This window comes from Hypanus sabinus, chromosome 14 (assembly GCF_030144855.1).
Source record: "Hypanus sabinus isolate sHypSab1 chromosome 14, sHypSab1.hap1, whole genome shotgun sequence".
Classification (NCBI taxonomy): domain Eukaryota; kingdom Metazoa; phylum Chordata; class Chondrichthyes; order Myliobatiformes; family Dasyatidae; genus Hypanus; species Hypanus sabinus.
The window spans coordinates 87,967,164-88,039,252 of record NC_082719.1 but is presented as its reverse complement, the minus strand read 5'-3'; positions in this window follow the sequence as shown (position 1 = coordinate 88,039,252).

The following is a 72,089-nucleotide window of genomic DNA, read 5'->3' as shown; positions in this document are numbered from 1 at the left end:
CTAGGAGACCGTTTCGCTGAACACCTAAGCTCTGTCCGCCAGAGAAAGCAGGATCTCCCAGTGGCCACACATTTTAATACCATGTCCCATTCCCATTCTGATATGTCTATCCATGGCCTCCTCTACTGTCAAGATGAAGCCACACCCAGGTTGGAGGAACAACACCTTATATACGTGCTGGGTAGCCTCCAACCTGATGGCATGAACATTGATCTCTCTAACTTCTATTAATGCCCTTCCTCCCCTTCTTACCCCATCCCTGATATATTCAGTTGTTTGTTTTTTTTTCCTCTCTCTCTGCCCATCACTCTGCCTATTCTCCATCTCCCTCTGGTGCTCCCCCCCTCCTTTCTTTCTCCCGAGGCCTCCCATCCCATGATCCTTTCCCTTCTCCAGCTCGGTATCACTTTTGCCAATCACCTTTCCAGCTCTTAGCTTCATCCCACCCCCTCCGATCTTCTCCTATCATTTTGCATTTCCCCCTCCCCTCCTACTTTCAAATGTCTTACTATCTTTCCTTTCAGTTAGTCCTGACGAAGGGTCTCGGCCTGAAATGTCGACAGTGCTTCTCCCTATAGATGCTGCCTGGCCTGCTGTGTTCCACCAGCATTTTGTGTGTATTGTTGTTTGAATTTCCAGCATCTGCATTGATTTCCTTGTCTTTATGTTTCTGGTAATTGAGATTGTCAGGATGGGTAATGAATTTGACTAATCAAAAGGTTTGAACCAGCATTATTAACCAACAGCCAGGAGACATTGAATTGACAGTCCAGTAAGTCTTAGGTAGTGGGAAGGGGATCAGAGTGGGCCAGAATAGAGGCCCAGGTAAACAACTTAAATTATTTTCTCGAAATACAAATGATGACTCCTCCTGTCCACATAATAAACATACATTTTAAAGAACTGCTCAGCTATTTGGTCAGTATAAGTGATTTGGATATCCATGTTGTATTTTGAAGTAGAAAGCAAATTTTCACATCTAAAGAGTCCAGCCATGAAATAGGCCACATACAAAGGGTTAAAATATCTTCTTGTGCTATCTTGCTGGTGAAGTAACCTCTGAGATTAAATGTAAACAGTTGTAACTAGCTTTCCTCTGAACTTCAGCTGGCAAAATCTTCTTATATTCATCTGTGAATTGCTTTTGAAATCCTTTGGGGAAAATAAATAAACTAAAATGCCACTAAAACTTAATGAAGATACAGTTGGTCTGAGAAAGAATATGTTATTTTTTTTTTAAGCAAACAATCTTTTTGAGCTGTCATTGTGAGTAAAATGGATTTTAGTTGCTGTGATCACACTTCCTTTCCTCCCCTTCTCTCTCACTCTCATTCTACTTATATCACAGAATCATCCTTGTGAACCTCCTCTGGACACTCTCCAATGCCAGCACATCTTTTCTTAGATACAAGGCCCAAAACTGTTCACAATATTCCAAATGGTCTGACCATTGCTTTATAAAGCCTCAGTATTACAGCCTTGTTTTTATATTCTAGTCCTGTTGAAATGTTATGCACATTTCATTTGCCTTCCTCACCAACTCAACCTGCAAGTTAAGGTAAGAGGGAGATAGATTAAAGTGGATCTGATAGGTATTCTTTTTTACACAAAGCATAGATTGTATCAGGATGAGCTGCCAGGGAACATGGTAGAGGAAGGAACAGTAGCAAAAATAATTTTATGAAGCATTTGAACAGGTTCTTGAATGATAGTGGAGAGAAGCATGTAGAATTAATACAGGAAAGTGAGAATAGTATAGATTGGTATGCCATTCTACCTGGCCTAAAACTACTCACAATACTCCAAGAGTGCCTTATAAAGCCTCAGTATCACATCCTTGCTCTTATATTCTAGTCCTCTCAAAACAAATTTTAATATTGCATTTGTCTTCTGTAGCACCGGCTCAACCTACAAGTTAACATTCAGAGAATCTTTCATAAGATCTCAGAAGTCCATTTGCACCTCTGATTTTTGAATTTCCTCATTTAGAAAATAGTCTACACCTTTATTCCTTCTACTAATGTGCATGAGCATACACTTCACTACATTGTATTCAATCTGCCACTTATTTTCCTATTCTCTCAATCTGTTCAAGAGCTTCTGCAGACTCCCTGCTTCCTCAGCACAACCTGCCCCTCATCTTATCTTGGTATCATCTGCAAATGTGGCCACAAAGCCATCAATTCCTTCATCCAAATTGTTGACACGCAGTATAACGTGAAATGAAACAGTTCCAATACCAGCCTCTGTGGAACACCACTGGTCACCAGCAGTAACCCAAAATAGGCCCCCTTTATTCCAACTTTTTGCCTCCTGCCAATCAGCAAATTTTCTATACAGGCTGGTATCTTTCCTGTAAACCATGGTTTCTTCTCTTTTTAAGCTGCCTCATGTGTGGCACCTTGTCAAAGTCCTTCTGAAATTCCAAGGAAACAACATCCACTGACTTTCCTTTGTCTATCCTGCCTGTTATTTCCTCAAAGAATTCCAAGAAAGATTTGGCAGGCAAGATTTACTCTTAATGAAATCATGCTAAAGTTGGCCTACTTTATCATATGCTTCCAGGTATCCCAAAACCACATACTTAATAATGAACTCCAGTATCTTCCCAGCCACTGAGGTCAGGCTAACTGGCCAATAATTTCCTTTCCTCTGCCTCCTTCCCTTCTTAAGGGTGGAGTAATTTTCCAGTCTTCTAAAACAATTCCAGAATCTAGTGATAATTGAAAATACAGCTAGTGTCTTCTGCAGTGAAGGCTGATGCAAAAAAACTTAGTAAATATCCAAAATTAACTCATGACTCCCTGTTACTCTTGATATATCTGAAAAGAAAACCTTTGGCTTACTCTTTGATATTTTTGGCATCATATTTCAATTTTTCATTTTTTCTCTCCTTATGTTTTTTAGTTGCCTTCTCTTGATTGTTTAAAGCTTCCCCATCCTCTAATTTCCCACTATTTTTTGTTACTATATTATATGCCTTCTCTTTTGCTTTTATGCTATCATTGACTTCCCTTGTCAGCCATGGTTCCCTCATCCTCCCTTTATCTTTGGGATATACATTATCTCTCCTGTGCCTTCCAAGTTTCCTCCAGTAACATCAGGTGTTGCTGTTCTGCCATCATCCCTGCTAGTGTCTGCTTCCAATCCATTTTGGCCAGCTCCTCACTCGTGACTCTTTCATTTCCTTTACTCCACTATAATAATAATGTATCTCACTTTATCTTTTCCCTCTCAAACTGCACAGAGAATTCTATAACATTACGATCACTGCCTCCTGAGGGTTCTTTTACCTTAAGCTCCCTAATCAAATCTGGTTCATTACACAAAACCCAGTCCAGAATTGCCTTTCCCCCAGTGGGCTCAGCAACAAACTGCTCTGAAAAGGTACCTTGCAGACATTATACATATTCCCTCTCCTGGTATCCAGCACCAACCTGATCTCCCAATCTACCTGCTTATTGACTATTAAAACAATGCTCTTATTACATTCCTTTACTATATACAAGAATTTTACCTGAGTTGGAGAGCATACCTTATGAGAATAGATTGAGTGAACAGCCTTTTCTCCTTGGAGTGACTGAGAATGACAGGTGACTTGATAAAGGTGTATAAGATGATGAGAGGCATTAATCATGTGGATAGTCAGAGGCCTTTTCCCAGGGCTGAAACTGCTAACACAAAGGAACATATTTCTAAGGTACTTGGAAGTAGGTACAAGGGGGATGTTGTAGGTAAGTTTTTCACCCAGAGGGTAGTTGGTGCATGGAAAGCACTGCCAGTGAAGATGGTAGAGGCGATTACAATAGGTAATTTTAAGTGGCTTTTAGTTAGGTACATGGAGCTTAGAAAAATAGAGGGCTATGCAGTAGGGAAATTCTAGGCAGCTCCTAGAGTAGGTTACATGGTTGGCACAACATCGTGGACCAAAGGGCCTGTAATATGCTGTAGATCAGTGGTTCCCAACCTTTTCTATGCCCCACACTCCTAGGAAATGTTTGATTAATGTTTGTACCCCCTACTAAAGTAATATCACATTTGAAGATGAAGAAGTCTAATTTCTAATTTTTGAACCATATACAATACTGCGGGTGAACAAATTGAACTTAAAAAAACAAGCTTTTAACTCAGTGCATCAAATGCAAATATAAATTGAGCAATTAGATTCTAATTTATTCAGAAAAAATTGTAAACAGTAAAATCAATCCCAATTGTGAACGTAAAATTCAATGACTTCTTTTCTCCTGCTTCTCATTCATGATTTTGTCAAAACGTGGAACTTCCTTGTTTACTGCAATCCGCAGGTCTGCCTGTGGATTCAGGTGATTCTTAGATTTTGTCTTGATTGACAAAAGAGAACTGAATCCAGATTCATACAAGTATATTGTTGCAAATGGAATGAGGACATGGAGTGCTTTTCCATCAAGACTTGGGAACATATCCAGTGCTGCACACCAAAACTCCTCCAAAGTCTTGCTTTCAAATTGCATTTAAAAAGCTCGATTTGTTCTCAAATCAGTAAGATCTTCCTTCAGCTCTTCATCATCTGACATTTTCTCCAAATTGTGGGAATATGGATTCATGATCCATTCTTCTGAAATCTTCAGATGTCCAGCAGCAAAATATCCATCAAACAATTCTGACAGCCTTTCCAAATGAGTCACAATTTCTTCATGCACAGTAGGAGTTATGGATCCAACATCATCAACCGTCTCTTCTAGTGAAGGAAAATTTGAGAGACTGCCCCTTTCCATCCTTCGATGCAAAGATGTAACTTTTCTTTGAAGGCATTCATCTTTTCACAATCCTTCAATATGTTTATCCCTTTTCCTTGAAGAGAAACACTCATGTCATTCATACAAGTGAAAATGTCAGCTAAGTAAGCCAGCATTTGGACGAATTCCTGTAATTCCATTGCCCCAACTAGATCACATTCATGTTCCTCCAGAAAAACTTTGATTTCTTCCCGCAGTTCAAAGAAGCAGGTTAAAGGTTGTCTGCATGACAACCGTCTTCTGCGTGGAAAAGCAAAACTGAATGCTCACTTCCCAGATCCTCACAAAGTGATTTGAAGATACGATGGTTCAAAGCACGCCCGCTGATCTAGTTGATGATCTTCACACAAGTATCAAGGACTTTCTTCAAATTTGGAGGCAATATTTTTGATTCCAAAGCATGCTAATGAAGAAAACAATGAGTAACTTGCAAGTCTGGAATCTCCTTTTTCATCAATGCAGAAAAGCCAGATTTATTTTGAAGCATTGCAGGTGCCCCATGAGTGCACACAGAACCAATGACTTTGATATCTAAATCATGTTTGACAAAGAAGTCTTTCACCAGCTGCATCACATCCTTTGCAGTTGTGTTTGTTTTCAGATCTTTACAAAACAGGAAATCTTCCTTCACAGCACGATCATTGACATACCTCACTAATATGATGAGTTGACTACAACTGGAGACATCAGTTGACTCATCCAACTGAATAGAGATTTTAAGAGGACTAGCTGTGACATCTGAGATGATTTGGTCCAAAATATCTTCACTCAAATCATTGATTTGGTTGTGAATGACATTATTTGATAGGGGCACCTGTTCAAATTTTTTTCTTGCTTCTTTGTCCAGGATAATTGTTGCCATTTCCAGTGCACATGGCTTGATGAGATCTTCCACAATTGTATGGGGCTTCTTGGATTTGGCCACTTTATATGCCACTTGGTATGAAGCAAGAAGTAGTGGTTTTTCAACAGAAATTAAACCTAATTTTGGAAGAGTTCCGTGTGAATCAAAACAAGCTCTTTTGATTTTCAATGACCCAACATCATGTCCTTCAACATCAGCTCCGCCATGCTTGTTCTTGAAGAAGCTTGGATGGCTTCAGATTTGAGTTACAACGCTACAAAGAAAACACTGGGGTTTTTGCAAGCCATCATTTTGTGTTGTGCAAGTGAAACCAAAGCACACATAAGTCATCATTCTATTTCCTTCTTTTTGACATGATGAAGGGTTAATGAAGGGTTAAGGGTAAAGAGAAAAATATGAATTAATATGAGAAAACTATCTGACTAAGTCAGGGATGACCGCTTTATTCAACCAGACATGCCTATAGCAAAGTATCACGAGAAATACGCTTTTGAATAGTATATTATGACAACATTTGCAGTTACACCTAGATAAATCAACAGGTGGAAGTGCTACAGAGACACAATGTGATTTAGTAGGCTTCGCTCTACTGAATTTACACACCTATTTCCGATGATTACCAGAGATATGAACTCACATCACACGATTCAAAGTCCTCGGTATTAACCATGATACCTCCTCAACTAACGCAATTCAAAATTATCAATGATTCAAGAAAAAAACCTTTTAAGAGAAAAAAAAACCTTTGAAATTCAAAAACTTCTTTAATACACTGAGACAAATACGAATGAATGACTTCAGCTGCTTTTTATCAAAATGCGGCTTTTTAAAATTTTATAATTGAATAACTTTCCTTCTGCGGGTTTGGTTTTAACACGGTCGTTACTCAATGTTTGATTTGGGATGTATAAAGATTTTGGCATTATGTGATGATTCTTAACTCTGAGATGTTACCTTCTAGCTAACATTGATGAGACTCCTCAACTCTGAGGTGTAACTCCCAGTTAACACTGATGAGAATCCTCAATGCTGACTCGGGCAGTGGGAGACTGGAGTGAGTTTATGTCTCGCTTGACTCGGGCAGCGGGAGACTGGAGTGTGCTTGGGACAAACGGTACTACCACTTCTCAAGGCACACTGGCAGCTGGCCGAGTGATGACTCGTGACTCATCACTCAAGGACACAAGCCACTCTTTGTCGCAACCCCTGAAATCCCATCTCGCACCCCCTGGGGGTGTCTGTATATAACTCCCATCACTCTTGCAGTTTTCTTAACTCTATCCACAAGAATTCTACAGTTTCTGTACCTATTTCACTGTTTTTAATAACAGAACCTTCCCACCTTCTTTGCCTACCTGCCTGTTCTTTTGATACAATGTGCATCCATTGGATGTTAAGCTACTAATTATAATCTGCTTTCAGTCATGTCTCAGTGATACTGCAAGGATATTGGTCCCCCTAGGGTTCTGTTGTAATTCATACAGTTTGTACAGCTCTTTTTTCCCCAATAATCCAGAAAGCTGAAACCCTGCCCCACACCAATTCCTCAGCCAATCATTCATGTGTATCTTCATTCTGTTCCTGTCCTGACCAGCAAGTGGTACTGGGAGTAATCCAGAGATTACTACTTGGAGGTCCCGATCTTTAGCCTGTTCCTTAACTGTCTATACACACTGCACGGGACCTCTTCCCACTTTCTATGTTCTTGCTGCTAACCCTTCCTCTGAATCATCTGCAGCTGCTCTGAGACATCCTAGACCCTAGCACCTGGGAGACCACACACCATCCTGGCTTTTCTTTCACGGCCACAAGTAACTGCAGTACGTCTCCAGCCTGCTATCACTACCACTCTGCCCGATTTAACCCTTCCCCCCTCAGAGCTGCCCACAGTGCCACTAGCCTGGCTGTTGCTGCTGTGTCATGCTAGGCCATCCATCCCAACAGTGGTGAATTCACCATCAAGTCAACTCTGCAGATACAGATAAGTGCAATAAGTTTTTAAAGTACTCTATATATCTTCTCTTTATGTTTAAATATATTATTAAAATTATTAAACTTTTCTCTCTGATAAATTCAGCTTGGGCAATAAGTTACAAGAGAATAAAGAACATTTTTTATGCAATATAAATCTGTTAAGCAGACAAATGTTTTCATCCATTGTTGTCCAACATCTATAAAATTCAGCTGTTAATATTTCATAAATTTGATGGTTTATAACTTAGGTCACATGGTTATCTTTGAGAACAAGATGTAACAATCCATGGCTTCATTTCTACTGCAATCTAATAAAAGTACAGTGAGTTAAAGGATAGGAAATCTTGATATTAGTATGCAAAATCATGAAACAATTGATGAGAAGTGTTTCCATTGTTCAAAGGATTATGAACTATGTGACAGATTTAAGATGATTGGCAGAAGCTGAAGATTTTTTTCTATAGTATAGCTTCTGGGGCGTTCATTAAAGAGATGTGGAATCAGATTTAATATCTTCAAAATGGAATTAATCATTCCTTGAAATAGAAGAAAATGCAAACTGTGGGGAATCAGCTGGAATCACTGGTGTAAAACAAGTGCTAATATTTGCTTATGGATTGTTGAGTGAACATCAACATTACATCACTTATTCTTTCTCAAGTATGATGATTGCATCCAGTTCATGGGTGCAGCTATGATGGACTGGATTTTGCAGGCTAATACTAGCTGTTCTGAACAGAAATACTGATGTTTTGCCTTCTGATGAACAATGAATCCAAAAGTGCCGGGAAAGCTGAATTTTTCAGCGTCTGGACATAAGACTTACTGAGGTTCCTTAGCATTATACTGGAGAACTATCTCTTAGATACTGCATCAGGTTAGACCATGCACAGGATGTCACACCCCACTAATTCATAATAGGTAATGAACTTTTGTATAAAACAACAAATGAGAAAGCAAGTAACTTCTCTTAAAATTATTTGACTTGAATGCTTTAATTTGTTTAATATTTAAATATCAGACTTTAAATATTAAAATTCTTTACAAGCTTCCAGAACTGAAAAGCAGGGGACAAGAGTACACTGGTGTATGATTGGCTCTGGAGCAATTTTGGAGTAGTGTAGTCTTTCTCTCTCTCAGTCATTCTCTGGCAAAGTATTTGGATGGGTTGCTACATCCAGACACAGATGTATGGGCCTGAGGAGTATCACTATGATCATTATGCGTGAGAGTGACCCTGGTGTGCAAACATGATCTAATGTACATTATTACCCAAAGGTGCACTGGACTTTATGTTCCACTCAGATTGCTTTCATATCTTCAAATGATTTTGGTGGTAGATTGCTCAGAGTTCAGAAGAACATGCAAAATAAAATGTATTTTCTCTGAAAAAAATCGTCATATCCCTCCTCGCTGGGAACCTTTCCAAACACTCTTCAGATGCCATAATTGTACATGTCTCAACCACCTTTTCAAGGATTTTGCACCACATGGCCAGCCCTTCAATGCACAATATTTAGTCCTCCAATCTCCTTTAAATTTCACTTCTCTCATTTGTACTGAGAAATTTCTCTCCTCTCTGAATTACACTGGGAAAATGATTCTAACTATCCTGTCATGTCCTATCAGGAAAATTTTCAGTTGTGTTTTGAGTTCAGTCGCTTCATTAGGGTCTTGGCCCAAAATGTTGACTGTCCATTTCCCTCTATAGCTGCTGCAAGACCTGCTGAGTTTCTCCAACTCTTTTATGTATTGATCCAGGTTTCCATCATTTGCCAGCTTCTGCGTCTCTGGAATATATAGGATCCAATTGAGATAACAAATTGGATAATAAATTGGCTTGGAAGTGGGAGACAACAAGAGATAATGGAGGGTTGCTTTTCAGATTGAAGACCTATAAGCTGTAGTGTGCTGCAGGAACTGATGCTTGCAGGCTCCTATATTGTTCATCATACATATTAATAATTTGGAAGCGAATCAAGGGTGCTGTGGAGAGCATTTAGTCCATAATGACAGACGAGAAAGCTCATTAACTCAGCAACCGTTTTATTGTGATAAACACAAAACAGACTGGGCACCCTGGAGAGTGAACCCAACCAGTCTCATACAGATGGGAAAGGTGACTGTCACACACCCAGGTTACAGCTAGGGTGACCCACAAACTCACAAGTGAATAACTGCATAACTCATGCTGAAATATAACAATAAATGATCTTGAACTTCCCACCATAATCCCTGTGGTGAACTACATATACCTGTCTTGACACCCCCCCCCCGCCCCCCCCAAGCTGACTGCTCCTGTGGCTCCTCCCACTGACCGTGGCTCCTCCCACTGACTGTGGCTCCACCCACGGACCCCGGTATAAAGGCAATTGGAGACTGAGCCATGGCCTCCATGGTCTCCAGGATGCAGTGTGGTGGACAATTGCTGCTTGTTCTTTCTTCCAGCCAATAAAAGCCTATATCTCGCCTCACGTCTCCGAGAGTTATTGATGGTGCATCAATTTTATTGGCTGGAAATTTTAAATCATGGAAGGTATTTTACATCCGGAAAAATTAGACTTGGACCCCCAAGCCGCAGAAGCAGCTCTTGCCTTTGAACTCTGGCTTGCATGCTTCCAATCATACTTGGAAGCGATTCCAGTGACTGAGCCTGCCACAATGTACAAAATACTACTATCCAGAGTAAGTCCGAAAGTATTCTCCTGTAACCCCCTGGGTCGCCTCAGGCTCGCTCAGCTCATTCTCGTCTAGGGGGAGCAGCCTTCGGCCCCGCCAAACTAGGTAATCAGCTGGTGTGGATGCTGTGTGATGTCCCCGCCTCGCCCAAAAACAGACAGTACACCATATGCGATTAAATGAGTACAATTTATAAAGGTTACTATAACTAAGTGATTAATAACGATACAGTATATATGAAGAGAAAATTAAAGAAAAGGTGCCAAACTTATCAAAGTCCAAACCACTTCGTGCACAGCCGTTGGAGCTCAATTTCTGAAGTCTTCTGGCCACCATTCGATCCCCTCCGAACTCCTCGACTCGCAGCTCAGGACCCTCCGAACTCCTCGGACTCTCCAAACAGCTCACGACCCTCCGAGTGGTCAACCAAGCACATCTAGCTTCATTCCCCCCCCTCCTCGGAGAATCTCCCAGCCTCGGACCCCCTCTTTGGGGTCCGATCCTCGCCCAGCTTAGAGCATTGCGTCCTTTCTCTCGACCCCCTCGTGCCGATCTGCCCAAAAGCCCGTCAACAAAAGCTTACAGACTCAGAAGAAAGAACATTAATCCCCATTTGGTTTACAAAGGAATACCATTCTCGTTATCAGTAAATTAGCATTCCTGCTAGTTAACAAAAAGAAGAAACCCTCTTTACACTCTCCCTCCACCAAATAAAAGTCATGTCCTCATGACTACTAAATAACTCGCCACCTTTCCTGCCAACACACCATAACCCAAGCACAAACAGTGACATCTCCTCCCCACACAGTAACCCTCACGCCCTGTTTTTCAGGCGCTACTTAGGCCAACTATCTGGGAGTTCCCTAACCCTTCTGAGACCTCCGTACCCCCTCACCTAAACCCTTCAGGCTCGGACACAACTGGGGATACCTTAGGCCCACTACCAACTCCTCTCTCAACCTCTCACTCATGCCCCACACTGCACACAGCTAACCCTCCCCGCTACACCTGACTCAATGGGAGAAGGGCCAAAGGTTTCTTCCTCAATCGACGGAAAGTCAGCAAAAGGCAGCATGTACCACACATCCAGCACATCATCCATCGAATCTGTATTCTTCCTCATTCCTGTGATCGGTAGCTGCTGTTTGATCTTCTCCAAACGGAAACACGTGGCCTGCACTGCTCCCGCAGTCTCTTCAGCCTCCTGTTCAGTATTCACTGCACTTCTCTCCAGCTTTTTCTTCCTCATGACTTCTTCCAGATCAACTTTCAGGTTTTGCACTTCATTTGATGGTCATCTTCAGGTTCCCTTCAAGCTTCTGCTTCTCTCTTCTGAGATTCATCTGTAATTTCTTCACCTCCGCAAACTCCCCTCTCCGGGTTCTCAGTTTGCTATTACCCTCAGTCAGACAACTTTCTTCATTCTCTCCAACTTGTAAGTCTTCCGAATGGTTCCAGATCACTTTCTCCAGTCTCTCCGTCTTCATTTCAAACTTGATTCCGTAGAGACAGTCTCTCACGAGCTGCGACCTTCGCCAGCCCTGGCACGTGTCCCGAAAACACTTTAACTCGGTAGTTCTCAGCTGCTCCTGCAACGACCTCACTTCATATTCTCCTGAGGCAAATCCAAATACCAATAGATCATCCACATACACCAAAACTCCAAACGCCTCCACATCCCCTATGGTCTTCCACCTGCCCCGCAGGAAGGTTGCAAGGGCTCCAGATATGCCCTGTGGCATCTTTTCGGACCCGAAGACTCCTAGGGAATATATAACGGCCGTCTTCTCCTTGTTGGCCCCACTCATCGGGATCTGGCAACATCCACTCCTCAGATCCAGCACCTTAAACCACTTCACACCACTCAGACAGGCCATCGCCTCTCTGGCCCTCAGGGCCATATTCTGGTCACTGACAGTGCGCCTCTTCAACGCAATATAATCCATACACACGCTGCCTACATCTTCCACGGCTGTAGGGGCCAGTCGCCGCAACCTCTCTCTCTCTGAGGTGTCTTCAGCAGTCAACTCCCCTCCCTTGTGGTATTTCGCAGCGTCCACGAAGAGGGTCTCACCATCAGATACTTCCCCCAGGCCGTACCACCACTGGCTCTTGTTTGAATTCATTATCAGCCCAATGCTGCTACACACGTCCGCACAAGCAGCTCGAAACCCTGGGTGCATCGACAATGCCTCCAAACAGCACTCACCCGCCTCCTCCGGGCAGGCTCCCAAGCGCACCAGCAGGGTATTGGTTCTCTCTAGAACAGAAACGCTGCCCGTCTCAACAGGGTCCGGACACATCAGCATTAACGATTCCTGAACCTCAGTCTCCTCCACATTTGCCTCCAAGAACTCCATTTTCACTGACCAACAACCGTTGTCTGGATAATCACCGGCACTGGTACCCCGAATCTCCAGTGTCCTCAATGTTGTCAAGGGTAAATGCTTCCAATAACAGTTATGAAACAAACTGTACAGCAACTTCACCGGCGCCCCGGTGCCGAGGATGGCTTTAACTTGACTTCCATCCATCCGTAAAAACACCTGTGCGCATGGCCCCTCTAAGCCTTCAGGAATAGGGTCTGCTCCTTTCGGGAGTTCCTTGGTACATTGCTGGGAACGTGCTCCCCCAGAGACCCCAAGCCGTTCCCCCACTGGGCCTCCTCTAAGTTTCCCGACACCTCTCGAATCAACGGAACAACTGATCCCCTTGACAGATCCCCTTGGCACCACAAGCAATTTATCTGCCCCCCTAGGCAAAAAGGAATACCCTAAAAACTTTCCACCAATCTCCTGCCACGGATATGATAAGCCCCCCAGCTGCGGCATTTGACTTCCAGTCGAACCACACGCATTTTCCCACACTTTCCCAGAACTGGTAATTGCGCCTGACAGTTCTAACAAAGTCACCAGCCCGCCTACTCAAACTTTCAACCCTGTCGCTTTTCCTCAGCCAAGCACTGCCACTCACCCAACAACTGAGGGGTCCGCTCCGCCCACGCCTCCGCCCCTTTAGGGCTGGACATTATTCCAATAATTGGGCGGAGCTCACCACTGCTGAAACATCCCAACCTGTCACTCCTCAATCTCCAAACAGTACGGACAACCCATGGTCCCACCACCATTTCGTCAGCCAACAGCAACCACCCCACCCAACACACACGCAGTGATAACCAGCAATCGCACACCCACAAAGGCACACCAGCTCTTCGCCGCAGACACAATTTAAAGAGGGTGATCACACAGCTTCCACAGAAATCAACCCCGGACGAGCACCCCACAATGTAACCCCCTGGGTCACCTCAGGTTCGCTCAGCTCATTCTCGTCTAGGGGGAGCAGCCTTCGGCCCCGCCAAACTGGGTAATCAGCTGGTGTGGATGCTGTGTGATGTCCCCGCCTCGCCCAAAAACAGACAGTACACCATATGCGATTAAATGAGTACAATTTATAAAGGTTACTATAACTAAGTGATTAATAACGATACAGTATATATGAAGAGAAAATTAAAGAAAAGGCGCCAAACTTATCAAAGTCCAAATCACTTCGTGCACAGCCGTTGGAGCTCAATTTCTGAAGTCTTCTGGCCACCATTCGATCCCCTCCGAACTCCTCGGACTCTCCAAACAGCTCAGGACCCTCCGAGTGGTCAACCAAGCACATCTAGCTTCATTCCCCACCCCCTCCTCGGAGAATCTCCCGGCCTCGGACCCCCCTTTGGGGTCCGATCCTCGCCCAGCTTAGAGCATTGCGTCCTCTCTCTCGACCCCCTCTTGCCGATCTGCCCAAAAGCCCGTCAACAAAAGCTTACAGACTCAGAAGAAAGAACATTAATCCCCATTTGGTTTACAAAGGAATACCATTCTCGTTATCAGTAAATTAGCATTCCTGCTAGTTAACAAAAAGAAGAAACCCTCTTTACACTCCCTTATCAGGGACCTGCCGACCTACCAAGGGGCACTGGACGCCCTTGAAAGACAGTACCTGCGGCCAGTGAACACCGTCTACGCAAGACATCACTTAGCGACGCAGCGGCAGCGAACCGACGAGTTGAGCGGGCAGTTTCTCCGAGCCCTACAGACACCCGTGCGAGCTTGCGACTGCAGGGGACTGATGGCGGAACAACATGCGGAGCTGCTAGTACGAGACGCCTTTGTTACGGGGATCAGGTCAGTGTACGTGCGCCAGCGGCTGCTGGAAAATGTCGATCTTACCTTACGCTCGGCAATCGAGATGGCCGACACGCTGGAGGCTGCTCTGTACAACGCTGATGCTGTCCAGCCGCGCGATCCCTGCCGGTTCTGTGGACACTGCAGACCCCGCCACTGCCGCCCGCCAGCGAATTCACCACCGGCGCTGCCAGTCGCGAGTCCACAAACTCCCCGAAACCGACCACAACTGTTGCCCGTCGCAAGTCCGCGCAGTGCTACATCTGCGGACTTGAAAAGCACCCACAAAAACGCTGCCTGGCCCGAGAAGCGACCTGCTCCAGCTGCGGGAAGAAAGGCCATTTTGCCAAGGTCTGTAAGTCAGAACCACGAGCGGGGTTGGGCAGCGCTGCGTGTGAGGCATGGGGGCCACCATCTTGCCTGCCCGCCTCGTGCGAGGCATGGGGTCCACCATTTTGCCTACCCACCTCGTGCAAGGCATGGGAGCTGCCATCTTTGTCGGTGCCACCTCGGCCCGTCCCCGACCCACCCGTGCTTACCGGGCACCAAGACGGCGGTTCAACTCTGGCCTCCGTAATCCGCGACCAAAGCGCCCCACACCAGCTTGCAAGGTCAATGATGGACATCCTGGTGGAGGGGCACAGGACTAGCTGCCTGTTTGACACGGGCAGCACTGAGAGTTTTATTGATCCGGACACAGTGCAATGCTGCGGACTCGTGACACGGCCGGTAAGCCAGAGGGTCACCATGGCTTCTGGATCGCATTCCGCAGACATCCGGGCGGGTTCTGTAGCAACATTGGTGGTGCAGGACACAGAATATCGGGACTTTGCGCTACTGGTCATGCCTCAACTGTGCGCACCTGTGCTATTGGGGCTGGACTTCCAGAGCCACCTCAAAAGTGTGACTATGGCATATGATAGTCCCCTTCCACCACTCACTGTCAGGAATCCTCAGTTTTGTGGGACTTCGCCATATACCCCGCTACTGACCACACACACACACACACACACACACCGACCCACACATCCCACCCAGCTCCATGCCGACAGCTGCGCTGCTGACATCACTTGCAGCCTCTCCACCCTCAAGATCCCTTCCCCACTGCTGTTCGCCAACCTGACCCCTGACTGTAAACCTGTGGCAACTAAAAGCAGGAGGTACAGTGCGGGGGACATGGCCTTCATTCAGTCAGAGGTGCAGCGGCTGCTCAGGGAGGGGATCATTGAGCCAAGCACAAGTTCTTGGAGGGCCCAGGTGGTTGTTGTTCGGACCGGGCAGAAAAATAGGATGATCGTGGACTATAGCCAGACCATCAATAGGTTCTCACAGCTTGACGAGTACCCCCTACCCCGTATCGCAGATATGGTCAACCAGTTAGCTCAGTACAAGGTGTACTCGACAATAGATATGAAATCCGCTTATCACCAGCTCCCCATCCGCCCGGAGGACCGCCCCTACACCGCCTTCGAGGCGGGCGGCAGGCTCTATCACTTCCTGCACGTCTCCTTCAGTGTCACAAATGGTGTCTGTCTTCCAGAGGGAAATGGACCGGATGGTGGACCAGTGCCAACTGAAGGCCACATTTCCCTATCTGAATAATATCACCACCTGTGGTCACGACTGGCCGGATCACAACGCCAACCTCCAACGATTTTTCCAAGTGGCCAAAGCTCTGAATCTTACTTATAACAGGGACAAGTGTGTGTTCGGAACCACCCGACTCGCTATCCTTGGGTATGTCATGGAGAACGGGGTCATTGGCCCTGATCCCGACCGTATGCACCCCTTGTTAGAACTCCCTCTTCCCACCACCCTCAGAGCCCTCAGACGGTGCCTGGGCTTCTTTTCCTATTACGCCCAATGGGTTCCCCATTACGCAGACAAGGCCTGCCCCCTGGTCAAGTCCACCACATTTTCCCTCTCTGCCAAGGCCCGCGTGGCCTTCAGCCACATTAAAGGGGACATTGCCAAAGCAATGATGCATGTGGTGGACGAGACCATTCCCTTCCAAGTAGAGAGTGACGCCTCTGAGTTCACGCTTGCTGCTACCCTCAATCAGGCAGGCAGGCCAGTAGCATTCTTTTCTCATACCCTTCAAGGCCCTGAAATTCGGCACTCCGAGGTGGAGAAAGAAGCCCAGGCCATAGTGGAAGCTATTAGGCACTGGAGGCACTATCTTGCCGGCAAAAGGTTCACCTTGGTGACCGACCAGCGCTCAGTTGTGTTCATGTTCAGCAACCAACAGCGGGGCAAAATCAAAAATGATAAAATTTTGCGGTGGAGAATAAAACTCTCCACCTACAACTATGATATCCTGTACCGGCCTGGAAGGCTCAATGAGCCCCCTGATGCCCTATCTCGACCAGCTATACGCCCTCCATGCAGATCTTTGCCTCGCGGGGGGTCACCCGATTTTACCATTTCATGAAAGCCCGGAACCTGCCGTACTCCCTTGAGGATATCAGGATATCAGGATACCAGGTATTGCCAAGTCTGCGCTGAGTGCAAACCGCACTTCTACCGTCCTGAAAAGGCGCAACTTATCAAGGCCACCTGCCCCTTTGAACAACTGAGTGTTGACTTTAAGGGCCCCCTTCCCTCCACCGACCGCAATGTCTACTTTCTCAATATTATCGACAAGTACTTGCGGATCCCCTTTGCCATCCCTTGCACCGACACCACTGCCACATCCATCATAAAAGCCCTGCACCAGCTCTTCACACTGTTCGGATATCCCTGCTATATCCACAGTGATAGAGGGTCCTCCTTTATGAGTGACGAGCTGCGCCAGTACCTGCTGGCTAGGTGCATTGCTACTAGTAGGACCATGAGCTATAATCCCCGGGGAAATGGACAGGAGAAGAGGGAGAATGCCAGAGTGTGGAAGGCCACACTTTTAGCCCTTAAGTCAAAAGGGTTGCCGGTCTCTCGATGGCAAGAGGTCCTTCCCGAGGCACTCCACTCCATCTGCTCTCTGTTATGTACGTCCACCAATGCCACCCCTCACGAGCACCTATTTTCTTTTCCCAGGAAGTCTGCCACTGGGACCAGCCTACCAGTTTGGCTGACGTCCCCAGGACCAGTGCTGCTCCGGAAACATGCTAGGAGCAATAAATACTCCCCGCTGGTCGAGAGGGTTCACCTACTACATGCGAACCCCCAGTATGCCTACGTGGTCTTACCTGATGGGTGGGAGGACACGGTCTCGGTCCGCGACCTGGCGCCCGCAGGAGCAGCAGACCACACCCCGAACACTCCCCGGTAACTATGAACCCTGTACCCAAGGTGACATCACTCACACCGAGCCCTACACAGACTCCTCACGACACTCCTATACCGGGCGTCTGGCACACGCATATACCAGGTGCCTCGCACATGCATGAGGGATCACTGACGCCTAGTGGGCTGACACCTCCAGTCAGGCCGGAACCAGCACAACCACCGTCTCCGGTGTAATCACCACCGGCACCTGTGCAATCACAGCCGGTGCTACGTAGATCGCAGCGACAGATTCGACCACCTGATAGACTTAACCTGTAAATATACTTGTAAGAAACTTTGCCCCATGGGGGGGACTCTCTTTTAAAACAAAGGGGGGTGAATGTGATGAACTACATATACCTGTCAGGACACGCCCCCCCCCCCCCCCCGCTGACTGCTCCTGTGGCTCCTCCCACAGACCCCGGTATAAAGGCGATTGAGGCCTGAACCCTGCCCTCAGTCTCCAGGATGTAGTGTGGTGGTCAACTGCTGCTTGTTCTTTCTTCCAGCCAATAAAAGTCTATATCTCGCCTCACGTCTCAGAGAGTTATTGATGGTGCATCAATCCCACAAGAGCATTTTAACACAGTGTTGGTCATTAGAATAGCAGGAGCAAGCTGTTAACCACCCCCACCCTCCACAGTGGTAGAATAGTGAATTGTGAGGAAGGCTGTATAACATTACAAAAGAAGTTAGATCAGCAAGAAAACTGGCTTATGGAATTTCGCTGGTTTATGGGTAAATGCCAGCACAAGTCTTGTATGCAAGTTGGATTTTAACATTTAAGAGAAGTTTCAGTAGGTCCATGAATAGTTATGATATGGTGGTCTATGGTCAGGGTGTAGGTCATGGGAGAAGACAATTTACATGGTTTGGCAATGACAAGAAGGGCCAGGGCCTGCTTCTGTGCAGTAATTTTCTGTAACTCTAAGACTCTATGCAAAGAGCTTCATTGTAGTGTAGGTTTAACACAGTTGCATAAAAGAGTAGCACAGGGTCATAATTGGGGCTCAATTGCCACTGCTGTCTGTCAGGAACTTATATGTTGACCCCATAATTGCATGGGTTTCCACTAGGTGCTTCAATTTACTCCCAAATTTCAAAGGCATACATGTTAGGGTTAGTAAATCATGGGCATGCTATTTTGGCGCCAGAAGCATGGTGACACGTGTGGGCTACTCCCAGCGCTCCCATGAACTGAATTAGGCATTGATGCCAATGATGCATTTTGCTGTGTGTTTGATGTACACGTGATAAATAATGCTAATCTTTTTGGATATACGTAGTAAATGGCAAGGTGCTGCAGAATGTTGTTTATTTATTTTTTGTTTTTTTTAAGAGATACAGAACACAACAGGCTTTTTTCAGTCTGATGAGCCACATTGATCAGCAACCCACCTATTTAACACTAGCCTAATCACAGCACAATTTATAATGGCTAATTAAATTACTAATGGGTATGTATTTGGACTTCGGTTGGAAACTGGAGCACCCGGATGAAATCCATGCAGTTCACAGGGGGAATGTGCAATCTTCTTAAAGACAGTGCTGGAACTGAACCCTGAACTCCAGGATACTCTGATCTGTGATCATGTCCTCTTAGCTATTATGCCCCTGTGAACAGGAGTACGAGTACATAGCTCCCTGAAGTTGGTGATAGAGATAAACAGAGTAGTAAACAAGGCTTATATATTTGCCTTCATCAGCCAAGGCAGAGAGTACAGAATTGGGAAGTTATGTGTGGGCCATTTGCAGTGCTATATGCAGTTTTGATTGGATAGGAAGTATGTGATGAAGTAACAGAGGGTGCAGAAGAGATGCACAGGTAGGTTGCTTAACCTGTAAAGTGAGATTAAATTGCTTGGGACTGTTTATTTAGTAGTGAATTAAGCTGGGTGCTAATTTGCAAAATCGTGAGAGACATAGGTAGGGTAGATGATCATTTATTCCCCCTAGGGCAGGGAGGTCTATAACATGATTAGCATGAGAGAGAAAAGACTTAAATTAGATCTGAAGGTGTTTTGCTTACAGCAAGAATGTCAGAAGGAGCTGCCAGATGAGGCAGTAGAGACGAGTACAGTTACAAAGTTTCAAAGACATTTGGCAAGGTACAATACTTCAATGAGGAAAGATTATTGGCATTGGATCTAACTGTTTAATTCTTAGATTAGACTGTTTAAATTATATTTTCTTTGAAATATGACAATGATGTTTCTGCTTGCATTTTATATAATTACCTATATACAACAAACTGCTTACTCTGCTTCCTAGTGGCTATAATATGTGCATACAGGTTTAATGTGCTTCTAGTGGGTATACAAAGTGCAGGGTTTCCTAATTTGCAGGTTGAGACTGTGGTGAGGAAGGCAAATTCAATGTTGGCATTTATTTAAGAGGACTAGAATATAAAAGCAAGGATATAATGTTGAGACTTTATAAAGCACTGGTGAGGCCTCACATGGAGTATTGTGAGCTGCTTTAGGCCCCTTATCTTAGAACGGATGTGCTGAAACTGCAGAGGGTTCAAAAAAGGTTCATGAAGATGATTCCAGGATTAAACAGTTTGTTGTATGAAGAGCATTTGATGGCTTTGGGCCTGCTGTCATTGGAATTCAGAAAAAAATGATGGATGACTTAATTGAAAACTGTTGAATATTGAAAGGCCTTGATCGAGTGGATGTGGAGAGGATGTTTCCTCTGATAAGAGTGTCTATGACCAGAGGACAGAGTCTCAGGCTAGAGGGGTGTCCTTTTAAAATGGAGATGATGAGGAATTTCTTTAGCTAGAAAGTGGTAAATCTGTGAAATTTGCTGCCACAGGCAGCCGTGGAGGAAAAGTCTGTATGTATATTTATGGTAGAGGTTCATAGATTCTTGATTGGTCTTGAAGGGATATGGGGGGAAAGCAGGAGATTTGGGGTGAGATGAAAACTTGATCAGCCATGATGAAATTGTGGAGCAGACTCAATTATCCAAATGGCCTAATTCTGCTCCTATATCTTATAGTCTTATGGTCTTATAATTTTGGGAAGCTCTGTAAGCTTCTTTGTACTGCATTATTTGAATAATAACTTTCTCATTGGTTAATTCTTTATCTATAAAATTGAATTGAATTTTCCTTAACTCTGGGTAAAACAGCTTAGTTCCTTTGTCTCTCTCTTTGCTTAGTAGGCCTCTATCATTGTCTGGTCAACTTCTCATTGTTCTATCAACTCTTAATAAAACAATCGTGAAATGACAAGTTTTGTGCCTCTTTGCTGACTTCTAAAATAAATGTGGACTAAAACATCAGAATTCAAGGGGTATGAAGGATATGAGCCAATTGCAGGGAGACAGTGTTAGCCTAGATGGTTATTTTGTCAGCATGGACAAGTGGCCATTTCTATGTGGTATCATTCTGTGAATGTATGCAGAGTATGCTCTTTCCTCATTGCTACCATTTATATAGGAATCTGTGTACACACATTCATCGGTTTTTGGAGCAATGCCAGTGATATTAAACCCAATTCTGATTTTGACTATCACCATTTCAGCTTCGCGTTGGAGTAACCAGAGAGTTCTACTGGTCCTTACTTTAATCTCCATTTGTTTCTTCACCCAATAGACTATCCTTCCTAACTTTCATTATCTTCAGCAGTATTCTACTGCCAAGTGTAGAAACATAGAAAACCTACAGCACAATACAGGCCATTTGACCCACAAAGCTGCACCAAACATGTCCCTACCTTAGAACTACCTAGGCTTTGCCCATAGCCCTGTTTTTCTAAGCTCCATGTAGCCATCCAGGAGTCACTTAAAAGGCCCTATCATTTCTGGCTCCACCACCGCTGCCAGCAGCCCATTCCATGCACTCACCACACTCTGCGTAAAAAACTTACCCCTGACATCTCCTCGGTACCTACTTCCAAGCACCTTAAAACCACGCTCTCTCGTGTGAGCCATTTCGGTCTTGGGGAAAAGCCTTCGACTATTCACACGATCAATGCCTCTCATTAACTTGTACACCTCTATCAGGTCACCTCTCATCCTCCGTCGCTCCAAGGAGTTCACTCAAGCTATTCTCATAAGGCATGCTCCCCAATCCAGGGAACATCCTTGTAAATCAGCTCTGCACCCTTTCTATGGCTTCCATATCCTTCCTGTAGTGAGGTGAACAGAACTGAGCTCAATACTCCAAGTAGGGTTTGACCTGGGTCCTATATAGCTGCAGCATTACCTCTTAAACTCAATCTCACGACTGATGAAGGCCAATGCACCGTATGCCTTCTTAACCCTAGAGTCAACCCATGCAGCTGCTTTGAGTGTCTTAAGGACTCGGACCCCAAGATCCCTTTGATCCTCCACACTGCCAAGAGTCTTACTATTTAATGGCTATATTTTGGCATCATATTTGACCTACTAAAATGAACCACCTCGCACTTATCTGGGTTGAACTCCATCTGCCACTTCTCAGCCCAGTTTTGAATCCTATCAATGTTCCGTTGTAACATCTGATAGTCCTCCATACTATCTTCAACACCCCCAACCTTTGTGTCATCAGCAAATTTACTAACCCATCCCTCCACTTCATCATCCAGGTCATTTATAAAAAATCACAAAGAGTAAGGGTCCCAGAACTGATCCCTGAGGTACACCACTGGTCACTGACCTCCATGCAGAATATAACCTGCCTACCAGCACTGACTGCACTGACAGTAGGCAGCTCAGTTCTGGATCCACAAAGCAGTGTTCCCTTGGATCTCATGCCTCCATACTTTCTCAATAAGCCTTGCATGGGGTAACTTATCAAATGCCTTGCTAAAATCCATATACACTACATCTACTGCTCTACCTTCATCAATGTGTTTAGTCAAATTTCAATCAGGATCGTAAGACCCGACCTGGCTTTAACAAAGCCATGCTGGCTATTCCTAATCATATTATGCCTCTCCAAATATTCATAACTCCTGCCTCTCAGGATCTTCTCCATCAACTTACCAACCACTGAAGTACAACTGACTGGTCTATAATTTCTTGGGCTAACCATACTCCCTTTCTTGAATAAGGGAACAACATCTGCAAACCTGCAATCCTCTGGAACCTCTCCTGTCCTCACTGATGAAGCAAAGATCATCACCAGAGACTCAGAAGTCTCCTCCCTCGCTTCCCACAGTAGCATAGGGTACATCCCGTCTGGTCCCGGTGACTTACCCAATTTGATGCTTTCCAAAAGCTTCAGGACATCCTCTTCCGTAATATCTACATGCTCAAGCTTTTTAGTCCGCTGTAAGTCATCCCTATAATCGCCAAGATCCTTTTCCATTTTCCGTATTGAATACTGAAGCATCTTCCACTTCCCTCCTTTTTCAGATTTCTGAATTTTTATTTGAAATCTCTGGTCCACTCTTCCAGTTCCCCTGACCAATCCACTGCTCATGACACTTTCCCATGAAACTGTAGTAGATACAGCCCCTGGACTTTTACATCCCTTCACTCCATCCTGTAACCCACACAGTTCTTTCAAGCTATTCTCCTGTACTTGTTCCAATTTAAATTATTAATGCAGTGGCTAAAGAAATTCCTCCTCATCTATGTTCTAAAGTGAAATCCTTGTACTCTGCATCTCTATTGTCTAGTCCTAGACTTCCCCACAATAGGAAACATCTGCTCCATGTGCATTCTGTCTAGGTCTAAAACTCCTCACAATATTCCAAGTACAGTCTCACCAATACCTTATAAAGCCGCAGCATTGCGTCCTTTCTTTTAGATTAGATTAGATTCAATTTTATTGTCGTTGTGCCGAGTACAGATACAAAGCCAATGAAATGCAATTAGCATCTAACCAGAAGTGCAAAAGAATAGTGTTATTTACAAAATAACTGCTATTTACAAAATAATATAACTTTTATATTCTAGTCCTCTCAAAGTGAATGATAGCATTACATTTGTCTTCCTAAACACTGACTCAACCTGAAAATTAACCTTTAGGGATTCCTGCACGTGGACACCCAGGCCCCTTTGCATCTCTGATTTTTGAATTTGCTGCTGGTTTAGAAAATAGTCTTTGCTTTTATTTCTTCTACCAAAATCAGACCTTAAAAGTCCCTACACTATATTTCATCTACCACCTCTTAGCCCATCCTCCTGATCTGTCTAAGTCTTTCTGCTTCCCCAAGCTTACCTGCCTCTCCACCTATCTTTGTATTTTCTGAAAATTGGGCCAGAAATCCATCAATTCCACCATCCAAATCATTGACATATAGTGTGAAAAGAAGTGGTCCCAACACTGACCCCTGCAGAACTCCACTTATCTCCAGCAGTCAACAAGAAAAGGTCCCCTTTATACCCACTTTTTGCCTCCTGCCAGCCAGTCAATCTTCTTTCCATGCTACACACACAAAATGCTGGTGGAAAGCTGAGAGCTGGAAAGGTGATTGGCAAGAGGGATACAGAGCTGGAGAGCTCTCAGTTTCACCCCACCCCATCCGGTCTTCTCCTATCATTTTGTATTTTCCCCTCCCCCTCCTACTTTCATATCTCTTACTATCTTTCCTTTCTGTTAGTCCTGACAAAGGGTCTCGGCCCGAAACGCCAATAGTGCTTCTTCCTATAGATGCTGCCTGACCTGCTACATTCCACCAAGATTTTGTGTGTGTTGCTTTAATTTCCAGCATCTGCAGATTTCCTTGTGTTTTCTTTCCATGTTAGTTTTTTTCCTGTCATACCATGGGCTCTTATTTTGTTTAGCAACCTCTTGGGTGTCAAATTGTGAAAGGACTTCTGAAAATCCAAGTAAACAACAGTCTCTGACTCTCCTTTGTCTATTCTGCCTGTTATTTCCTCAAAGAATTCCAGGCAAGATTTGTCAAACAAGATCTCCCCTTAAGGAAATCATGCTGACGTTCGTCTATTTTATCATGCAGCTCGAGGTATCCCAAAACCTCATCCTTTGTAATTGAATCCAACACCTTCCCAACCACTGAAATCACACTAACTGGCTTATAACTTCCTGTATTTTGCCTTGCTTCATTCTTAAAGAATGGACACCTTGAAAGTAAGTCTATAGATTGTGCAATTAGTTCAGCATTATGGTGAGTGAAGTCATCCACTCTGGTTTGGGGGTCAGATGGTTGTAGAGTAATTACTGTCCTGAGCATGTTGGTGTGGGAACTGAGGCTTTTGTGCCTCCTGCCTAATGGTAGACATGTTCCTCTTTCTATGACACTATTTGATCTCTAGACATTGCCAAGATTTTCTACATGGTTTCAGTTCTTTGCAATTGTTTTGACCTGCAATCCACAGCTTTTCAGTGCTCCTTTTGATTGTCTTCCCTGTTTAATTATCGACAAGGTGGCTTAATTAACCACATATCACAATGGCAACCCCGATCTCACACTAGTAGAAATATTATTTTTGTGTTTTTCATCTTTTTCCGCTCTCCAAAGGTTGTTTTTGTTAGCTTAATCTTTTCAGTTCTGATGAGGAGTTTTCACCTGAAAACTCTGTTTCCCTTTCCATAGTTGCTTCCTGGTCTCTTGTGTTTTCATTTTTATTAATTATTTTACAAAACTCTTCAAAATAACTCCAAGTCTAAAGGAACACCTACCTCAATACAGCAGCAGAAAAAGGTCTCTAATTTCTTCTTCTTCTTAGCCCGTCACCCCTACAGGAGCATAGACTACCCACAGCCACATACCCGAGTCTTCTGTCTTGGGCAAACTTTGCAATTTATTCCCAGGTGTTGCCCATCTTTGAATATCCTTCCTCTCCCAAATAAGAGGTATTTGGAGCTTCTGTTGGTGTCGATGTAGCACTGTTTTTTTATGAGACGGGGTAAAAAAATCAATGCCCAAATGTCTTCCTTTCATGTCTTGCTGTGAAACCTGTGATGGTTCACTCCCAGATAAGCTCAATGTCTTTTATGCAGATTGGTGACAAGGAGGAGTGCAGGAGCTAGATCAGCTGGGTGAGGGGTGATGCCGCAGCAGCCTTGCACTCAACATCAGTAAGATCAAGGAATTTATTGTGGACTTCAAGAAGAGGAAATTGAGAGAGCACACACCAGTCCTCACTGAGGGATCAGAAGTGGAAAGGGTGAGCAGTTTCAAGTTCCTTGGTGTCAATATCTTTGTAGATCTATCCTGGGCCCAACATATTGATACAATTACAAAGAAGGCATGGTAGTGGCTCTATTTTGTTTGGAGATGGAGGGGGTTTGACATATCACTTAAGAAAATCATGTATTTCTACAGGTGTACTATGTAGAGCATTCTAAAAGGATGCATCACTATTATGGAGGGGCAATACCACAGGATTGGAAAAAGCAGCGGCAAGTTGTAAAATCAGCCAGCCTCATCATGACCAGCATCAAGGACATATTCAAAAGACAATGCCTCAAAAAAGGCCAGTGTCCATCATTAATGACTCCCATCATGCAGGAGAACAGGGCATGCCATCTTCTCAGTCTCATTTTCTCGTCAAGGAGGTACAGGAGCACAAAGACACACACTCAACATTTCAGGAACAGCTTCTTACCCTCCAGCAAAAGATTTCTGAATGGACAATGAACCCATGAATACCATCTCAGTATTTTTCCCCTTTCTTTTTGCACTATTCATTTTCTTTTTTATATATACTTAATGTAAATTATAGTTTTTGTTATTACGTATTGCAATGTACTGCTGCTGCAAAACAAAATAAAATTAACAACATATTCCAGTGATATAAAACCTGGTTCTGATTCAGATTCTGATTTGCTGCCTGACTTGGGACTGTCCATGCAGAGTTTCTCAATTTTGTGATGTACTTGATGAACACATTGCTCACAATATGAGAGCCCAAAGAAAGGTTCTTGTTTTGGTTTTGAGGACTGGGAAGACCAACAGAATAATACTTCTATGTCACACATCTTCTATCATCCATGCAGTGCTGGAAAAGTTTAAGATTTCTTGAAGTTAGTCAATGTACAAGAATGCATAAATGACTTCCAAATTAATCAAATCTTTATGATTAACTGTAAATCATAGACACAAGACCTTTCTCATTTGGGTACCATACATATATATTCTTTAGGATGAATGCATGGGGAGTTTAGGAGAGTTTCAAAAGAGAAATATTTAAAGTTAACTAGCTACATTTCTGTTTTCTGGTAATACAGTGACACAGTTTACAGCGTATGTTTTCACGAATAAATGAAGTGAGACATTTTCTGTTTAATGAAACCAGTAACACATTTTATTGAACTGCAAAAGCACACACAAAAATTTTACATAGTAACATCATCACGTCACACCAGCCTCTTAAACTGGAACCCCAACTCAATTTTGTGGTTATGAATTATGTATATATCTCCCAATTACAATACCCTGAACAGGCCCAGCCCCAGAATTCACTAAAACTGGCATTGTAAGCCTGTCTGGAGCTCAGACCATTTGCCCGGTTTGGGTCCTGTGTTCCATAGGTGGAGGAACATCCAGAGTTGTGTTGGCATGCTCATGGTTGTGTTGTGTTGCCAGGGGCATGGCAGTGAAATACTCAAAATCTTGGTAGGTCGGTTAAGGCAATCTGCCAAAATACGTTCAGGTTTACCCCTTTTATCTATGATAAATGTCTTTTCTCCCCATTCCAGAACACGGAATGGACCATTGTAAGAGGATCTGACGGGATATTGGTGTGCATTGTGGCGGACAAAAGTAAACAAGGCGGAATGCAGATCAACAGGAACCTAAGATTGCTGTATACCATGATGGGAGATAGGAATAGGTACAAAGGAATTGAATTTGCTGAGGGAGGTGGAATGCTGTTGAGAAGTCTAAAATGTGGTCAGGGATAAAAATACCTGGCACGCGTAACGTCTGCCTTTATATCAACTTTGCCACAGTCGACTGCAGGTTCTGTATTGGAGCAGGTCTGGGCCCCAGCAGAATCCATAGGAGATGATCATGCCATCACTCGTCTATCAGGGAAGCCCTCAGAACAGCCTTTAAGGAGCCGTGTATCTGTTCATATAGGCCATTGGACTGCAGATGATACATCATCTTATGATATAGTCAAACACCAAGGTTCTAGGCCATCACATCCTAGGGGTCTGAAATGAACCAGGAACCGTGGTCAGAGGAAATATCAGATGGAGTGTCAAACCAAGCAACCCAGGTGTTGATGGACACCTGAGCCATATCTGCGGCTCTTAGCAATGCTAGAGGGTCAACCTCTGGCCACTGGGTGGTACAGTCCACCATGGTAAGAAAGTGCGTGAAAGCACAGGAGGGGGAAGAGGACCAACAAGGTCCATATTGACATGGTCAAACCATTGCCCAGGGTCCTCAAAGGGTGCCAATAGCGCCTGAATATAACTGTTAATTTTTGCCCGCTGGCACTCCACACGGGCATCCTTTCTGAGGCTGTGCAACCAATTTCTGTGAGGCCTTCTGGCCCAGATGTGAGAGACATATATGGAGGTGAAACTAGTCTGTCTCAAACTTACAAGCATGATGGGGTGAATCACACAGGAGAGAAACCCCAGCTTCCCTGAACTTAATACCAGCCGACTGCAGGCCTGTGACAGATGCTCAGTTAGCCAGGACATCTTGGTTAGTAACTTAGTCAGCTGCCATGCTGGAAAAGTCATTCCCTATGTGCATGGCCTCAATGACTGGCTGTGACAGGCAATCAGCCACAGCATTATTTTTCCCCTTCATATGTTGTATATTAGTTGTGAACTCAGATATGTAAGCCAGGTGGTGTTGTTGCCTTGTATGCCCAGGGTCTGATGTTTTGGCCATATTGTGCATGAGGGATATGCGGTCAATTGTCATTGTGAAATTGTGACCCTCTGGAAGAAAATGAAAATGGTGGAAAGCCATATAGAGACTAAGAAGCTCACAGTCAAATATGCTGTACTTTTTTGGGAGGCTGGAGCTGCCGGCTGAAGAAAGCGAATAGTTGACACATGCCTCCGACCAACTGTTCATGCACAGTACCCACAGCATGGTCTAAAGTGTCAATAGTAATGGCTGGGGGTGCATTGGGAAGCAGGTGTGCCAGTAAGGTCATATTAAAAAGAATTTGTTTGGTATCATCAAATGCTCTGATCATGTCCGTTGACCAGTCAAGCACATGATTAAGGGTACTGCCTTCTCATCAATAGGCGATGCTAGCAGCACGCTTATTTGAGCACTTGTATCACACAGGAAACATCACCCTGGCAGCTGGAACCCACAGTGTTCACCGACCTGTACAAGGCAGTTGGTATATCCTAGCATTTCTATCAAAGCAAGCACGGTAAAACCACAGGCCCAGAGTCATCTGTTTTGCAGCTGTGGGTGCCCTTATGTTGGGAGCCTTGCTGTCCAGGCTTATTAAGGTAGAGAAAGGAGGAGGAACGATGCACGCTTTCCAGCTGAACATAGACTAACAGCCATTTTAGCAAGCTTCCCATAGTCCTTCATGGGTGTATTAGCAAGGGCTATACAGACTTGATCAGACATTTGCTGCCTAAAGAGTTCTTTAAAAATAGCATAGACCTGTGATTTTCCAGGAGAGCCAGCATATGGTCCATTAGCTCCAAAGGCCTTGCATTGCAGAGACTGGAGAGGGAAAACGACTGTTTGATACACTCAGGAGCAAACAGTCCAAAAGTCTGTAAAAGGTGAGTTTTCAGTGATCAATATTTATCGTGCTCAGGTGTGTGTTCAAGCAGACTCACCACTCTGGTAGTCATGGAGAGCTGAGTGACATTACTACATAATAAATTTGGTGTCATTGACAGAGATTTCCCACGGAGTAAACTGGGCCTCAGCTTGTACAAACCAATTGAGTCATTTTACTCACAAAGCTTCGGCAGTTTCAAAGTGACTGCATTGACCAGCATGTTCAGTAACCCTGGAATAGTCCTAGAGTCACCAATGTAGGTTTTTGCAAATAAAACAAAGTGAGACATTTTATGTTTAATGAAACCAGTAACACATTTTATTGAACTGCAAAAGCTATACACAAAAGCACATTACATAATAATGTCATCGCATCATACCAGTCTCTTAAAGTGAAACCCCAACACAATGTTGGTGGTTATGAATTATGTATGCTTCACCAAATTATGTTACCCTACACAGCTCCTCTTCCTATTCACTAAAACCAGCATTGTGAGCCTGGTAAATTTCCAAACAGAATATAAAGTGTTGTTCCTCCATTTATTCCAATAACATTACCCTGCAATAGAGCCGTTATCACACAGTTCCAGTGATCTAAGATCACATCTGAACCCCAGATCATTATGGAGATTGCAATTTCTCCATGTTTCATCCAGGGTTGGCAAATTCCTTCCACATCCCATAGACTTCTGTGCTGCAGAATGTTTTTGCTATTGTAAGTTGTCCCTAATATTGCTGAATGGAAGAATATGGGACAGTTAATGGAAAAGTGTGAAGAACAGATTACATGGAAAATAAGTAGTAAGTGGGATTGTATGGTGGACTTGCATACACTCCATGGGTTAAAATAGTCCCCTTCTAAACAATACGAAAATATGGACCTCAAGCAGTGCAAATTAAGAGGCTATAATGATACAGAGAAAATGATAGAAATGGTGCAATGAGAAGACTAGTCATACATTTTCTTGGAACTTCTCCCGCTTTGAAATCACCAGCACTTCAAGCAAAGGTGCAGTTGTAGACCAAGAACAATTACGAGAAAATTCCTGCCTATCATCCATCACTTATCAACAGAACTATGAGCTTATCCATCATGCTCTTAACAGAAGAGAAGTAGCCCTTTATACTTAAGAGATGCTAGCAAAGGATGATAAATACAGACCTTGCTAGCAATGGCCCAGCAAGCTGTGCATGAATGTTAGATATAATAAAATGTATATCCAGGAGATATCTATAACTTAGAGGATAATCTCAGACCTGTAATAGCTTCCAGAAATCCAGTTACATTGCTTGTGAGGCACCTGATTCACAATATTTTTCTCACAGTAGAATAAAAAGAGGCAACCAATATAAGACTTCTCCTATCTCCACAATGTAGAATATTTTGCCATTAATGATTACAAAAGCAAGGGTTACAACATAATTTGAAAACAAATTGTATTAGCATTAAAGAAAATATATCCGAAAGTTAGATAATTTTCATTCAGACATGTTTTTTAAATCTCCATTCTCTCTGATAGGGAATATTATTTTCAGATTGGTATGCAGTGAAATAAACATTGTTTCCCCTTCACGTTCCTCATTTATTCCTTTACTACATCAAGTCATTTTTGCATTATATAATAGCTGAATATTTTCAGATTGGCTGTGTTTTGTATTATTTTATTTTTACTTGTTCATTTGAATTAATGGTGTGACTCCTGCTCTCTGATGAAAATTTCCAATGCTTTTGATCCCGGCTTCCAAGGTGTGGAAAACATACTATAAGTGCAGAAAATACGGAGCTGCAAGTGCCTGAGGGACCTTTTGCAAACACTCTGGTCCTATTCTTCTTCTTGCATCAAATTGCCACAGGAAATGATGGTAAACCAAAATTGCAGAGAAACAGTTACTCTGTTATTTGCAATCAGTTATTTAGTACTTTGCCCCGTGGTTGAGTAGTTATTCTTGTTGTCAGTGTTGTGTTGCAATCTTCTTATTTATATTACATTGTGTTCCAGGAACTGTGGGAGATGGCAAACTACTGCTTTTGGACTCCACAAAGTTTTTGAAAACCTTAGAATGACCCAAGTGGCAGTGATTGCTTCGAGTTATTGTTTAATTTTACAAACTGAAACACAGAACCAACAAATGGGATCATGCAAGACCTGGATAATTCCCCTTTTATTGCCCTTTCTTTCCCCACATATTAGTCTTGAAGTTGCACTTAGCCTTTGCAAATGCACACATGCTAACACCCTCCCACCATCTTTCCTATTACCCTGCAGTGAAGTGAGACATTTCATGAGACGTGAGTAGCCACTGGCAAAAATAAAATTATAAAGAAAGTTTCAGTGCAAAAATAAAACTCTGTTTTATTCTCATCAGAATTCAGAAGAATTGGAGGGGATTGTATTGAAATGTAAAATCATGAAAGGAATAGACAAGATAGAAGCAGAAAAGCTGATTCCACTAAGTGAGATGAGACCCAGGTGACATTGCATCAAAATTTGCAGGAATAGATTTAGGATGGAAATGAGGAGAAACTACCTTTCCCAGAAGGTAGTGGATCTGTGAAATTCTCTGCCCAGGGAAGAAGTAGAAGCTACCTCATTAAATATGTTAAAGACACAGTTAGATTGTGGTGGAATGAAGGGTTATGGAGAAAAGGCAGGTAGATGAAGCAGAGTCCACAGCTAGATCACCTACAATATTATTAAATGATGGAGCAGACTCAATAGGCCAGATAATCATATTTCTTACATTCTTATGTAATCTTTTGAAACTTCTATCTGGTAATCTCTTCTCAGAATATAGTATCTGTTTCATGAGCCTGGTATTGGGTTTATGAGTGACATAAAACAACCCATGTAATGAACTGAGTGTAAGTATAACATCCAGACTGTTGATATTTGCCTGAGAGGGGACATTGAATTTGGATTGCTTGTCCTTCCAGTAGATTTGGAGAAATCTGCAGATACAGGGTTGTTGATAATTTCTTCCAGTGCCTGGAAATGCTTGCTATACTGAGTCAAGCACAGATTAGCCCAAATCATCATGATTAACAGGCTCAAGTTCCATTGCTGCTCCTACTTTCTTTTTTACTATAGGTAGTCAAAGCCCCAGAAGCATGTATGAGGGCTGGCGTCATGTTAACGGTGCATCATATGTTTTGGTGGCAGGCCTAAGGTTTTCATCTTCAAGCATAACTTTTCCCCAATATCCCAAAAGCAATGTTATTATATTGTAAGCAGTGTTACAATTTATCATTGATGCAAAGATTAGCTTTCACTGTTTCAGGATTACATTATGACAAATATATAGTTTTGAAAGACAGTAATTGTAGTATATTAACGACATACTGATGGACATATCATCTGCTTAATATTGGTTGTGGGTGGTGGGGTGCAGATACCTCTCTACCAAAGGAGATGTAAGATTCTCCATCGCTCCACTAGCCTGTAGGTCACCCTTGGACAAGGTGTAACATCTGCATAGTGCCTTCCCCCCCAGCTAATGGGTTGCTAAATTAAATTAAATTAAATATCATGGGGTATAAGATCCACATTTAATATCTTACACTAAAATCTCATGAACCTATAATGGATTTGAACTCAAGACTTTTTGACAAAGTAGGAAAAGTGCTATTAACTGAACTATGGACAATTTGCAGATACCATCTTCAAGGATAACATATTTGCACATTAGTTGCTTGCAAATTTTTGTGTGTAGTATTTTTTTCATTAATTCCATTGTATTTCTTTGTTCTACTGTGAATGCCTGCAAGAAATTGAATCTCACGGTAGCATATGGTGAGACATATGTACATCAATAATAAATTTACTTCAAACTTTGAACCTGTGCAGTGATTTTACTTAATCTGTTATTCTTTGCATTAGGTGAACAAATAAGAAGTTCCTATCAGCTGCTGGGATGCATGTCTACTCTTATTTTGCCTATGGTAACTGTTCTGATTCAAACACTTCAATTGCCACATCTTACCCAATCATTTCAGTAAGTTAAACATCAAAGAAAATACAGAAATTGTTCAACATTTTGATTTAATAGTTTTAAATTCATGTCATAACAGAAAATCATAATGCATCTAAATGTAGCTCAAATAATGAAAGAGACATAACCTAGTCAGAATTTAGCAAATAACAGGAATTAGGCAACTGAAATATTGGGGATGAGTGTGAAATGCTACATGTTATTGGTACTAGTTTGATATTGTCACATGTACCACGACACAGTGAAAAGATTGTCTTGCATATTGTTTATACAGATCAAATCATTGCACAGTGCACTGAGCTAGAATAAAACAATAACAATGTAGAATACAATGTAAAAGCTACTGAAAGAGTGTAGTGCAGGTTTACTATGAAGTGAAAGATCATAGCAAAGTTGATTGTGATGCAAAGAGTTTATCTTATCGTGCAAGAGGTCCCTTCAAAAGTCTGACCACAGTGAAGTGGGGTAGAAAATAATCTTTAACCTAGTGGCACACAATTTCAGGCTTTAGTACATCCTGCCCAATAGAAGGGAGATGAGATCATATTCAGAGTGGGTGGTGTCATTCATTATGCTGGTTGCTTTATTGAGGCAACAAGACAGAGAGGTCAGAGGGGAGGCTGGTTTCTGTGATGTGCTGAGCTGTGTCCACAACTCTCTGCAGTTTCTTGAGGTCACATGCAGAGCAGCTTCCATATCAAACAACTGTACTTCCAAATTGATCAAGTAGCTGGGATTTCAGCCTGCAAACTTAGAAGAAAATTGATTTACTGTATTTGGTAATGTTTTAGGCAGCTGCCAATCCTAGGGGATCATGGGTTTGCGCCTCTGGTGAACTGTGTCCTCTCCAAGGCTCAAGCCTGGGCAGGAAGATTTGAAGGACAGGCTGTTGCCCATGCAGTGGGAACCCCTCTCCACATCACTGATGCAGTCCTAGGGAAGGGCAGTTGCCGATACAGCTTGGCACCAGTGTCATTGCAGAGGTCGCCAGAATGAAATTGTAAACAACATCAAACTGCCTTAAGGACCCCAGCTCCGAATTTCTTCTTCAAGGTTTTCTCCCGAAGCCTTTTTCATGGGTGGGTATGGCTGCAAGGCATCGGAAGTTTAAAATCAGAGTTTACCTTCTCCTAGGTGGGCTGCCATCCAAGGCTGACAAGTCCCACCTGACCAAAGCAACTGGCTTTGAGGCGCCAGTGGTCCACCTTTGCATCTTCTCTTGACAGTAGAAACAGATCCGCGTGGCCTAGTAGCTAAGCCACACGTGAAGGCCAAGAGTTGGACTTGGTTGTCAGAAGCTGTTAGAGGTGCACGACATTTGGAGAACTTTATAGGTAGTGGGGGCTTATCCCCACTACCACCCTGGCTATGACAACCTTAGGAACCTTTGGTAAAGTAGCTTGTGTTAAATCTGATCTTTTTTCATCAACATGTCATAGGAGAAATCATATTCTCTAGTTTTTGTAAAAGTAAAAAAAGCTGAAGTTTGCGTCCATCCCATTAGCCACAGATCAAGACCTCTTAGAAGTAATTGACGGACACAGAATGTGAAATATTAACTGTAGAATTGAAAGTGGCACAGAAGACATACGTGTTCATGCCTTCATTAGCTAGTGCATTGAACTTAAGACCCATGACATTATAAGAAGAATAATAAACATTGGTTAGCCCAAATATAGACCATTGTGTGCAGACATGGTGGCCACACTAAAGTAAGGAGGTGATTGCACTGGACAGATGCTGAGGTATTTCTCACTGTAATGATTGCAGAGTTTTGAAATGAAATGGCGGAATTCTGTAGTACAAATAAAATAATAACAAAGTTTAAAAATAAATTGTGAAAATGGAAGAGTAAAAGCACACTCTGTTGTATCATTTTTCAACACATGAATGATGAGAGTTAAGTACATGTTCAGAAAGTTCAAGGTTCAAAGTAAAGTTCAATCATGGGCTGATCCAATTCTTCCGGTCATCCCCAATTCCCTGCCTTCTCCCCATACCCTTTGATGCCCTGGCTAATCAAGAACCCTATCTCTGCCTTAAATGCATTCAATGACTTGGCCTTCACAGCCGCTCGTGGCAACAGATTCCACTGATATACCACCCACTGACTAAAGTAATTTCTCCACATCTCTGTTCTAAATAGATGTCCTTCAATCCTGAAGTCGTGCCCTCTTGTCCTAAATTCCCCTACCATGGGAAATAACTTTGCCATATAAAATCTGTTCAAGCCTTTTAACATTCTGAATGTTTCTATGAGATCCCCCCCCCCCCTCATACAGTAACCCTTTCATTCCTGGAATCATTTTTGTGTATCTTCCCTGAACCTTCTCCAATGTCAGTATATCCTTCCAAAATAAGGAGCTCAAAACTGCCCACAATACTCCAGGTATGGTCTAATGAGTGCCTTATAGAGCCTCAACATCACATCCCTGCTCTTATATTCTATACCTCTAGAAATGAATAACAACATTGCATTCGCCTTCTTCACCGTTTTTCACAAAATGAGATGAAGAATCCTTGAAAGTGAGTCCATAGGTTGTGGGAATACTTCAGTGATGGGGCAAGTGAGATTAAGTGATGTTATCCCTTTTGGTTCAAAAACTGTTGGCTGAGGGGTAATACCTTTTCCTGAACCTGGCCGTATGAGTCCTGAGTCTTCTGCACCTTCTTCCTGATGGCAGCAGTGAGAGGAGAGCATGACCTGGGTGGTGGTGATTCCCAATGATAGATGCTGCTTTCCTTTGACAATGCTTTGTGTAGATGTGCTCATTGGTGGGGAGGGCTTTACCCGTGATAGACTGAGTTGAATCCACTACTTTTCAGTGAATTTTTTTGGTCAAGGCATTGGTATTTCCATACCAGGCCCTGATACAGACAGGCAATATATTCTCCACTGCACATCTATAAAGGTTGTCCAAGTTTCAGATGTCATGATGAATATTCACAAACTCCTAAGGAAGTAGACCTGCTACTGCGCTTTCTTCATAATTGTACTTGCATGCTGGACTGAGGACAGTTACTCTAAAATGATAACACCAAGGAACTTAAAGTTACCAGTACTCTCCTCCTCTGATCCACTGATGAGGACTGGCTCATGGACCTTTTGTTTCCTCCTCCAGAATTCGATAATCGGCTCTTTGGTCTTGCTGACATCGAGAAAGATGTTGCTGTGGCACCACTCACCTAGTTTTTCAAACTCCCTCTACTTGCATGTTTTCAGATATTGAAAATCAGGGTGCTTTCAGTTAACATAGAATTGCCTTGAAATTCATCTGCAGGAGGTGTTTGTTAATAGTTGTATATTTTGTTCAATGACACTGAATTTTGGAGGCAAGGAGTAAAATGCTAGTGCTGTTAGCTTGATATTAATTTCTGGATGAGCATCTTTATGTGTTCAATATAAATATAATATTTTTGTTCTATTCTCTGAGGACAGTGACATACTGTAAAATGGTACAATGGGTTTTGGATACTTTTCATAATAACTCATCCAGTACCTCCAAAAAATTACTTGTGCACAAATCACACTATCCTTAACAACACTTAACTTAGACCAGTAGACAAAGTATGATATATGAAATTAGGTTTCACAGAATGCTATTACCAATCTCAATTTATAAACATTGAGAAGCAGAGAAAAGACCATTTGCCATCCATCTGCCTAAACCCAGCACTGAAGTAGAAATTCACTGAAGATCCTAGATTCAAGCAGAATTTTCGCCAATCCATTCGCTGGCTTAAAATCTGAATGAATCTCAGAAGTGTATATTTCACAATTAAAGTACATCTGTCAATCACAGAAGAATGTGAGACATCAGAGAGGTCTCCAGTAGCTGCAAACACCCTTTTAACAAGGCCAAGCTCTGAAAGCCCAGCTTGTAAGTCTCCCTGATGGGACAAGCAATCACATAAGATTATTTGTATCTATTGCTTGCAGCCAGACAATCAATGTGAAGTGTTTCCATCACCCATATGGACTTGGCAACTACGACACTTTAAGCAGTCCACATGGACAGAGGTGACTCAGTCTGCCTTTTAAAATGAATGACACAGCCAAATAATCCTCTCACATTATATATTTTTTAACAATTTGATCAAAAGTCCACAGTGAAAATACAGCTTGTGAATGCCATCATTTAATATTCAAAGTTGAAAAAAATCACATCGAAGTTATTAGCTCTCAAGCCCCAACCATAATGGATTTCACTAATAAAGCAAGATTTAAGTTGAAATGCTTCCAATGATCCCAGCTAGTTGAAGCAGAACAATGAGATAAAGAACTGACTGAAATTTAAAGTCAGATTTATGGAAGTTTTTCGATATATTCATAGAATACATAAATGAGAATTTTCCCATTGCAAGTGTGATAACCAAAAGAAATGTATTATTTTGGCAGTGTTGTATTGATGTTGGTACTCTGGGACAAAAATGAACGAAATTGGTTCAGAATTTTAGCTTATTTCCTGCAGCAGGAATACAATCATTTAAAACATTCCCTGCTAACTTCATAAAGTTGACACCTTTTAAATATTATGAAATGAACAAAGAGAGAAACAGGAGAACAATATAAGCATATAATGCTGTTAGCCTGGTATTTTTATCTAGATCAAACAAAAAGTCAGTATGACACTTTAGTGGAATTTACATGCATTTGCATTTGACATCTCCTCAATATTAAAATCCTCAACTTCGTTCTAAATTCTTTTCACTACACTTTCTCTCACAACATCCATAAATTTCTATTATCTTCCAAGCTTGAATTTGATGCATCATCAAGACTGGGTTTTTTTTTGTCATTTTTTCAGTATACTATTGCGAAGGAGAATGAAATGTTCATTAATCTGGATCCAATGCAGCATAAAAAAACACAATAAGCATAAAGAACACACTAAAAAAACAAAAAAAAACTCTATATATATAAATATAAAAGCAATCATATGAAACACAATGTACACATAACCATTATATATACCCAGAGGCAACTTTATTAAGTACACCTGTAGACCTGCTCACTATATGCAAATATCTTATCAGTCAGTCATGGAGGAATAACTCAAGGCATAAAAGCATGCAGACATGGTCAAGAGGTTCTGATGTTTTTCACACAAAATATCAGGATGGGAAGAAGTACGATTAAGTGACTTTGACCATGGAATGATTGTTAGTGCCAGATGGGGTGGTATGTGTATCTCAGAAACTGCTGATCTTCTGGGATTTTCATGCACAACAGTCTCTAGATTTTTACAGAGAATGATGTGAAAAACAAAAAAGAAACAAAAAAAAAAAAATCCAGTGAGTGGCAGTTCTTTTGGCAAAAGCACTTTGTCAAAGATCAGAGAAAATTGGCCGGGCTGGTTCAAGTTGACAGGAAGTTGACAGTAACTCAAATAATCACACATTACAACAGTACCTTGCAGAAGAATATGTCTGGATGCACCACACATCAATCTTTGAAGTGGATGGTACTATAGCAGTAGAAGACCATGAACATATACTCAGTGGCCACTTTATTCGGCAAAGGGGGCAACTGATAAAGCGGCCACTGAGTGCACATTGTATGCTCATAATTTAATATCAGCTGATGTGCTGGTGGGGGATATTGGAGGAGGGTTAATGGTTGGAGGTGTTGATTAGACTGATGGCTTGGGGAAAGCAATTGTTTTTGAGTGTGGTGGGTCTTGCATGGATTTTGCATATCTTCTTTCCTGATCGGAGTGGGGCAAACAGTCCATAAACAGAGTGGGTGGAATCCTTCATGATATTGCTGGACTCCTTTCAGCACTTTTATATATGTATCTCCTTGATGGTGGGTAGGCTGATGCCAGTGAGGCACTGGGCAGTTTTAACTACCTGCTGTAGAGCCTGCCTCTCTGCTGTAGTGCAGCTTCCACACCATACAATGATGTTCTCAAATGCGCATCTGTAGAAGGTTGTAAGTATTGATGTGCATAGACTAGCTGTCTTCAACCTCCTCAGCAAGTAGAGGTATTGGTGAGCTTTCTTAACAGTGAAAGTTATATTGTGGGACCATAAGAATTTGTATGAAATGTGCACTCTCAGGAGTTGGAATTGCTTGTAGTTTCCTCTGCTGTGCCATCAAATACAAGAGGGGTTTGAGTGGTGTGGGTTTCCTGAAGTTGGTAACCATCTCCCTTCTGCTCCTTCCCTCTGCAGGTCATCCTTGCGCAAGGTGTAGCACGTGCTTCGCTCCCCCCGTCAGAGTCATGTGAAGCCATGGAAGCAGGTAGTGGCTTGTTATATGAGCAGCTGGTACATATCACAAGCTCTGGTCATGTGACCAATGACGCCAGACAGACCATCTCTGAAGAGTTTTGATAATGGCTGGGGTCACGTGTCCTGTAAAGACACTGCCCAGAAGAAAGCAATGGAAAACCGCTTCTGTAAAATAAATTGCCAAATACAATCATGGTCAAGAGACCATGATTACCTATGTCACACAACACAACGGGGAACTGAACAATCTGTAAGGAGTTTGTATGTTCTCTTCCTGACCAAATTGTGGATTGTCAGGGACTCACCGGAGCATTATAGCACAGAAGCAGGCTCTTCAACTCATCTAGTCTGTACTGACCCTGTCTTCTGTCTTACACCTCAACCATAGCTCTCCATTATTCCTCTCATCCATGTATCTATCCAGACTTCTCTGAAAAGGCACATTTGAACTCATATCTGCTACTTCCATTGACAACTCATTCCATACTTGAACCATTCTCTGAGAGAAGCTCTCCCTCAGCTTTCACCCTATGTCAATGAGCCCTAGTCCTAATCTTACCCAACCTGATGGTGAAATGTGTGCTTAGAGGGAAATGAAGCCCTACAGATTATTTGATACTCCTTTTAAAGTGCTGAGGTGATTCTGGGATAATGTCAGATGAATTGGGTCCTATTTTATGCCGTTCTTGTGCCATGTGGAAAATTGGGGAAGCTTCCAGTGTTCCAGGGAAGGACATGCATGGGAAGTGCAATCCAGCAGTAGCCCTTATCTATCTGTATTGAGCAGCTTTAGCTGTGGATTGATTTAAAATGCTGAGGACAATATGGAAAGTCCATTTTGTGAGCAGATCATCCAACAACTATTAGCTGCACAAGTAAAAAAGCAATTGTTGTTTACCAGGGGAAGCAGTAGTTGCTGACAGGCTGTGTGGAAGTCCTCCATGTTCATCCCCCTCTCAAACAGTAGTATTGTATTTATTAATGATCTCCCAGGTGAAATCAACAACAGCTAAGTTTGCGACAGGAGGGATGAAGTGGGAAAGCCCAGTATCCAGTATCTGCAATATCTAGTCCATGTTTCGTTTTTACATCTGCCATCTGGAAGAATATACTGGACCTTTCGGTCCCACACCATAAGGTTCAGGAACAAGTCACCTCAACAATGAACTGATCCCACAATCTCACAGACTATGTTATCAGTATTATTTATTAATTTGCTTATTTTTGTACTTACACATTGATCAATTGTGTCTGTGTATAGTTTTTCATTGATTCTTTTGTATTTCTTTGTTCTACTGTGAATGCTTGCAAGAAAATGAATCTCAAGGTAATAAATTTTGATAATAAATTTTCTTTGAACTTTGATAATATGAAATTCAAACGTAAGGAGAGCCGGCAGGCAACTTTGTGACTATTAAGGAGATTCTTTCCTACCCGGATCCAGAGCATCTGCAGGACTTAATAATTTGGGAGAATAAGCAGCCTTAGATTTTGGTTCATATTGGTACTAGCAATATTAATTCAAAAGATGAGATCCCACAGCAAAAATTTATAGAATTAGTTGATCGATAAAAAGATCAGGATTTCTCAGGTTATAATCTCTTGATTACCTCTGGTGCCATTACATATGTAAGTGAGTATTCACTGGTGGAACGCCCAAGCTGGTGTAGTCTTCCACTGATTCTATTATGGTTATTTTTCTATTATAGATTTATTGGATGTCTGCAAAAGAATGAATGCCTGGGTTATATTATGGTGGCAAATATGTATACTGATGATAAATTTATTTTGAACTTCGACCTTTTGAACTTGGAGTGTAGGAATTGTAAGTGCATGTGGGATGGCATGGTAGCATAGTGGCTGGCATAATGCTTTACAGCATCAATGACCTGGGTTCAATTCCGCTGCTATCTGCAAGGAGTTTGTACATTCTCCCTGTAACTGCTTGGGTTTCCTCTGAGTGTGTCCAAAGATTACAAAGATATACATGTTAGTGATGATTAGTAATTTGCTTGTATGCTATGTTGATGCCAAAAGCATGGCACCACATGCAGGCTACCTCCAGCACAGTTTTGATACTTTGCTGCAGTGTGCATGTGACAAATAAAGCTAATCTCCTTGAAGAGGAAGGTAGATCAGATGAATGAATGGCAAATGGTTTAAAATAATGCTGATGAAGCATAGCGACGACTTGCTGGTAGCAAACAAAATGAACTAGACTGTAAATTACTGTATTAAAGACAATTTTTCTCAAATACGATCACTTCAATCAATAGCCAGTAACTTCCCTTTTGGAGCTGAGCTTATGAATTTCCTGTACGACTTGGTAGTTTTGCAGTGTGAGTTGAAGTCTTGGAGGTGCAGGACAGATGTAGCAAGGTGTGTATGGGTCAAATCGGAGTTCCGGACCTGGGCCCGAGAGCAGGGAATGAGACAATGTTTAGCCATTGTTGGAGTGGACGTGCAGGCAATTCGATCAGGCATAACTGAGGTGAGGCAGAATCCAGATGGCAGGGACCAGGACTGGGCTCGAGTGTGAGGAACAGCTGAAGTTTGACCAGTTTAAGTGCTGGGCCAAATTAGAAAGATTTGGTACAGGTCAACAAAGGGGGCAGGGCCCAGGCCAGATTGCGTATCAAAGTGGCAGGGCCTGGGTCTGAAATTGAGGAATGACCCATTGTTTGGCTATTTTAAACACCAGGCCAGATAGAAAATGGTAGGGTGCTGATGCCAGAATTGAAGGATGGGTCAGTTCAGCATGCTAGGGTTTCATACGAGGTTTCATGGCTATGGACTCACTTTCGTGAACTTTAGTTCTGAATATAATTTGCTTGTTTTTATCGTTTGCATGATTTGTTACTTTTTTCTCTCTGTTCATTGGGTACTTAATGGTCTTTTTTTAATGGGTTTGAGTGAGATTCTTTGTTTTGTGGCTGCCTGTAAGGAGACAAACCTCAAAGTTATATATAGTATACATACTGTGATATTAAATGTACTTTGAACTTGTAACTTTTAAAGTAGTAGTGTTTTTGGGCCCCATATCTCAGAACAGATGAGCTGTCATTGGAAAGAGTCCAGTGGAGGTTCACGAAGATGATTCAGGGAATGAAGGGGTTAAAGTATTAGGAACATTCGGCATCTTTAGGCTTGTAGTCATTGGAATTTAGAAGAATGCGGGGTGGGGAGAGTAATCTTATTGAAACCTACTGAATGTTGAAAGGACTAGATAGGGTGGACGTGGAGAGGATGTTGCCTATGGTGGGGGTATCCAGAACTAAAGGGCACAGCCTCAAAATTGATGGGTGATCCTTTGGAACAAAGGTAAGGAGTAATTTTTTTTTTAACCAGAGAGTAGTGAATCTCTGGAATGCTCTACCACAGACTGCAGCGGAGGCCAAATCCGTAAGTATATTTAAGGCAGAAGTTGATAGTTTCCTGATCAGTCAGGGTATCAAAGGATATGGCAAGAAGGCAGGTGTATGGGGTTGTGGGATCCAGGATCAGCCGTAACGGAATAGTGGATCAGACTCGATGGCTGAATGGCCTAATTCTGCTCCTATGTCTTATTATCTGATAGTGTATGAGGGAAAGTTTTAGAATTTTGAAACAATGGAAATGTTTCTGAGGAAGATGGGATCTTTACAAGTTGGACACATTACATCTAAATGTGTCTGATACCCTTGAAGGGAGGCCTGTCATTTTTTTTTTCAAGAGGATTTAAACTAACTTGTCAGAGAGTACTAAGTAATGTACCGTTGATGGGAAGGTACAGTTAAGAAAGTTTAGAAGAGCGTTATTTGCTACATATACATCCAAGCATATGCGTTGTTTGCTTCATGGCCAACACAATCCAAGGAGGTGCTGGGACCAGCCTACAAGTGTCACCATGCTTCCGGACCAACACAGTATGCCTGCAACTTATTAACTATAAAGCGTCTGTCTTTGGAAAATGGGAGGAAGCTGGAGCACACAGAGGATACTCACCCAGCCACAGGGAGAGTGGACAAATTCTTTACAGACATCAATGGGAATTGAACCCCAATTGCCAGCGTTGCATAGCATTACACTAACCACTACACTACTGTGCTGCCCTAGAAAACCAAAGTCAATATGAAAACAGATCACATGTGGACATGTAAAGCCATATGGAAAGATCGGAAGGCTAAAATGCATCTATTTGTATGCTTGGAGCATGAGTGATAGGACTGATGAATTTAGATACTTGATCAGGGAAATCTGTAATCACTGATGCATGGTTAAAAGACGGCCCAGATCGGCAACTCGTTGTTCTAGAGTTCAGAGCTTTGTATGTGATACAAGAGGCTGAAGACAACCTTCACTGTGGTTCAGAAGGTTTGAGCCCATGGGATTGAAGGTAAATTGGTAGATTTTATCCAAAATTAGATTTGGGATTAGAGATGACTGGTACCGTTGGAGGGTGGCTTTTGTGATTTGAAGACATCATCAGTGGTGTCAGTTCATAGCATCTAAAATGCATCTGAGCGGGCGCTTGAATTTCTAAAGGACAGAAGGATATAGACTGAGTGCTGGTAAATAAGATTAATATAGATGAGTGTTTAATAGTTGGCATGGACATGATGGACCAAAGAGCCTTTTTCCATGCTGTATCTCTCTATGATCCTATGACAGGATTTGCCTCTAATTTATCCTCTGTATGATGGATGGTAGCCAGCCAGTGGTGTCGTGGCATCAGCACCAAACTTCGAGCAGACTGGTCCTGGGTCTGAACCGGCCAAATCCTTTTGACACTTTCCATACGTGCTGTGTTAAGTGTTGAGCTAGCAATTCAGCCTCGAAAAAAACAGACAAAATGCTAAAGAGGCAGCAAGATTGCTGCCTGATGCACCACAAGGCATGGAAAGGAATTAAAAAAATGATGAATGGTTATTGAACTGAAACATTAATTGACTCTCTCCATAGATGTTGCCTGACTTTGTTTTTTCAAAATTTGCTGTTTTATTTTATCAGTTTCTTGTTTGTTTAATTGATAGGTTTGGGGTATTATTCATTTTATCTCAAGATCATTAGTTTCTCATTACATATATCCACTCAGATTTCCCTAGATAATAGAATAGTATTCATTGTAAAATATACGTTGGTGAATGTTACAAGCTGCACTGCTTTCAACTTTGTCTGAAAGACAAAGAGGGAAGTCCAGATGGATTCTTTAAGGAACTCCAGGGATGCTTTACCTCATGCTGCCTCAGAAAAAAAAAATGTTGGGATTCTTCTACTTCAGAAGTAATTACATAGATTTTCTGTCTTGTATGCACGGAACAGAGTGCAGCAATCTGCAATGTCTTCTGGCTATGAGCATTGTGACTCTGATCAGGGCCAAAACTGCTCAGGAGTTTCCTGTAAGGATGTAATAATAAGTGTGTGAGGCTGAGCTAAATGCATATGAGGCCAGCGTTTTCATTAAAGTTGCTAGTGGTATTAAATTATTTGATTAACAATGTATTGTAACCCACAGTAGGGATTATAAATTTTGCTGGAGGAACTCAGGATTATAGTTATTTGTTACTGATTTACAGTGGGTGACAAGAGAATTAGATAATGATTATAAAGTTAACTCATTCATGGCATCTTATTACTAATTTACACACTGTTTTTTTATAACTTCTGTCAGTAATTACACTTTGTAATTGTTGCATTCAACTTATACTTTTTCCATAGCACTTCAATATTCTTATCTCTTGTTTTTTTTTAATCATTTGGTTAAAATCCTCTGAATATCAAATCCAAGCCTGGCTCTCCCTAATCTTTTGTTTTTGGATTTAGGTTGTCTTCTACTCTTCTTAGTTTTATTAAGGCTTTGCTGTATTAGGTTTAGGCCTTTATTTTGATTTCTTATTAAGAAGGATTAAAAATAAATTTAAAGGACATGGAAAGGTAACACACCCTTATATGTGGACTTCACTCTGCAATGGATAATAGTAAGATAGTAAGACCAGTGGATGACTCCATTGCCTATTATGAATATAAACGTGCTCATTCAATAAAATCAATGGTTAACAATGTAGTTCATGTTACGATGGGTTTCTGGTTTCTGGTCACTTCTATTTTTGTTGCTATTTTGGGTAATATTGAATCAGAGCAGCCTGCAGATAATAAACACGGGGCTGAATTGAATATGCCAGGACTCCTTAGATTTTGTGTTTTAGATTTCTGTTTTTGTGTTTTTTGCTCTTTTTTTTTGCTGTTTCCTTTCTTTAGCACATGGGCGTGGGGGGTGGCGTTTGTTGATCTTCTTCCTTGAATTTTTTTTTTGTTTTGTGGCTTTCTCTACAGAACAAGACTCTCTGGGTTGTATAGTGCATACATACTTTGTTAATAAATGTATTTTGAATCTTTTAATCATTGAAGAATCCCAGATATTAAAACCTTGGTCCAAACAGGGACATTCCAGGGATGGTTGTCATCCGAGACAAAATCCTTTCTTACCTGAAGCCAATTCCAGAACAAATAAATTTACCTTTTTTTGGCACAATTTTTCAGAACAAGTAAAGAAAGTTTGATTGATTGCTTTTACTTGGTACACGTAAGTTGGTAGCAGAGATAATGAGCCTTAAAGATCGGAAAAAATGCCAGTTTTTAAGCAAGCCATTTTCTCTAAAACATCTGATTGCTTTTCATGGACTTTTCATAGTAATGAATCACTGTCACAATTAAAGTTAGTATCCTGTGTGACATATCTTTCTTATTTGCACTGATTCTTTTCAGTCCTTCCCATTTGTGGACTGTGCATACACAGTATGTGTCCTTCCTTTAACTGCTTGATCAGCCTTAGTGAATGGTTCAAAAAGGTGACATAGTCAAGTCAAGTCAAGTTTATTGTCATTTTGACCATAAACTGCTGGTACAGTACACAGTAAAAATGAAACAATGTTCCTCCAGGACCCTGGTGCTACATGAAACACAAAACTATACTAGACAGCACAAGGCTACACTAGACTACATAAAACAACTTAAAAAACTGCACTAGTCTACATACCTACACAGTACTACATAAAGTGCACAAAACAGTGCACAGCAGTACAATAATTATATAAACAAGACAATAGGCACAGTAGAGGACAAATTACAATATAATAATAAATGATGTAGATGTCAGTCTAGTCTCCAAGTATAGAGGAGTCTGATGGCTTGGAGGAAGATGCTGTTGCACCGTCTGGTTGTGAGAGCCCGAATGCTTCGGTACCTTTTGCCAGATGACAGGAGGGAGAAGAGTTTGTGTGAGGAGTGTGTGGGGTCCTTCATAATACTGTTAGCTTTGCGGGTGCAGCTGGTGGTGTAAATGTCTGAATAGCAGGAAGAGAGACCCCGATGATCTTCTCAGCTGACCTCACTATCCACTGCAGGGTCTTGTGATCCGAGACGGTGCAGTTCCTGAACCAGGCAGTGATGCAGCTGCTCAGGATGCTCTGATGCATTCGCTGTAGAATGTGGTGAGGATGGGGGGTGGATGGGAGATGGCTATGGAGCCCTTAGGTATTCCTAAGGGTCAGTGCAGGAACTGCATTTATTCACACTTTACATCTACAATTTAACTTTATTATCAAAAACTTAAATTGCCAATAATCTCTAGTTGGGGAGGTACGTCCAAAGCAAGGAGGGCTACAACAAGACATCAATTAACTTATGGAATGGATGAATAATTGACAAATGACATTGGGTACAGATAAATTTGAGGGAATTTATACTTAACATAAAGTATAAATGGGAAGTTATTACTGGGTGGCAGCCTAGTGAAGATTCTCAGCATTTTCTGTTTTAAATTGTTCAGTGTGTAATGAGAGACACCTAAAAGATCAAAACTATTTAGCAGAAAGAATGTGGAGACCTTAGAGAGGCTGCAGAGGAGATTTACCAGGATACTGCTTGGATTAGCCAATGTCTTATGAGGAGAGGCTGAGTAAGCTAGGGTGTTTCACTTTGAAACAAAAGAGGATGTGAGGTAACTTGAAAGATGAATATAAGATTATGAGAGGCATAGATAGAGTGAACAGCCAACACCTTTTTTTCCAGGTGCTGAAAATCCAAAATTAAAACAGAAAACGGACCTCCCGTATGATAAAGATGAACTATTGATCTCACAATCTAGTTCCTTCTGGCTCTTGCACCTCATTGTCTACCTCAACTGCATTTTTCCTGTAACTGTATTCTATTTTGCATTCCATTACTGCTCTTCATAGAGATGTATAAAATTATGAGAGGCATAGACAGAGTAGTCAACCAGAGTCTTTATCCCAGAGTGGCGATGGCCAATACCATTGGGTATCTGTTTAAGGTGAGTAGAGGAAAGATTAGGGGTGATGTCAGAAGTAGTTTTTTTTTACACGGAGTGGTGAGTTCCTGGAGTACATGCTAAGGTTGGTGGTAAAGACATTTAAGGGACACTTGGATAGGCAAATGGTTATAAGAAAATAAAGGGTTCTGGGCTGTGTAGAAGGGAAGGGTTAGATTGATCATGAGGTAGATTTAGATAGGTCTGCATAATATCCTCTGCTAAAGGGCCAGCTCTGTGATCTACTGTTCTGTACTGTACATACGCAGGCACCTCTGTTGCAAGTTTTACCTGCTGGAGATGCACAGGATACACATGAGCACTGAGAAGTTAAAAGCAGTTTAATATTTCGCAGTGGAATTGGCATCACCTGAAATATTTTATTTTGCTCCTACTTCTGTATCATCAACAGTCGAGAAGCAACATGAAATTATCTATGTCTGTCCATATCTGTGTTATTCAACAGGGCAGAGGAGAATCTCAAAGCTTATGGTTCGTTAATAGCTGGACCACTAAGGAAGCCTCATGAGAAAGGACAGATAGGATTATTTTAATTTGAGAGATGCACACTACACTTTCTGTCCATCATTCTTTGCTTACAATGTAGAATTTTTCAATATCCCTGACCAACCATATTACACTGCAAGAAACATGGAATAGATCTGCTAAAGAATGTACATAGAAGTTCCATATTATAAAACAATCACCAAATTATTATACCTGAGCACAAAATCTGAGACCCTGTTGATTTTAATAACTATTATAGAGCATAGATTTAAGAGGCAAAGGAGAATGTAAATTACTTTATGTAAGTTATTTCATTTCATTGTTCTAATTACTTTTACAAGTTATGAGGAGTTTTATTTAACTTAACTTGTAACAATTTTTAATTGCTTTGACTTTAATGGTCACTAAGTGCCCCTACAAGCCAACATTGTTTCTACAAAGTTTGTAAATTATGAAAAGTCATTTGCAGCTTTTGAACATGGCAAAGCCCACACCCAGCTTTACTGGCTTTCACTGGCTATCTGTCTTGTTGAATTGAACTGAATTGACTTTATTACTTACATCCTTTATATACTTGAGGAGTAAAAATCTTTTTGTTACGTCTCTGTCTAACTATGCAATGTGCAACTTATAGTAATTTATAGTAAGTAGTATGTACAACAGGACAGTCAATAGAACATAGAAATACAGTTGTGTCAGCATGAATTAATCAGTCTGATGGCCTCATGGAAAAAACTGGAACCTGTTGGTCCTGGCTTTTATGCTGCGGTACCGTTTCCTGGATGGTGGCAGCTGGAGCAGTTTGTGGTTGGGGTGACTCTGTTCCCCAATGATCCTTTGGGCCCTTTTTTACACAACTATCTTTGTAAACATCCTAAATAGTGGAAAATTCACACCTACAGATGCACTGGGCTGTCTACACCAATCTCTTCAGAGTCCTGTGATTGAGGGAGGTACAGTTCCTATACTTGACAGTGATGCAGCCAGTCAGGATGCGCTCAATGGTGCCCTTGCAGAAAGTTCTTGGGATTTGGGTCCCCATACCAAACTTCTTCAATTATCTGAGGTGAAAGAGGCATTTTTGTGCCTTTTCACCACACAGCCAGTATGTACAGACCATGTGGGATCCTTGGTAATGTTTGTGCCGAGGAATTTAAAGCTGTTCACTCTCTCAACGCCAGATCCATTGATCAATAGGGGTTAGTCTGTCTCCATTCCTCCAGTGATCCCCAACCAGCATCTTTGTTTTTGCATTATTGAGGGGGAGGTTGTTTTCTTGACACCACAGTGTCAGGCTGATGACTCTTTCTCTATAGGTTGCCTCATTATTATCTGAGATTAGGCCAATCAGTGCAGTGTTGTCGGCAAATTTAATTAGCAGATTGGAGCTGTGGGAAGTAACACAGTCATGGGTATACCCAGAGTAAAGGAGGAGGCTTAGGACACAGCCCTCAGGAGCACCTGTGTTGAGGGGCAGAGGGGCAGAGTTGAGGGAACCCACCTTTACCACATGCTGGTGATCTGACTGGAAGTCCAGGATCCAGCTACACAAGGCAGGGTGAAGGCCAAGCTCTCTAAGTTTCTTGTTGAGCCTGGAGAGAATTGTGGTGTTGAATGCCGAACTGTTCTCCGAGAACAGCATTTTCACAAAGGCATTCTTCTTCTCCAGATGTGTAAAGACAGTGTGTAGGGCTGTAGCTATTGTGTCACCTGCCAATCAGTTGTCTTGGTAGGTTAATTATTGGGGGCCCAGTGTGGGTGATAGCCTGTTGCAGATGTTGTTTTTGAACAGCCTCTCAAGCATTTCCTTTTTATTGAGTTGAGTGCAACAGGACACCCATCATTCAAACATATTGTTCAGGGATTCTTTTTTATTTATCGAGATAGAACGTGGAACAGGCCTTTCCAGTTCTTTGCGCCATGATGCCAGGTAACCCAATTTAACCCTAGCCTAATTACACAACAATTTAAATACCTAATTATCTTACCAACTGAAACATCTTCGGAATGTGGGAGGAAAGCTGAGCACTTGGAGGAAACCCAAGTGGTCACGAGGGCAACGTACAAACTCTTTACCCGACAGTGGCAGGAATTGAACCTGGGTCATTGGTACTGTAATGCGGTGTGCCAACCACTATGCTACCATGCTACTGAATCCTAGCCCCCACTGACAGCATGCACCTTTACTCCTGGATGAGGAACACAGGTTCTCTTAACATAGCTAAGTGTATGTCAACAGGGAGGATGAGGGATGTGGAAGTTCAGGCCACCATGATCTTTCCTTCCTGCCAGATGATATGTTGTCCATCATTAAGTACAACTGCTATAGCAAAAAGAATAATATTAATGAGAGTTAACAAAGAAATGAGTTTAATATTGTTAAAGTATTAAATGTTCTTAAACAAATGTGATTGTTCTCACAGTTGTGCGCTGATTGTTTTACATGATTGCATTCAGGTCCATTCTTAGCAAAGTTAATACTGACATTAACCTATTCACACAGCACAATTTACTCAATAATTTTCAAGTAGTCAAATAGTTTTTGGAAGGTATGAATTAAATATATTTTGAAGAATTGCTCAAAACACTTGCACAATTTATCTATAAAAACTGTATCCATATTAAAGGAAGGAATTCTCTGCAAATTCTCTGAGTATTTCAATTAATACTCAGCAGTAAAATGGATGGTAAATTAAATTTAAAATACTTCAATCACATTGAATCTAGTTGTTGAATTTAAGAATAAAATATCAGATTAAAACAAAAACAGTAATACCAGAATAAACATTATCTCAGAAGGTCTCCCACACCAATAAGTTGAAGAAAAGAGAGAAAGAAAATGAAATATGAGAATAAGCCAAGTATTATGATATGTACCTAATCACACCGGCTTCCAGGAGTATGGATAGTTGGCGTGGCTCCTTTAAGGATTCAAGACCTGAATAAACACTTGAGCAATGCAAACTGTAGAAGTTTCTATCAGGTAATACAGACTAAGAACATCTATCAGATAATACAGACTAATAATACAGACTAAGAACATCTGAACGTGACATAATGGCTCATGGAGGCGATGGGCAAATTGGAAAAAAATTGCATCAGGAAATACAGTGAAAGGATATTGTAGATGGTAAGAGCTCACATGCAGTCCGTGGCTAACCTTCTGAAGGTTCTGAACAAACTTTTCCTTTATACAAGCTAGCATCAACATGGAGTCACATGTCCTGGAGTGAACGATTTCAGATCTTTATTCTTATACTATTTCTTACAGGAAGCTTGACAACAGGTAGTCAAAACTGCCCAATCCATTATCGGCACCAGCCTACACACCATCAAGGAGATATGTATACAGAAAGAAGCCAGAAAAAGGTCAGTAACATCATGAAGGGTCCCACCCAACCTGCTCAGAGAGGAGTCGATGTAACTTCCTCATTTGGTAGTATACATGTATCTGGTTGAATCTCAGTGAATTTGAATTCAGTGATCACTTGGTAATATTTCTCTGTTTTGTTTTGTAGGTTCTTGCCATGGTCTGACTGGTTCTGAAGGTCCACTGAGATTCCCTGTGGTTGTGAGACAGAGAAAAGTAAAAGAAGCACCACGGTTTTTTTAATTATTTAGAATTAAGTTCTTTATTGCTTGAAATTATTTGATTATGCTCTCAATCATGCATCCATGGGCAAAGAGCAAATGACCCTCACCATCTAAGAGTGTCTCCCAAACCAATAAATAGAAGAAAAGAGAGAAAATGAAATATGAGAGTAAACCGAGTGTTATGATATGCACCTAATCACGCCAGCTTCTGGGAGGAGAGATAGTTGGTGCAGCTCCTTTAAGGATTAAGGACCGTCTCACTAAGTGGCTGCCATATTTTGGTGCCAGGATTTCAGTATTTGAGGAGTTCCCGAATGGAGATTCAGTGCTCAAATCGTAAACTCACATGGATTATCGCTACCATTTTGTTTTGTACTCAGTTCCAGTTTCAGCCTGGTTTCGTGTCTCAATCCATGTAACAGATACGGCAGCATCTGGGTCCTAACCATCCCCATCAAGGTCTCATGTCACACCAAGAGCAGGCATAAAAAAAACAAATGGCAGGACTTTCTCTCAGCTGCAGGTTTCTGTGCCTAGCAACCCTTATCCAACAGCAACAACATCACAATTCTGCTGGAATATGCAACAGATCCTTACAGAGGTGTCTTCTAATTCCTTTCTTCAGACTTAGCCACAGTTATTATATGGTTACAATAGCAATAAGATCCCAGAGAGGAGGTGTTCAGGGCATTATTCCCCTTGTAGAAAAATGTAAACCTGTCAGTCATTGATTAAAAATAGCCTAACTCAAGAAATTACATGATTTTTTTTCTCTCTCAGAGGATTGTGATTCACTGGAATTCTCTTTACCAAAAGTGGGGTCAGAAATGGGCAAAATAGCAAAGGTGGAAGCAATATTTGAATGCATACTTTGGTACTACATTTACTTGCAACTTTCATTGTGTTTAAAATATCAGTGAGGATACAATTATAGTTGAAGATAAATGAATTCTTGATAAGCAAAGAGGTAAAATGTTATTTGTAACTTATCTGCATAATATGTTAAGTGTTCTCTCATTTCCCTTCTCCTGTTGGCCAGAGATACAAAAACCTGAAAGCACATCCCACCAGGATCAAGGACAGCTTGTACCCCACTGTTATCAGTCTCTTAAATGGACCTTCATGCAGGATGGACTCTTGACCTCACAATCAACCTCATGATGATCTTGCACTTTACATACACTTAATTCTGCATTGTCATTGATTACCTTGTTCTACCTCAGTGCACTGTGTAACGTAGTTATTCTGTATAAACAGTGTGCGAGACAGGTTTTTCACTGTATCTTGGTACACGTGACAATAATAAACCAATACAAATGCCAGTCAATAAATTATAAATGTACATCTGTCTTGTACTTTTGGAATGTTGCAATTTTAGGGCTTGAAACAAAGTTATAAACAAATCAAATCTATCTCTCAGTTGGCTACTACTTTGTTAAACCCACAAAACGCTGAAGGAACTCAACAAGTCAGGCAGTATTTACGGAAATGAATAAACAGTTGATGTTTCAGGCTGAGACATTGACTGTTCATTCATTTCCATAGATGCTGCCTGACCCGCTGAATTCCTCCAGCATTTTGTGTATGTTATTCTGCTTTCCAGCCTATGCGGAATCTCTTGTATTTACTATTTAGTAAGTCCTGATTATTCTCTATAATTGGCCCATGATTTACCAGTAATCAGCCACAAGGTACAGTATTTCAAAGCAAAGTTATATTACTTTTACCCTAAGTACTTCTGATCACCAACCTGCCATCTATGATCAGCATCATAAATACAAAAAGACAGAGTAATAAAATGAACAAAGTATCTTCTATCACAGGTCCCCAGAGAGATATCAGGCAGCAAGCTAATCTATAGTAGCTTGATCTCTGGTTTGATTCACTTGTTATTAGCTACTCCGGTTTTCTTCCTGTGGTTTATGATATTAAATGAACCCTTTGATTAAATAATTGTATTAAACAATACAAATCATTTCTATCTGTCTAGCTGCCTGTTATCTCTCTACACTTATTGGCAGGTTTCAAGCTTTGAAAGTTATTACATTACTTTCTCTTCACCACAGAATTCCAGCATCTAGAAAAACTGTGACTTATATGAAAATTCAGACATTTAAGAAAGTTCCAAATCTTTTCATAATTCATGAACATTGCTTTGTTTTAAGATGAAGTAAACACTTTTTATAATTGTTTTGAAAGAAAAGCAAACAATAAAAAATATAAATTCCTGGAACCACTCATCAAACCAGGCAGCATCTGTGCTGAGAGAGGCAGAATTAACATTTCAGGTCGACAGTCTTTCATCACACTTGGACTCTCAGTATGAAAAACACACCCACTTCAAAATCTTGATTAAATATAATGCTGAAAATGTGTATTTTTCTAATTAACACCACATTGATTGTTTGAAGAATCTCACTGCCAAATGGTTTAAGTTGTTTACACTGTGTAATTAGCATCATCACTGATTAAAAGGGAATAAGAATAAACATTAATACCAGAAATCAAACATCAAAACAGAAGTTACAGATTAGTCAGCAACTGATAGGAAGAAAATAGCTGTTGTTAAGCTTCAAAGTGTTCCCATTCTTCTGATGAAGTGTTGTATGCAAAGTTTTAGCTTTTCTTGCAGTTGCTCATATTCTCCAAAGGTTTTTTAAAAATTCATTTAGAGATATAATGCAGAACAGGCCCTTCTGGCTTTTTGAACCACATGCTCAGTAACACTCGGATTTAACCCTGGACTTATCACGGGACAATTTACAAAGACCAATTAACCTAATGTTTTTCAGATTTCGATTGCGTGGAACTGAACTTATTCCAAAACCTCTGGACTCACTTAAAAGGACTTTACAGCTCATGTTCTCAGGATTATAGAAAGCAAAGGGTAGCAGTGAATGGGTGTTTTTCGGACTGGCTGGAGGTGACTAGTGGGGTACCACAGGGCTCTGTATTGGGACTACAGCTCTTTACGATTTATGTCAATGATTTAGATGAGGGCATTGAAAACTATATCAGCAAGTTTGCTGACGATACTAAACTGGGTGGCAGTGTGACATGCGAAGAGGACGTTAGGAGAATACAGGGAGACTTGGATAGGCTGGGTGAGTGGGCAGATACTTGGCAGAAGTCATTCAATGTGAATAAATGTGAAGTTATCCACTTTGGAAGCAGGAACAAGAGGGCAGAGTATTGTCTGAACGGTGTAGAGTTAGGTAAGGGAGAAATGCGAAGAGACCTAGGAGTCCTAGTTCACCAGTCAATGAAGGTGAATGAGCAAGTGCAACAGGCAGTGAAGAGGGCAAATGGAATGTTAGCCTTTATTACAAGGGGAATTGAGTACAAGAGCAAGGATGTCCTTTTGCATTTGTACAGGGCCCTGGTGAGACCACACCTGAAATATTGTGTACAGTTTTGGTCTCCAGATTTAAGGAAGGACATTCTGGTAATTGAGGATGTGCAGCGTAGATTCACTAGGTTGATTCCTGGGATGGCAGGGCTGTCTTACGCAGAGAGATTGGAGAGATTGGGCTTGTACACACTGGAATTGAGGAGATTGAGAGGGGATCTGATTGAAACGTTTAAGATAATTAAAGGATTTGATAGGATTGAGGCAGGAAATATGTTCCAGATGTTGGGAGAGTCCAGTACCAGAGGCCATGGATTGAGAATAAAAAGAGGTCAGTTATTTAAAACAGAGTTGAAGAAGAACTTCTTCTCCCAGAGAGTTGTGGAGGTGTGGAATGCACTGCCTCGGAAGATGGTGGAGGCCAATTCTCTGGATGGTTTCAAGAAGGAGCTAGATAGATATCTGATGGATAGGGGAATCAAGGGATATGGGAACATGGCAGGGACTGGGTATTGATAGTGAATGATCAGCCATGATCTCAGAATGGCGGTGCAGACTCGAGGGGCCGAATGGTCTACTTCTGCACCTATTGTCTATTGTCTATTGATTATTTTTATTTATTTATTATTATTAATAAAAATAATGTTTTCTTGTATTCACACAATTTACCTTATCTTGCACATTGGTTTTTTGTCAGTCTTTATTTGTGTGTAGTTTCTAATTGATTATATTGTGGTTTTTTTGTTCACAGTGAATGCCAGCAAGTAAGTGAATCTCAGAGTAGTATATGGTGACATATAGGTAATTTGAAAATACATTTACTTTGAACTTTGATTTTGTTAAAAATATCAGTGAGGATACAATTAATATTTATGGCCTTTGTTTTCCTAGGCTTGTATTTTGGGAGCCGGTATTCTCTGGTGAAGGAGCAGCTGATAAATGTCTGAAATCGGGTTAGCCAGTTTTCCATCAGTCACCCAAATAGGTGCTGAATATCGTAAAAGTTATTGAAGGTCTATTATCTGTTTTTGATTATCAGCACTGGCTCTTGTTCGATTGGAGTAAGGGTCAGACCTGCCATCCTCACAAACTCAGTGACGGTGCAATGCATGATATGACTTGATTTTTGTTTCAGACTTGTTCTTATGGACTGAGAGAACGCAGAATCTGCAAACTCAGATCCTTGCTGTCAAAAGTGATATACCTGGCACGTAACCACTACCAGTCACATTCTCTGTCCTATACTTCGCAGAGTCTGGAATAAGTTAGCTATGAACTTGCAAGCCGCATTACAGATTGCTGCCTCATGTACCTGATAAGGAGGTTACTGACTACCCTCAATCTGAACAACAGCAAACATGATAGCACTGGCCACCACAGACTCGTAGAACATCCTCAGCACCATCCGGCAGATGTTAAAGGACCTCAGTCTCCTCAGGAAATAGAGACGGCTCTGACCCTTCTTGTAGACAGCCTCAGTGTTCTTTGACCAGTCCAGTTTATTGTCCATTCATATCCCCAGGTATTTGTACACTTCCACCATGTCCACACTGACCCCTTGGATGGAAACAGGTGTCCCCGGAGCCTTAGACCTCCTCAGGTCCACCACCAGCTCCTAAGTCTTTTTCACATTAAGCTGCAAATGATTCTGCTCGCACCATGTGACAAAATTTCCCACCGTAGCCCTGTACTCAGCCTCATTTCCCTTGCTGATGCATCCAACTATGGCAGAGACATCAGAAAACTTCTGAAGATGATACTCTGTTTCTGGTACCTTCTTATAGGAACAGACACAGTTCCATTCGTTCTTCTGACAAAAACAAATTTCTATACTCCTGAATCTATATTCCAAAAAAATTTATTGCATTACTAATTGGATTTACACAAATTAGATTTTGACTCAATTCAATCCTGGAATAATGCACTATCTTTCAAAGATTTAAACAGGGAAGGTGACCTGGCTGACATCAAACATTAGTTTTATTGTAGATCTTTACTACAAGAAATCAGTTGCCATCATTAGAAACTACTCCCAAGAACAATAGATAAGAAACTATTTGGGACATCCTGATCGAATATAACACACTGAAGTTAATTAATACGCAAGTCGAGGCCTAATGGCCGAAGCCCTGTGTCTGTGAGTCAGTGAGTTTACCGGGAGAGTCGGATTATGATATCTATAAGTCTGGGAGTCCATTGGAGTATAGAGTTCAAGAGGTGACCTGTCTTGGAATGAGAAGCCTTTCCGTATGTGTGAGTGAGTGAGTGGGAGGGAGGGAGGGAGTATAGGCATTTTGTTTTGTTGCTGTTTTTCTGTTGGGGTTGTTGTCGCTTGTTTTGTTTTGTTGAGCATGGTGGGCAAATTATGCTGGTGTTGGGCTGTATGCCAACATTTGCAGACTGCCCCTTGTACAGCCTTAGGTTCAAGTTCAAGTTTAATTATCATTCAATCAACATGAATACAACCAAACGACACAGCATTACACTGGGGACCAAGGTTGAAAACATAAAATCAACAGTCACACTCAGCTCAAGGCACGTACAGCAAATATAGGACTACAGTTAGGTGCATGGAATGTCCAGGACATGATTGTAGCTCTGGGGAAGGAGCTTGTCATGACCATTCCAGGGTAACTCACTTACTTATGGTCCCAATTCACCTCTCACTTGTGGCTCCAAGTAGCTGTTTGTATGTGACAGCGGCCACACCCCAGTACACTGCTTTGACAGGCAAGCTACACCAAGTGAGGGTGGCCGGCAGGCCTCATACCCCGGTGAGATAGAGATATGTCTGTCCTAGCATGCCAAGTCAGCTCCTGGGCAGATGAGATCAACAGTGAGATCCAAAGCCCAGGAAGGCGGGATCTGCAATGCTTCATGGAGAGTGAAGGGCATGATAAGGCACAGAAGTAGGCATGGTCATCTATAGGCAGCTATGGAAGACCCCAGTTCACAATGACTACTCATACCACAGGACCCGGACTTCCCTAGAGAGGATGCAACCTCCCTAGTGCAATGGCTTTTTTTTTTACCTTAAAAACTCTTCTGCACAAGAATCTTAGTATTATTAAGGATCCCACCTATCCATCCAGCATCCTCTTTGACTTTCTACCAGCAGGCAGGAGAGTCCAATGTATCAAAACAAGAATGGTCAGGGTGGGAAACAGTTTCTTTCCTCAGGCCATTAGGCTTCTGAATTCCTTACCTTATGACATTCAAAGTGTCACTGGTTAGTCTGTTCTGTACACTACAAAATTTAATTTACAGTATGGACTTCAGTTTGCTTATTTACATTTAATCCATCTGCAGATTTTTCCTTACTTTCATAAACTATTATTTGTTATGTGTGTTATGTATACTACAGTGCTTTGAACCCTGGTTCGCAGAAACTTTGTCTCGTTTGACGGTATATATGTACATAGTTAAATAACAATAAACTTGACTTGATTTGAGATGAATACCTTTTTACAGTATTTCCTTCACAACATCCCACCTTGTAAGACAGCTAATACTTAGTGTCTCAGTTGTCCTTGGAACAATGGCAAATTGTAGAAGGTGATTGGTTTCAAAAGCTCGAGAAATTTGTCTTCTAAAACATTTGCTAAACATATGATATACAATATACTCCATGTTCAGAGTTCTCTTCTGCAATGGAATCAACTCTCAAAGTGGCATGTATGAGGTGGGCATTTTTCCATATTTAATGTGGGTAACCAAGGTCAAACTTACACCTCTGAAAAGTGGAAGAAAGGAAGGGAACTGACTGAGGAAAAAGTGATTAAAGTAAACTTTAAAAACTTCATCTGTTTTTATGGTCTGCATTGTGCCAGATGATGACATGAACATTGTTAAGTCTTGACTTTAACAACAGATTCATTTTGAAATTGCTTCAATAATTTACAGCACCTTTCTAAGCTTGCCAAGCATAAAAAAGGAAACAACAGTTTTCCAAATTATTAAGGACATTTATGGAACAAAGGATGTGCAATAATTCAATCATTTTAAAAAGAAGTAGAATACAATGTTTATTAAATGCCAGGACAGCTGAGGTTAGCACTGTGATGAACAGAAAGCACACTCAGCATTGTGTCATACAAATGTTTTCTGTTTTGCTGACGGGTAGATAACCTGACCCAGGCATTTAATAAACCAAATTTAATGACTGTTTTCAGTGACTTATTGGGTCAGGTTAGAGTGCTAATGAAAAAACGACTGCAGCAAGGGAGCTTGACTACATCTGGTAAATGCATTTTCTAATGTCCCAAGCACTTTCCGTGTGTTCCTGTAAAAGGTTTACAACTGCAGCTGGATGAGTTAAGTCCACAAAAGGCTGAGTAAGAACAGACAGCCATTTTCTCAGTGCCACTCATCCAGCCTCTAATTTGAACTCAGGAGGGCAGTCATCAATAGAGATTTAATAAACACTGAAATACCTAAAGCAGCAATTATGATATTTTTGCAGCATTGCTTGTCACAATAAAAGGTTGTCAGGCATAAATTAGGTGCATGAAGTCTCCCTGGACTTGCACCATAAGTTCATAAAATAGCAAGGTGCTAGTCCCGTGCTGTAGTCAGCCAGAGATCATGATTACACTAGGTAAATCATTTCCTCTAAAACAATGGTGAACCTCTGCTCTGTGTCATAGCAAAACCACTTACTCACAAGAATCCATTGTTAAGTATTATATAAATTCTGCACAGCTTCCTCATCCAGTGAGTAAGGTGTAAATGACCATAAAGCAGCTTTTCAGATGTAGATTTTAATTAATCAATTGCTTTGCCTTAATACAGGTCAAGGCAGAGATCTCTGATTTTTAAGCTGTAAAAAAAAAGATGAAAAAAAAGGTTAGCTTTATTGGTCCCATGTAGATTGCAACATAAAGTGAAATACATCATTTTTGTTAAATCAAATCAGCGAGAATTGAGTTGGGCAGCCCACAGGTGTCACCGTGCTTCTGGCACCAACATATCACATCCACAAATAACTAACCATAAAAATGCGTCTTTTGGAAAGTGGGAGGAAACTGGAACCTGTGGAGGAAACCCACACGGTCACAGGGAAACATACAAGCTCCTTACAGACAGCAGCAAGAATCAAATTCTGATCTTACTGCTGGCACTTCAGGGCATTTTTCTAGCTGCTACCCTGCCATGTCAACCTAAATCCAGACCTGGAAATTCATCCCTAGTCAGCCTCACTGTGCAGTGTGCAGTATCTGGCCTCTGAAATTTAATTCCATTATAATCATTGTAAGGAACTGTTCAAACAAAATATAATGCACTGATGTCACTGTTACAATGCATTTAATGCAATGCATCTTTGATTTGCTTTTTTGCCAAAATTACTATACAACATGTCTGCAACGCAGAGGGCAAATTTTTGGAAATTGTTTGCTCCTTTACTCTGTTCCTAAATACTGCTTCCACTTTGATCTTTTCTGAATCTTTATCTAATATGCTGTCAGAAATTTATGTCAGCTCTTTTGAAGAGTAAAAAAAAACAGAACACGCTGGGAAAACTTAGTAACTGTATTTTCCAGCATTTTCATGACTGGTAAAAGGAGGTTCACGGTCACCAAGATACAGTGAAAACACTTGCTTCTGCATACCACCCTTGCAAATTATTTCAAAACATAAATATATCATGGTAGTCCAAAGCAAGCGTAAAACATAGAACGGTGAACAGTTACGGTAGAGTACGGGCCCATTGTGCCATCAAGCTGTGCCAACCAATATAAAACCACTCTATGATCAATTTAATCCTTCCCTCCTACACAGCCTATGAACTATTTTTTTCTTATATTCCTATGAGTCTCTTAAATGTCCTTATTGTATCATGCCCTACCATCAACCACGTTCCAGGTACCTATCTTTCATTTATTATGTGTCATGTCATAGACGTGGGCGATCATGTTCTTGGCAAAATTTTTCTACAGAAGCAGTTTGCCATTACCTTCTTCTGGTCAGTGTCTGGTCATGCCAGATGAGCCAGCCAATATCAGTACTCTTCAGAGAATCTCTACCTGGTATCAGTGGTCACATAACTGGGCTGATATGCACCAGCTACTCCCATGGTTTCGCATGACTCTGATCTGGGGGCTAAGCACCTTACCCAATTGTGACCTGCAGGTTAGCAGAGAGATGGAGCACCTATCACCCCGACTGGTAGGGATTTATCTCCACCTTGTCACCAGGCATTGATCACTCTCTGTGTAAAAGACCTTCCTTTGATATCTCCCCTTGATGTTACTCCACTCACCTTAAACAGATGTCCTCTGGTATTGACAATTGTTACCCTGGAGGGAAAGAAATTGCTGGCTGTATTCTCTATCTATGCCTCTAATGAAAAGCAATAACAAATACAGACAAAGTGCAGTCCAGATAGACAATAAGGTGCAAGGATCATGACAATTTGTTTATGCATAGTTTCTCATAAATTCAATTGTGTTTCTTCATTTTCCTGTAAATGACTGCAAGGAAATGAATAACAATGTAATATTGTAAACACGAGTAAGTCTGCTGATGCTAGAATTCCGAAGTAACACACACAAAGTGCTGGAGGAACTCAGCCAATCAGGCAGCATCAGTGAAAAGCAATAAGCGAACGACATTTCAGACTGAGATCCTGCTTTTTGACTGAAGGAAGGGGGAAGATGCCAGAATACCAAGTGGGAGGATGGATAGTACGTGGTTATTTATACTGTACATAGTTAGACAATAAATTGCCTTTGATGTTGATCACACATTGCTTTTCCCAGAAGGGTAAGTTTGAGTCTGTCTGTTGGAGTAGAGTGAAACAGAAATGGGAGTGAGTGTTGGGAAAAATGGAGAAGGTGGCACAAGCTGTTGATGAGCCAATATTCCTAGTACTAAAATAGATTTCTAATTCCAATGAGTTTGCAACTTTAGATATTAAAGGATGGCCATGCTCAGCATATGAAAATTGTCCAGATGAAACTGATGATGGCAGTTAGGTATTCGCTGAGCCTGAGATTGATGTAAACATTACGGATCTTCTTCTGAATTTCCACAGGAATCCAGCTTCACTTGCTCATTTTTCTGGTACAAGTAGTTAGTTTCCAGTTACGTCTATGAGTAATGAATTATATTTTTCCTTTCTCCTGATTGAAAGAGTGTTGGAAGTGTTTCAGTTTACGTTATCCATGTCTATAGACTAGGTTCTAGAGAACAGTCCTTACATCCAGAGGGCTTCATGCAGACTAGGTTTCCAAATCTGCTGTGAATCAGCTGAGGTCTAGGTGTAGTGGACAGTTACCGCTATTTGCAAAGGTGGCAGGGTGGCATAGTGGTTGACATAACACTTTACAGTTCCAGTGCCATTTTCCACCACAGTCTGTAAGTTATTATAATCTTCCTGTGAGTTTCCTCTAGGTGCTCTGCTTTCCTCCCACATTCAAAAGGTGTAGGGTTTAGGGTTAATTTGTTGTGGTATGCTATGTTGGTGCCCGAAGAATGGTGACACGTGTAGGCTTCCCCTTGCACATCCTTAGACTAGGTCAGACATTGATGAAAATGATGCATTTCACTGTATGTTTCAATGTTTCAATGTTCAAGGCCCCCCACCATCCAGCCTTCTTATTACTACCATTAGGAAGGAGGTACAGGGGCCTTAGATCCCACACCACCAGATCCAGCAACATTTATTAACTTATAACCATTAGGCTCCTGAAGCAATTTGAATAGCTTCACTCATGTTAACACTGAATTGACTCCACAATCATAAGGTTCATTTTCAAGGACATGACAACAAATATTCTCAGCATTATTTATTTCTTATTATTTACATGATTTGCATTCTTTTGCACATTGGTTGCTGTCAGCTTTTTATTTAGTTTTTCAGAAATTCTATTATATTTATTTTCTTGTAAATGCCCACAAGAAAATGTATTTCAAAGTAGTATATGAAAAGATAATAAGTACTTTGATAATAAAGTTACTTTTGAACTTTGTACATGTGACAAATAAAGCTAATCCCCTTAAACACTGGTCCACAGTTCAAATGGCAACATTTTGACACATTGCTTCTTGCTTTATTGGAATCTTATGCTGAATGTTTCAATATCCCCATATCATCCAGCATCCAATGGGGAAGCTGAACAATTAGTCCACATGGTGAAGGAAATAATTTTGCTACAGCCATTATAAAAGCAGTCCATGAGGCCCGTGAATCATTGGTTGGCATTGACTCTGCTAATACTCCTGTGAATTAGTTGGATTATATATACAACTAAGAATATGACATACAGGATCTGAGTTCTGGATTTGAGTCAAGATTTGTTCTATGCTGCAAACATCATTAGGCAGAGCTTTAACTCAGAGGGTCGGGGATGTGAAGCTGAGGTGAGGATATTTTTTTTATTAATCAAAATATACTATATTCAAAAAGAAAATTATGTACAATAAACCATTCAATGACTCTCAGTCCTTTACAAATGTTTCCATTACAGTCTTTGTCACAAAAAGTGAACACACTTGGAAATCCCTTTTATAACTGTGAGAAGTGGCACAGTAGCATGGTGGTTAGCAAAACACTTTACAGTACAGGTGAGCCATGTTCAATTCCCATCACTGCCTGTACATTCTCCCTGTGACCACCAGGGTTTCCTCCAGGTGCTCCAGATTCCTCCCACAGTCCAAAGACATACTTGCTGGTAGGTTAATTGGTTACTGTAAATTGTCCCGTGATTCGGGCAAGGGTTAAATCAGGGATTGCTGGGCAAAATAGCCTATCTGCACTATATCTCAATAATCAAATCTCAAATGTTAACAAAGACAGTAGATTGACAATAGTTTAAGTGACACACTGGTGCAGCAAGCAAGGCCATTACCTTACAACTCCAAAGACCAACTTTGTCCTCTAGTGCTTTCATATCACCACATAGGCTTCCTCTAGATGCTGTGGTTTCCCTCCATGTACCAAAGACATTTAGGTTGGTAAGTTAATTGCCTGCACTTAATTTGGGGTAGCATGGTAGCCTATTGGCTAGCATAATGTTTTACTGGACCATATCGGAAGATCAGAGTCCAATCCCCACTGTGGTCTGTAAGGAGTTTGTATATTCTCCTCATAACCACATGGATTTCTTCCAGCTACTCTAGTTTCCTCCACCATTGCAAAAAGGGTTGTGGGCATGTTATGTTGGTGCCAAAGACACAATGACAATTGTGGACTGTCCACAGCACACTATTGGGCCATGTTGGTTATTGACACAAAACGACAGTGTTTATCAATGCTATGTTGTACATTTCACAAATGAAGCAAATCTCTTTTTGAACCATTGAATTTTGGCATGTTCAATGGAACTCTTCCACTAAACACATCCTTACTTTTCTCCCTACTCTCCACTGTGAGCAGGGATCCCTTGTCCATTTGTCCTTCTCCACTGATCTCCCTCCTGACATATCCCTGAAAGCAGAAGAGTGCTACAATTGCCTATTCACCTCATCCTTCACCTCCATTCAAGTCCCCAAACAGTCCTCCCAAGTGAAGCAACCTTTCACCTGTGAGTCTGTAACTGGTGCTTCCGGTGCAGCCTCCTCGAATCAGTGAGATCCAGCATAGATTGAGGATCACTTTGTTGAGCCCCTTAACTCTGTTCTCAACAGACAGAATATTCTGATGGCCAGCTGTCTTAAATCCAACCCCTGTTCCCATTACAAGATGTTGATCCATGACCTCCTCTGCTGCGAAGATGTAGCCACTCTCCAACTGGAGGAGCAGCACCTCATAGACTGGCTGGGGAGCTTCAAACCTGATGGTAGAAATATTGATTTAACTTCCAGTAATTTTCCCCTCCCCCTTCTCTCTTCTTCCATTCCCCATTCAGGCTCATCTCCCATGTCTTTTTCCCTCCTCACCTACCTACCACTTACCTTTCCTGTCCCTCCTCCTTTTCTTTCTCCCACTCTCCTCTCCTACCAGATTCCTTCTTCTTCAGCTCTTTCCTTTTTCCACCCATCACCTCCCAGATACTCAATTCAACCCCTCCCAAACTCACCTACCTTTCCCCCTCATACAGCTTTACCTCTCATCTTCTAGCTAGTAATCCTTCCCCGTCCCCCACCTTCTTGTTCTGGTGTCTTCCCTTTTCTCTCCAGTCCTGATGAAGTGTCTTGGTACAAAGCACTGACTTCCGTTGATGCTGTTCTTTCACCGTTTTCTGTGTGTTACTCAGGATTTCCAGCATCTGTAGAATCTCTTGTGTTCATAATCTCATTCATTTTCCTTCTTTCTGCAAATTATTTCCTCTGGTCTTTAGGTGAGGGATAGAATCTGGGAGATGGGGGTCTATTTTGATGAGAATGTGAGGAGAATCAAAATGGAATGAATGCAGAATTAGAAAGTCAGTGTGGGTCAGATGGGCTGAAGGGCCAGTTCCTGTGTAGTTTGCCTCTAAGACTCTATGATTTGATTTAAGTCTGAATTATTTGAAGTGCATAGAAATTTTCTGGGAAAGAGCTAATGGCATTGTCAGAGATGAAAATAGGTGCGGTTACTTTTGATTAGCAGGAAGGTAGATTATATGAGTTAAGCACATTACTGCAATAGCTATTGTAATTGAGTAATACTTGCATGTGAACAACATATAAAGCTCAAACCACAATATATTATTTACTTAATTTTAAAGAGATTTTATTACAAATGGCATCCTATCCAGAATGGTGTAAGGTGTGTACCCACTGAGAAACGTCATATGTCATTTTGAATAGAACAGTGCCCAATTCACCTAAAAAAAAAATGATCTACAATTTATTCTCTTGATCCTTGATTCCAGCTTGGGAGGCATGAAATATACACAGGGAAGGGCAAGAAGAATATTTCCAGTTACAAGAAAGCTTAACATGATAAATAGACATACATAGTGCTTTAATTTACTAAATTATAAAGGTAACTCTACTGTGACAAAATGGGAAAAAGAAAATGTTGAATTACTAGTAAACTTCTGATAATAACTGCATTCATTGTAATGATAATAAAGTATATAGATTAGTTAATAAAAAGGAAATAAACTCTAGCATGTCCCTGAGAGAAGATTGAGAATGATGTCTTTAACAGCATCATCTCAAAAGCTGGCATAGCGTCTAAAAGTAGTTTAGTCAAATTCATCTGAAGATCTCAGGGGGTATAAAGAGTATCAAGTTGATAGATGATCTTTTCAGTACTTCAGACCAGGCGTAAATTGGGTGGTCAGCACTAAGATTCTCTTGAAGTGAATAATTCTTCCTTTGGGCTGTCACTTCTTGAACTCCATTTATATAGTCATTTCTTGCAGTTTAAAGAAAAAAAAAAATGTTCTCAAAAATGTAAGGAATAGATACACTGAGTTCAAACTGTTACATTAATTTCTCAAGCTAGTATGCACATAATTCAGATTAAGGCAATTAGAGCAAATTTCAGGGTCATAGTAATCATCCAATTAATGTGATTACTATCATTAATATATTTAATGATGAGGCTTATTTTTATTTAGAAAAATATCAGCTGATGTGTGTAGTCCATTTATATTATTACCACTGCTGACAATATTAATAGTAACAATTTGCATTTATGCTGATAATGTTACAATAGATGCCTGAAGCATCAAAGTGCATTAAGTGGTAGAGCTATATACAATCAAGTGTGGAGGACTCAAATGCCTGGTTCAGTGAAAAAGTTTCAGTGGAGTCTGACATTGTCTGTTCAACAATTTACTTCATTCCCTTGACCAAGGTGGGTTATAAGTCCATTCCATGTCCTTATCACTAAGATTTGAGCATAGATATTAATCATGCTGTGACTTTATCTTCATGTGGAAAATAAATTGAGGCCAATTTAGGGGCAATCTCAAGTATTTTTCGAATTGCATTCAACATCATATTAAATCCAATATTATAAATGAATCCTGACTACAAGCCTAAAACAAGAGGTGCATTCCCAGAATGCACTACTATGAGGCACAACATATTTTTCAGAGAAAAAACTATTTTTGGTTTATTTCTAAACATAAAATCAACTGAAAAAACATAAAGAGAGAAAAGATTAAATAGGAAGGTAAGCCAGCCAACAATATTAAGGAGGACATCAAACATATTTTCAGATAAATGAAGACTGAAGGAGAGGCGAGAGTAGATATTGGATGGCTTGAAAATGGCTTGACACGCGAAAGCTAGCAGTGTGGGACAAAAAAAATAACGGAAGATGCAGCTGAAAGAAAATTATAGGCTACTTAGCCTGACTTCAGTGTTTGGAAAGATGTTGGAGTCCATTATTAAGGAGCCCACACAAAATACTGGTGGAACACAGCAGACCAGGCAGCATCTATAGGAAGAAGCACTGTTGATCTCAGCCCGAAACCAGCATTTTGTGTGTGTTGCTTGAATTTCCAGCATCTGTAGATTTCCTCGTGTCCATTATTAAGGATGAAGTTTCAAGGTACTTGGAGGCATGTGATAAAGTAGGCCAAAGTCAGCATGGTTTCCTTAGGGGGAAATGTTGCCTGATAAACTGTTGGAATTCTTTGAGGAAATAACAGGATGGGTAGACAAAGGAAAGTCAATGGATGTTGTTTACAGGGTTTTCAAAAGAGCCCATGGTTTTACAGGAAAGATAATGGTATTGTTCAAAGATTGGAAGTTTCAGAGGAGGCAAAGAGTCAGAATAAAGGAGGCCTTTCTGGTTGGCTGCCAGTGACTAATGGTTTTTTCGCAGGGGTTAGTGCAGTAACCACTTTATTTCATATTATATGTCAATGATTTGAATGAAGGAATTGATGGCTTTGCGGCCAAGTTTAATTGATACAGCGGTAAGTGGAGTGGTGGGTAGTATTTAAGAAGCAGGGAGTCTGCTAAAGGATTTAGACCAATTGGGAGAACAGGCAAAGAAGTGACAAATGGAATACAGTTTTGGAAGTGTATGGTTATGCACTTTGGCAAAAGGAAACTTCTGAAAGTAAGCAAGTAAGCATGCAGGTACAGCAGGCAGTGAAGAAAGTTAATGGCATGTTGGCCTTCATAACAAGAGGAGTTGAGTATAGGAGCAAAGAGGTCCTTCTGCAGTTGTGCAGGGCCCTGGTGAGACCACACCTGGAGCATTGTGTTCAGTTTTGGTCTCCAAATTTGAGGAAGGACATTCTTGCTGTTGAAGGAGTGCAGCGTAGAGGTTGATTCCCAGGATGGCGAGATTGTCATATGTCAAAAGATTGGAGTGACTGGGCTTGTATACATTAGAATTTAGAAGGATGAGAGGGGATCTAATTGAAACATATAAGATTATTAAGGGATTGGACACGCTAGAGGCAGAGAACATGTTCCCGATTTTGGGGGAGTCCAGAACTTCAGGCTACAGTTTAAGAATAAAGGGTAGGACATTTAAAATGGAGTTGAGGAAAAACTTATTCACCCAGAGAGTTGTAGATCTATGGAATGCTCTGCCTCAGAAGGCAGTGGAGGCCAATTCCCTGGATGCTTTCAAGAAAGAGTTAGATAGAGCTCTTAAAGATAGCGGAGTCAAGGGATATGGGGAGAAGGCAGGAACAGGGTACTGATTGTGGATGATCAGCCATGATCACATTGAATGGCGGTGCTGGCTTGAAGGACTGAATGGCCTATTCCTGCACCTATTGTCGATTGTCTATTGGAATAAAAACCATAAAACTATAAGATATAGATACAGAATTAGGCTATTTGCCCTATCAAGTCAGCTCTGCCATTTCATCATGACTGATCCAATTTTACTCTCAGCTCCAATCTCCTGCCTTCACCCCGTATCACTTCGTGAGCTGACCAATCAACAATCTATCAACCTCTGCCTTAAATATACATAAAGACTTGGCCTCCACAGCCACCTGTGACAAAGATTTTCACAGATTCACCACTCTCTGGTTGAAGAAATTCCTCCTCATCTCCGTTCTAATAGGATGCACCCTTATTCTAAGGCTGTGTCCTCTGGTCTTACACTGTCTCACCACAGGAAACATCCTCTCCAAATCCACTCTATCAAGGTCTTTCACCATTTGATAAGTTTCAATGAAAACACCCATCATTCTTCTGAATTCTAGTGAAAACAGGCCCAGAGCCACCAAATGCTCTTCATATGGCAGGTCATTCAATCTTGGAATCATTTTTGTGAGCCTCCTTTGAATTTTCTCCAGTTTCAGCACATCCTTTCGAAGATAAGGGGCCCAAACCTGCTCACAATACTTCAAGTGAGGCCTCATCAGTACCTTATAAAATCTCAGAATTACATCCTTGTTTTCATATTTTAGTCCTCTTGAAATGAAGGCTAACATCACATTTGCCTTCCTCACCACAGACTCAACCTGCAATTTAATCTTTAGGGAGTCCAGCACAAGGATTCCCAAATCCCTTTACGCCTGAGTTTTTTGTATTTTCTCTCCATTTAGAAAGTAGACTGCCCTTTCATTTCTTTTACCGAAGTGCATACATTTCCTGACATTATAACCTGACTGCCATTTCCCTTAATCTGTCTCAGTCCTTCTGTAGCGTCTCTACTTCCTCAAAACTACGCACCCTTCCACCTATCTTCATATAATCTGCAAACTTTGCAACAAAGCTATTAATTCCATCAAAATAATTGACATATAATGCAAAAATAATAGTCCCCAACACAGACCCCTGTGGAAAAACACTAGTCACTGGCAGCCAACCAGAAAAGGCTCATTTTATTCCCACTCTTTGCTGCTACTGTTTTATCCATGCTAGAATCTTTCCTGTAATGCCATGGGTTTGTTAAACAGTCCAGCTGAAAATCCAGGGGACAACATCAACCAATTCTCCGTTGTCTCAACGATAAATGTCTAGACTATTTTCTAAATGGTATAAAATTCAGAAATTGGAGGTGTAAAGGGACTCGAAAATAATCAAGTAGGATTCTGTAAAGGTTATTTTGCAGGCTGAGTTGGTGGTAAGGAAGGCGTTGTTTGGATTCATTTCAAGAGAACTAGATTATAAAAGCAAGGATGTAATGCTGAGGTTTTATAAGGCATTGGTTAAACCATGTTTGGAGTTTAGGAACAAAGAGCCCTGCCTTAGAAATGAAAGAAATCCCTTTAGATGAGGGATGAAGAGGCATTTATATAGCCAGAGCTTGGTGAATCTGTGGAATTCATTGCCATAGATGTCTGTGGAGGCCAAGTCATTAGGTATATTTAAAGCAGACTTTGATAGGTTCTTGATTAGTTAGGTTGTCAAAGGTTATGGGGAGAATGCAGGACAATGGGGTTAACAGGAATAATAAATCAGTCATGATGGAATGGCAGAGCTGACTTGATGGGCTGAATGGCTTAATTCTGCTCCTATATCACATAGTCTTTTGGATTTTGCCTGTTTTTGGTTCAGTGCTTTACAAAAAGAGTTAACATCCTCAAAAATTAGTGAATTTGGTTGGAAAATTAATGTGTAAAACATCCAGTGGTCCAGAAAATTTCATGCTTAGATCAACTGAGGTCCAAAGGAGCCAGAATTTTGGAGTTTTCTTATATAATGAATTATGTCCAGCTGTGGCTGCAGCAAGAGATGATCCTGAGTGAAATCACATAGCAATCCAACAACACTGAATAAACTGCAGATGTTGGAAAACATTACATTGTTATCTAGGAAAGGATGTACTGGCATTGAAGAAGATCCAGAGGAGAGTCACAAGAATGATCCTGGGAATGAAAGTGTTAATGTATGAGGAGTATTTGGTAGCTTTGGACCTGTATTCACTGGAGTTTAAAAGAATGAGGCAGTGATCGCATTTTAACCTATTGAGTTTTGAAAGGCCTAAACAGAGAAAACATGGAGATGCTAGTCCTTAAAGTGGGAGAGTCTAAGACCAGGGGTTTAGCCTCAATATACTGTCTGTATATGGATGGTCCTTTAGATGAGGAGGAACTTATTTCAGTAAAGGTTGCTGAATCTGTAGAATTCATTGCCACAGACAGTTGTAGAGGCCAAGTAACTTCATATATTTAAAGCAAAGGTCGACATTCTTGATTGATAAGGATTCAAAAGTTACAGGAAAATGGCAGGAGAATGGGAGTTGGGAAGGATAATAAATCAACCACAATGGAATGGAGGAACAGGCTTGATGAATCGAAGAGCTTAATTCTGTCTCATGGTCTGTGAGTTAGGAAGAGGCTTCATTTTCCATGCAGAACTATCGGTTGAAATGGGAGGTTCTTCAATGAAACACATCTGCATGGTCACGGCATGGCATTATGTTAGCACCCTGTCTTTCAATAGAATGGCAGTGAGAGTCAATGCAGGACCATATGATAGAAATTGAGTATCCTGCAAAATGGCCCACTGAGTTCACACTGACCACGAAAGAGCCATTTACACTAATCCTGAATATATTCTCCTTACATTCCCTCAGCTCCCTCTCCAGATTTCTCCTCTCCCCCAAGCATTAGTGGTAACTTGTGGTCTTCAATTATCTATCCATACGCATACATAGACAGAAACCAGCAGAGAAGGAAACCAACATGCTTTGACAAAGCCCATGCTGTCTCAGGGAGAACATACAGACTCCACATAGTCAGCATGGTAAGAGAGGATTAATATGGAGCTATGAGGCATCAGCTCTGCTTTGGTTATCCTCTTACACCTATCCTTCTCTTCCCCATCACCTCCCCTTTGTTCCCCTTCTCCTTCCCTATATTCCATGGTCCACCCTCCCATCCTGTTAGATCCCTTCTGCTTCAGCGCTTCACCTCTTCCACCTATCCCCTCCCAGCTCCTTAATTCAT